Source organism: Macaca nemestrina, chromosome 5, assembly GCF_043159975.1.
Source record: "Macaca nemestrina isolate mMacNem1 chromosome 5, mMacNem.hap1, whole genome shotgun sequence".
NCBI classification, from domain to species: domain Eukaryota; kingdom Metazoa; phylum Chordata; class Mammalia; order Primates; family Cercopithecidae; genus Macaca; species Macaca nemestrina.
In genome coordinates this window covers 46,464,971-46,537,059 of record NC_092129.1, presented here as the reverse complement: position 1 = coordinate 46,537,059, position 72,089 = coordinate 46,464,971, and the positions used below count along the sequence as shown (strand labels likewise).

Here is a 72,089-nt window from a genome sequence, read left to right as displayed (position 1 = left end):
GGAGGCTGAGGCAGGAGAATCCTTGGAACCCGGAGGGCGGAGGTTGCGGTGAGCCGAGATCGCGAGATCGCGTCACTGAGCTCCAGCCTGGGTGACAGGGTAAGACTGTCTCAAAATAAAAAAAATACCACAGAGAAATCAGAAAAAAATCAGACTTTGTGAAACTATTAGGGACAAATAACTTGACTTATTTACTTTCAGCAAAATCTCAAGGGTAAGAAAAAAGTTCAAAAGGAGGAAAAGATAAACATATGAAGAGAATTTAAGAGACACACTGGTTAATTCCAGTGTATCGATCTTATCTTTACAATGATTCAATTAAATTAACTGTGTAACTTCATGAGAAAACTCGAGAAATCTGAAAACTCACTAGATATTTGCGTGCATTAATGTTATTTAAGTCCATTCGTGATATTTAAGGCAGTTTACTGTGAATCCTTCAAGGTAGTTTATATTATGATTACGTTTTTGAAAGATTGTTTGTATTTAAGGATGCATAAGAAATATACATAGAAGAATGATATATAATGTGGGTTTAGTTCCTTAATGTGAGATAGGGTTAAGTGATAGGGATACAGATAAAACAAATTGATTATAAACTTTAATTCATTGGAAGATGAGGAATGGATACATGGTACATGGTTACATTATTATTTGCTCTTTCTATGCACACACATGTATCTGTATACATGTATAGTCGTATATGTGTGATTACATATGTATATATCATACTTACACATATATATTTACTTCCATGTATGTATACAGCTTCCATGGGTATTCTTAGTGCACTCACACTCCTTTTAGCTTCTTTTGTGAATGATTTTCTTTACTGTACAATATGTAAGTTTTGCCTTAGGCTTAGTAATTTTCTCTATTGAGATAGGGATGCAGTGCTCTTTGGATAATAATCTTTTAATATTTTGATGCTACTGATTCAAACACATGAAAAGAAGGAATTTATAAAAATTCCTCATGAAATAATGATTCATTTAATTCTGTCCTAATGGTCTATGTATGAAACCTTTGAATGACAAAATATTTCATTGACTGGATCTCTAATATTCGCATGGAACACTCTGCTTAGTTGTTTCAGGGCTCCAATTATATCCTTTTTATTCCTCAGAAATTACATTTAAATCCATAAGATGATGCAGTTCAGTGCATCCCAATGCTGGATTTTGCAAGTCTTTTTATTCTTCAAATTATTACAGTAAGCTAATGATGGGAGCAGCTAAACATCAGAAGCCAGCGAAACTCAATTGCTGGGCAAGTCACATTGATGTATTAGTTCATCTGTAACGACATTGGGATGACAGAATTCTTCCCTGATGAAAGAACTACTGAATATTATCCCTAAAAGCACTTTCTTTATCTACTTATGTCAGTATGTTATACATATTTTTTAGTTCAAGTTTAAGAAGACATAATGCAGCAGATAAAATATAGAGCAATAATGAAAGTTGTGGGAAGCATAGCTTTGACTAGGCTCCTTTCTAAACTTTACTATGTTAATCATTTATGCATAGAATGTGTGTTGCATTAAACAGGCTTGTATGATCAGTTTCTATGTCAACCAAGAAGCTGGCAGATTATATTGATTCATACAGGATGGTTTCCCAGGTTGTGACCAATTTATCACACCTAATTATATTTAAATGACTGGCAATAGAAGCTGGAAAATAAGTGATAGAAGCTCACCATTTAAAATATTCTTACACTTCAAAGCCTATTTAGATGTATAATAATCCTTATGAAAATAATTGAGGAAAGTAAAATTGAAGCATGAATCCAAAGTACATATTAAGCTAATGAAATTAGAAAAAAATAACAATCATGATTTAAGCTTGAGGGACCAAACTGCTTTTTATCTGATATTAGGTGGGTAAAAAATATTTACTCATAAAACTATACTGAAAAATGATCTCAGTACATTTAAGAAAACACAAAAGCTTAAAATAAATAACTCATATTACCAGAATATTTGTTATTTCCTCAAAACACATATCATTTCTGTTCTAAATTCCTATTTTTAAAAAAAGGATTATTTGGTAGTGATGAGGAAGTGGCATAGAATAATAGTTCTTCATCTATCACACACTGACTTGTAAAATATTTATGTAGTTTCCTGTTTTTAAGATTATAGATTGGGTCGAGGAATGGCTATAAAATGTGGCAAAAAGGGAGCCAAGAAAATGATCAATTTTCTAACAAAGATTGGTATAACGTAAAAGCACAAGCTATGTTCGGTATAACTAATATTGGGAAAACACTAGTCATAAAAACTCAAGGATACAGAATCGGATCTTATGGTCTCAAGTATGTTTATATCTGATGGCCTCAAGTGTTTTGCTTTTCAAGTGAGATTTGCTGATCCAAGGATGATTAAGTTGCTTTTATAAAATTCAGGTTACTTAATGAGGATGTTCTGGACAAAACTGCCTGATCGTCTTCTATGACACAGATCTTACCCATGAGAAGTGACCTCCAATATCAATTTTTAAAAAATGACAGATCATTTTGAAGCTGATGTTGTTATTAAGACTACCAATGATTACTTGCTTTATCTGTTCAGTGATAGTTTTTCTAAGAATTGCAACAATCAAATTTGAAAGTCCTCTTATGCTCAGCACCAAGAGATTCATAAAATCTGGAAGAAGATGATGGAAATCATGATCCAAGAGGAACAGACAAGTGCCTTGAAAAAAGTGATTAGTAAATTAATTGCCGAAAGCAGCAGAAAATACCTAGAAAGGTTTGCAATCCATTTATTCTCTCCATGAGGTCTCTAATAACAGTAAAAATGTTGAGGAAGCTTAAGTCCAAGAATCGGGAAAATTCTTGAAGCTTTATGGAAAAGTAGTAATTTTGAAATGCCACTGAGAAGAGAGAGGTGCTAAAGTTGAATGACCTGACGGATTTGAGTCAGCAGTCCAAGAGTCTGCTTAAAATTCAGATTTTTAATGGAAACAAAGGAAGGGTTTTATTTTTTGAACGAAAGAAAAGAAGAAGAGAAGAAAGAAAGAAAGAAAGAAAGAAAGAAAGAAAGAAAGAAAGAAAGAAAGAAAGAAAGAAAGAAAGAAAGAAAGAAAGAAAGAAAGAAAAGAAAAGAAAGAAAAAGTTTCTTTTCTTATCACCTATAAATAAATGAGAGATAGTTTTTAAATTGAAAAGTAAAATGCAAAACTGTAGAATACTTGGGGTCAATATAGGAGACAGTCTTACTAAATAGTGAAGAATTTTTTAATCAATATAGAGAATTATTACAGAAAAATATAAATAAACACAATTAAATGTGTTTATTAAATTGTGAGAAAGCAAGCAAGCTATAAATCCTGTTTGGGAAAAAGACTTGAACTTATTCAAGAGCACACTTCGTTTAAAATAATCCTTAGAAAATGAGAGTTACCACCTTCAAATGTTTACAAAATCCAGATTTAAACAAATAAAAAGTTGTGACTTACTTTCCATTTCCTCAATTAAACTTTATAAGCAAAACATTTTATTTTAATTTAATTGTGTTTATTCATGTTTTTCTGTAGTAATTCTCTATATCAGTTAAAAAATTCCTCGTTATTTAGTAAGACTGTCTCCTATATTGACCCCAAGTATTCTACAGTTTTGCATTTTACTTTTCCATTTAAAAACTATCTCTCATTTATTTATAGGTGATAGGAAAAGAAACTTAAATTATTTTTGTTCCCATTTTCAAATATGCCTGTGTGTATATGTAGATACATACAAGGGGTCTTTAAGAAGTTTATGGAAAGTGTGTATGATGAAAAAACCATACATGGATTTCAAAAATTTTTGCACCAAAATAAATTTGTATTAATTTGTTATACCATGTCTGAGCAGGATCTAGTTTGAGGTACTAAGAAAGATGAGACACCAGTTTGAAAAGAGCCCCTATCAGAGCAACATGCTAAAATCGAAGCAGGAACAAACATCAATATTATAATGAAACTTGGGTGGAAAGAATGATGAATTTACTGACACTTGATTAAAAGTTTAAAAAACAGTACCCCAAAGAAATCAACAGTTTACAAATAAATAACTTGTTTTAAGAAGGGATAAGAAAATGTAGAAGTTGAAGCTTGCAGTGCGAGATGATCCACATCAATTTGCAAGAAAATAATTAATATCCTTTGTGCCCTAATGGAAGAAGACCGGTGATGAACAGGAAAAACAATAGACAACAGCATACACATTTCCATTTGTTCAGCTTACACAATTCTGACAGAAATGTTAAAGTTGAGCCAAGTTTCTACTTAATGAGTGACATAATTGTTATGCCCTGATCAGCTGCAGAGAAGAACAAAGCTGATGCAAAACAAGTAAGATTGATTGTGAAGCTTTTCTCAGAAGAATTGTAAAAGGGGATGAAACATGGCTTTACCGGTATGATCCTGATGACAAAGTGCAGTGAAAGCAATGACTACCAAGAAGTGGAAGTGGTTCAGTCAAAGCAAAAGCAGTTTGCTCAAGAGTAAAGTCATGGCAAAATTTTGGGCGAATGTTTAAGACATTTTGCTTGTTGATTTTCAGAAGGGCCAAAGAATGATAACATCTGCTTGTTGTGAGACATGCTCATCTCTCATCTGCTTATTCGAGAAAGTTTTCCAATGCTTTAACAAAAGAATGACCAGGACAGCTTTACCAGAGAGTCATTCTCTACCACAGACAAACAAGGCAATTTTTCCAGAGTTTTGAAGAAAAATTATTAGACATCCATGTTGCAGTCCTGATTTGTCTCTGTGTGACTTATGTTTGTTTTCTAATATTTAAAAATCTGTATAGGGCATTCATTTTTCTTTACAATTAATAATGTAAAAAACACTGCAATGACATGGCTAAATTCCCAGGACCATCATCAGCTCTCTATGGGTAGATTAATTGACCAATATTACTGTTTACAAACGTGTCTTGACCTTGATAGAGCTTATGTTCAGAAATACAGTTTACATTTTAAAATTTTATTGCCTAATTCCATTTTTCCAGGAACTTTTTGAAGTCCTCTCATATTTCTAGGAATCTCATTCTGTTCCAGTTGTCAATAAAATTATGCCATTCTTCAGTTTGGGCTTTTCCCCATGCAGTTTAGAATCAGCTTGTCAATTTCTACAAAATATCTTTTGACATTTATAATAGAATTACATTTTGTTTACAGCCCTACTTAGTAAAAATTGACATTTTTGTGATCTGTCACTACATTCATTTACTAAAATTCTTTCAATATAACACTATAAACTTTTACTCAAATTTTGTAACAATTTGTGTTGGATTTAATCCTGATTATTTAATAATTTAATCCTATTTTTCATGGCATATATTATAAAATTATATTTTGTTTATTGCTTGTTTGCAAGAATGCAATTGGTCTTATAAAAATTTGTGTCTGCAATCCTAAAATTGTTGAATTGTATGTTAACTAAAATTTCTTTTGAGTTTTCTAAGTAAACAACTATATAACCCATAAATAACTTCATTGATAATGGTGAGAGTGGGCAATCTTGCTTTTTTTCTTCTTGAAGAAAATTGTTTTAACCTTTTATTGTTTTTCAATATCTGGATGCAATTTGTGGGTAAATATATTTTAATATTTTAAGAAAATGTCCTATAAATAGTTGGCTAATTATTTTTAGTCTGAGCATATGTTGTACTTTATGAACTACTGATTTTCTGTCTCGAAATGAATGAGTGATTATTTCTTTTAACGTGGTGAATTATATTTCTAATATTTCTAATATTTAACCTATTGTACATTCCTTGGGAAAATTCTCCTTTATCATCTCAATATTTTTAATGTATTCCTTGTTTAGTTTAGAAGCGTGTACTTGGGAATTTTTATCTTTATTGTCGAGTAAGATGGGATTGTAATTTTTTTATCATACTGACTTGACATACTGAATCTTACATACAGATTTTACTATTACCCTTATGCTGACCTTATAAAATTAGCTGATGACTCTTTCCTTTTTTGTTGTCTGGGAAAAATAAATAGAAATAGAATTATTCGTTCTTTTAGAGTTTAATACAATTTTCAAGGAAACCAATCAGGGATGGCTGTTATCAGTATTAGAAGATTTTAACCACTGAAAATCAAAGGTGCTTTTGTTTCCTTTTAGATTCAGCTATTGTAAGTTTTAGATTTCATATAATTTGTTTAAGTATTAAATAATTTTGCTTCTAACTAATAATTTTTAATATCTGTAGCATCATGATTATTTTTAAATATATAATATTGTTTCTGTACCTTCTCTTTTAATTTCTTAATTTTCCTAGAGTCTTGTTAATATTACTAGTGTTATACATAAAAGACTTTTGGGTTTGTTGGTCCTACATATTGAATCTCCAGCTTCTGTTTCATTCATGTCTTTTATTTTCTTGAGTGTTTCCTTCCCTCTCTCATTTCGGTGTACTGTTCCTATTGTAATCAGTGCTAGATTTTAATAACTACATATATTTACAGACTTTATTTCAATTTATGAAGGGATTTAGCACATATATTTTTTTTTCTCTGAGGATTGCCATAGCCATATAGCATAAAACGATTGAATTTTGAAATTACAACTTTGTTAAATTATTTAATAATTTATTTTTATTGTATTAAGGACACAAATTGAGATATATTCTCTCAAACAATTTTTTAAATACACAATATGATATCGTTAAATATGCGTACCATGTTTTACAGCAGATACGTATTTATCTTACATAACTGAAACTTTATATCCCTTGAACAGCAACCCCTCACTCCAATTCCCCCTACACACAGCCTCTGGCAACCATCATTCTATTCTCTGTTTCTATGAGTTTGACTATTTTAAATACCTCCTGTAAGTGGAATCATGTGTTTGTCATTCTGTGACTAGCTTATTTTACTTAATATCCTCCATGTTCATCCATTTTGTCACAAATGGCAGGAGTTTCTTCTTTTTTACTAGTGAATAATATTCTACCATATGTATATGCCATACTTTATTTTCTTTATCCATTCATCCATTGATGAGCAGTTAGGTTGTTTCCACAACTTAGGTATTGTGAATAATGTTGTAATAAGTGTGGGTGAGAAGACAGCTCTTCAAGATCCTTGTTTTGTTTCTTTGGGATATATATTCAGAATTGCTGGATGACATGGTAGTCTTTTAAATTTTTTGAGGAACCTCCGTACTCTTTTCCATAGTGGTTGCATTGATTTACATTCCCACCAAATTGTACAAGGGCTCCAATTTGTCTGGATTATTGCCAACAACTAAGTGTTGTTTCGTTTTCTTTGATAGTAGTCATTCTGAGAAGTGGGAGGTGATATCTCATCATGGTTTTGATTTGCATTTTCCTGATGATTAATGATGTTGTGCATCTTTTCACATACCTGTTGGCGACTTCTATGTCTTCTTTTGGGAATTCTCTATTCAATTCATTTGCCCATTTTTTGCTATTGTTTTTCTTTTCTTTTTTTTTTCATAACTACCCCTTTTTGGGTACATTGTCTGGAAATATTTTGTCCCATGATATTGGTTTCCTCTTTACTTCATGATTACTTCTTTAGCTGTGCAGAATCTTTTTAGTTTGATGTAGTCCCACTTTGTTTTTGCTTTTGTTGCTTATGTTTTTGGTGTCATGTTCAATAAATCATAGACAAAACCAATGTCATGAAGATTTTCTCCCATTTTTTTTGAAGAATTTTACAATTTTACATCTTACATTTTTAATCTAGTTTGAGTTTATTTTTATGTATGATATAAAAAAAAGGTCCCATTTTATTCTTTTGTATGTGGTTTTACAGTTTTCCCAACACCATTTACTGAAGAGACTATTATTTCCCCACTGTATATTTTTGATCAACAAACTCATATGCAGAACAAGTTTATTTCTGGGTTCTCTCTTCTGTTTCGTTGGTCTCTTTATCAGTTTGAATGTCTGTACCTGCTGTTTTTATTAGTAGATCTTTGCAGTAGATTTTGAAATCTGGTAGTGTGATGCCTCCAGCTTTGTTCTTTTTCAAGGTTGCTTTGGCTATTTGGGGTTTTTTAGGTTTCATCGTAATTTTAGAATTGCTTTTTCCTATGTCTGCAATAATTGCCATTGGAATTTTGATAGGTATTGAACTGGATCTGTGGATTACTATAAGCACATTGGTATTTAAAAAATATTGTCATCCAAAACATTAGCATGGAATGCCTATCTATGCATGTCTTCTTCAGTTTCTTTCATCAATATTTTGTGACTTACAATGTCCAAGTATTTTACCTTCACAGCTAAAACTTAATAGGAAATATTTATTCTATTGACGCTTTTGTACATGTGATTATTTTCTTAATTTTCTTCTTCTTCTTCTTCTTCTTCTTCTTCTTCTTCTTCTTCTTCTTCTTCTTCTTCTTCTTCTTCTTCTTCTTCTTGTTATTATTATACTTTAAGTTATAGGGTACATGTGCACAACGTGCAAATTTGTTACATATGTATACATGTGCCATGTTGGTGTGCTGCACTCATTAACTCGTCATTTACATTAGGTATATCTCCTAATGCTATCACTCCCCCCTCCCCCCTCCCCAAAATAGGACCCGGGTGTGATGTTCCCCTTGCTGTGTCCAGGTGATCTCATTATTCAATTCCCACCTATGAGTGAGAACATGCGGTGTTTGGTTTTCTGTTCTTGCGATAGTTTGCTGGGAATGATGGTTTCCAGCTGCATCCATGTTCCTACAAAGGACATGAACTCATCCTTTTTATGGCTGCATAGTATTCCATGGTGTATATGTGCCACATTTCCTTAATCCAGTCTGTCACTGATGGACATTTGGGTTGATTCCAAGTCTTTGCTATTGTGAATAATGCCACAATAAACATATGTGTGCATGTGTCTTTATAGCAGCATGACTTATAATCCTTTGGGTATATCCCCAGTAATGGGATGGCTGGGTCAAATGGTATTTCTAGTTCTAGATCCTTGAGGAATTGCCACACTATTTTCCAAAATGGGTGAACTAGTTTACAGTTCCACTAACAGTGTAAAAGTGTTCCTATTTCTCCACATCCTCTCCAGCACCTGTTGTTTCCTGACTTTTTCATGATCGCCATTCTAACTGGTGTGAGATGGTATCTCATTGTGGTTTTGATTTGCATTTCTCTGATGGCCAGTGATGATGAGCATTTTTTCATGTGTCTGTTGGCTGTGTGAACGTCTTCTTTTGAGAAATGTCTGTTCATATCCTTTGCCCACTTTTTGATGGGGTTGTTAGTTTTTTTCTTGTAAATTTGATTGAGTTCTTTGTAGGTTCTGGATATTAGCCATTTGTCAGATGAGGAGATTGCAAAAATTTTCTCCCATTCTGTAGGTTGCCTGTTCACTCTCATGGTAGTTTCCTTTGCTGTGCAGAAACTCTTTAGTTTAATTAGATCTCTTTTGTCAATTTTGGCTTTTGTTGCCGTTGTTTTTGGTGTTTTAGACATGAAGTCCTTGCCCATGCCCATGTCCTGAATGGTATTACCTAGGTTTTCTTCTATGGATTTTATGGTTTTTGGTCTAACATTTAAGTCTCTAATCCATCTTGAATTAATTTTCATATAAGGAGTAAGGAAAAGATCCAGTTTCAGCTTTCTACTTATGGCTAGCCTATTTTCCCAGCACAATTTATTAAATAGGGAATCTTTCCCCATTTCCTGTTTTTGTCAGGTTTGTCAAAGATCAGATGGCTCTAGATGTGTGGTATTCTTTCTGAGGGCTCTGTTCTGTTCCATTGGTCTATATCTCTGTTTGGTACCAGTACCATGCTGTTTTGGTTACTGTAGCCTTGTAGTATAGTTTGAAGTCAGGTAGGGTGATGCCTCCAGCTTTGTTCTTTTGGCTTAGGGTTGTCTTGGCAGTGCAGGGTGGTTTTTTGGTTCCATATGAACTTTAAAGCAGTTTTTTCCAATTCTGTGAAGGAAATCATTGGTAGCTTAATGGGGATGACATTGAATCTATAAATTACCTTGGGCAGTATGGCCATTTTCACAATATTGATTCTTCCTATGCATGAGCATGGTATGTTCTTCCATTTGTTTGTATCCTCTTTTATTTCACTGAGCAGTGGTTTGTAGTTCTCCTTGAAGAGGTCTTTTACATCCCTTGTAAGTTGGATTCCTAGGTATTTTATTCTCTTTGAAGGTCTTGTGAATGGGAGGTCATTCATGATTTGGCTCTCTGTTTTTCTGTTACTGGTGTATAAGAATGCTTGTGATTTTTGCACATTGATTTTGTATCCTGAGACTTTGCTGAAGTTGCTTATCAGCTTAAGGAGATTTTGGACTGAGACAATGGGGTTTTCTAAATCTACAATCATGTCATCTGCAAACAGGGACAATTTGACTTCTTCTTTTCCTAACTGAATACTCTTTATTTCTTTCTCTTGCCTGATTGCCCTAGCCAGAACTTCCAATGCTATGTTGAATAGGAGTGGTGAGAGAGGGCATCCCTGTCTTGTGCCAGTTTTCAAAGGGAATGCTTCCAGTTTTTGCCCATTCAGTATGATACTGGCAGTGGGTTTGTTATAAATAGCTCTTATTATTTTGAGATACATTCCATCAATACTGAATTTATGAGAGTTTTTAGCATGAAAGGCTGTTGAATTTTGTCACAGGCCTTTTCTGCATCTATTGAGATAATCATGTGGTTCTGTTTATATGCTGGATTGCATCTATTGATTTGCTTATGTTGAACCAGCCTTGCATCCCAGGGATAAAGCCCACTTGATCATGGTGGATAAGCTTTTTGATGTGCTGCTGGATTCAGTTTGCCAGTATTTTATTGAGGATTTTGGCATTGATGTTCATCAGGGATGTTGGTCTAAAATTCTCTTTTTTTGTTATATTTCTGCCAAACTTTGGTATCAGGATGATGTTGGCCTCGTAAAATGAGGATTCCCTCTTTTTCTATTGATTGGAATAGTTTCAGAAGGAGGGGTACCAACTCCTCCTTGTACCTCTGGTAGAATTTGGCTGTGAATCTGTCTGGTCCTGGACTTTTTTTTGGTTGGTAGGATATTAATTATTGACTCAATTTCAGAGCCTGCTATTAGTCTATTCAGGGATTCGACTTTTTCCTGGTTTAGTCTTGGGAGAGTGTTAAGTGTCCAGGAAATTATCCATTTCCTCTAGGTTTTCTAGTTTATTTGTGTAGAGGTGTTTATAGTTTTCTCTGATGGTAGTTTGTATTTCTGTGGGGTCGGTGGTGATATACCCTTTATCATTTTTTATTGCATCTATTTGATTCTACTCTCTTTTCTTCTTTATTAGTCTTGCTAGTGGTTTGTCAATTTTGGGATGTAATCTCCTGGTGTGCCGTTTGCCAAGACCCTTGGTAAAGCGCAGTATTAGGGTGAGAGCTACCTGATTTTCCAGATGTTGTGTGTCTCAATTTCCTTTGGCTAGGAAAAGCAATTCCCTTCCCCCTTGCACTTCCCAAGTGAGGTGATGCCTCACCATGCTTCAGCTCTTGCTGGTCGGGCTGCACCTGCAGACCAACTCTCCGACACACCCCAGTGAGGTGAACCCAGTACCTCAATTGAAAATGCAGAAATCACCCGTCTTCTGTGTCACTCACACTGGGAGCTGGAGGCTGGGGCTGTTCCTATTTGGCCATCTTGGGTGCACCCCCTTTCTTAATTTTCTTTAGGATAGTTTGTTATTTATAAAAACAAAACATATGTTTTTGCATGTTGGGTTTATGTCCTACATCTTTACTGAACTCATTAGTTCTAACAGTGGTGTGATGGGTGGCTGTGTATGTGTTTAGGTTCATTAATGTTTTTTATGTGTAAGATGATGCCATCTGTGAAAAGAGGTAATTGATTATCATTTTGCTTCTTCTTTTCCCAATTGGATGTATTTTTTTCTTTTTCTCCATCTATTGAGCTGATGATGTGATTTACATCTTTCATTCTGCTAAAGTGGTATATCACATTAATTGGTCCTTATTGAAGGACCATTGCATCTCTGGGATAATCCCACTTGATCCTTTTAATGTGCTTTTTATTTCCATTTGCTAGCATTTGGTTGAGGATTTTTATATCTTGTTCATCAGAAATATTGAAAAATACTTGTTATTACCTGTAGTATCTTTAGTATTAGGATAATTCTGATCTCATTAAATAAAGTTGAAAGTGTTCCTTCTCCCTAAATTTTCTGGAAGAATTTAAAATGACTGGTATTAATTCATCTTGAAATGTTTGGCAGAATTCACTAGTGCGGATATCGGATATCTCTGGCCCTGAACTTTTCTTTCTTGAGAAGTTTTTGATTATTGATTCAATCCCTTACTGGTTACTGGTCTGTTCAGATTTTCCATTTCTTCATAATTCAGTCTTGGCAGGTTGTAAGTGTCTAGACATTTATTCATTTTTTCTAGGTTATAAAATTTGTTTACACATAATTATTTCTACTAGTCTCGTGATCTTTATTTCTGTGTCATCAGTTGTAATATCTCCTCCTTCATTTCTGAGTTTGAGTTTTCACTTTTTTCTTAGTTACATTAACAAAGATTGTCAATTTTATTTATCTTTTCAAAAAACTCATAGTTTCTTTGGGTTCTTATTGTTTTTCTATTTTCTATTTATTTCTGATCTAATCTTTATTATTTCATTCATTCTACTAACTTTGGGCTAAGCTTATTCTTCTTTTTCTAGTTTCTTGAGGTCTAAGTTAGGTTATTTACATCATCTCCTTATTCTTTTTTGTTTTAGATGTTTATTACTATAAACTTCCCTCTTAGTACTTCATTTGCTGCATCCCAGATGTTTTTGTATGTTTAATTTTCATTTACTTGAGATATTTTCTAATTTCTCTTTTGATTTCTTCTTTTCTCAGTGGTTGTTTAAAATTGTGTTCATTGAATTTTTATATACATTGAATTTTCCAGTTTTCCTTCTGTTACTAATTTTTTTTTTGTTGTAAAGCTTTTCCACTACCTTACCTGTCTTTGAGTATCCACCAATGCAATGACGGTAGCTAACTCTCTTCTCATTAAGGCTCTCAATAAAGTCTCTTTTCTCATTTGGTTTGTCTTGCTTATTTCCACATAATTTATCTTGGAAAGATTCATCTCTTCCAGGGATTTTAATTTCTTAGAACAGTTTATGATATTAATTTATGAGGTTTTAATTTTAATTTATCTGATTTTTGTTTTTTTTTGAGATGGAATTTTGTTCTTGTTGTCCAGGCTGGAGTGCAATGGTGTGATCTCGGCTTACTGCAACCTCTGCCTCCCTGGTTCAAGTGATTATCCTGCCTCAGCCTCCCGAGTAGCTGGGATTATAGGCATGTGCCACCATGCCCAGCTAATTTTGTATTTTTAGTAGAGACAAGGTTTCTCCATGTTGGTCAGGCTGGTCTTGAACTCCCGACCTCAGGTGATCCACCCACCTTGGCCTCCCAAAGTGCTGGGATTACAGGTGTCAGCCACTGGGCCCAGCCCCTGATTTTTTTAATAAAAGTTGTTGAAGCAGAAACAGCAGTAGACCATGAATTTCTGAATTATTTCTAGAAAAAGAAGTCTAGGTCAAATGTTCTTAAAGTTTGGAACAGTTCAAGTGTTGTATATTGGCCAGTTGCTTTATCTACATGAAACCCAGCTACATTGCACAAAGAAAAATATTCTATGGGCACAGAATGATGCTCTTGCTTTACATGTTTAATTCAATTAGTTAACCACTAAGTATCCTGGGAATTATGTTTGGCTGGTTTAGAGCAAGAGTCAGCAGGTAAGGCCCTCAAGCCAAATCCATATAGCCACCTGTTTTTGTAAATACAGTTTTATTGGAATACAGTCATATTCTTTCTTTACATACTATCCACGGCTTCTATAATGCTACAATATCAGAATGGAATAGCTGCAACTGAAAATGTTTGGCTCACAAAGCCTAAAATATTTACACTGTGGACCTTTATAAAAAAGAAAAAATGATGACTATCAGTTTAGAGTGGATATATCAGATACTGTATTTTTCAGGTCTAGAATTTTCATTGGATCTGACAAATAATTTTAAAATCTCTTCTCATTGAGTTCATGCTTTCCATCAAATATTTGAACATATTTATAACAACTCTTCTAGTCTTCTTGACTACTAATTTCATTGCCTCTGTCATTTCTGGTTTTATTCATTTTGGCTAAGTTTTCTCCTCATCGTGAGTCACATTCTTCTGTCTGTACAGTGAGTTTTAATTGGATACTGGATATTCTAAGCATTATGTTGTTGAAAATCTGGGTTTTGCTATTTTCCTTTGAAGTTTGTAAGGATTTGTTCTAGTAGGCAATTTTGGGGAAGGGACAACTCCAAGTTAGGTTATATTTTGAGGTACTGGGGTCTGGAACTTCAATGTATGAGTTTTGGGGAAAGACAATTCAACCTGTACCACAGGGACAATTGATCAAAGGACCCACAGGCCAAAAATGCCTATTTTTCAATTATCCAGATGTCGATTTGAAGCCTATAACAGGTAAATTTAGGACAAGAACTGAGTAAGATTGATTTGTACAGAGCAGAAAACACAAAATAATAGTAGTTTAAAAAATTTGTAAGTTCACTTTTCTCCCATGTGAGGGAAGCCCAAGGCTGGCCTGGAGTCTTTATAGATATCAGGGACCCATCTTCCTCCTACTGTTCTATCACCAACAATGCCACTTCACATTCCAAGGGGTCTGCTAGGGCTTTAACAGTCATGTGTATATTATTTGGCTGCTTCCTAGATAAGTCCAGTTTCTTTTTCTTTTCTTTTCTTTTTCTTTTTCTTTCTTTCTTTTTTTTTTTTTTTTTTTTTTTTTTTTTTTTTTTTTTTTTTTTTGAGACAGAGTCTCGCTCTGTTGCCCAGGCTGGAGTAGGGTGGCAGGATCTCGGCTCACTGCAAGCTCCGCCTCCCGGGTTCAAGCCATTCTCCTGCCTCAGCCTCCCGAGTAGCTGGGACTACAGGCGCCTGCCACAATGTCCAGCTAATTTTTTGTATTTTTAGTAGAGACAGGGTTTCACTGTGTTAGCCAGGATGGTCTTAATCTCCTGATCTCATGATCCGCTCCCTCAGCTTCCCAAAGTGCTGGGATTACAGGCATCAGCCACCGCACCTGGTCAAGTCCAGTTTCTTTAAACATTCTTCCTGGGAGTCCTACAAAATACTTCTACTTATATTTAACTCACCAGAATTTTATCAAATGTATACTGCTAGCAGCAAAAGAGCCACAAAACATATTATTTCAGTTGAATATGTTACCTCTCCAAATAAAATTGTTTGCTTTTAAGGAAAAAATATGTGGGGATAACTAGAAATCTCTGCCACATTTGCCAAGGATTGATGGCTGATTTATGAAGAATGGAGAAGCAAGGCCCTCTCAACAGGCTCGAAGTCAAGGAAAAGATATTATTTCATTAGAGAAAACAGAGAATATCCCAGGTTCTTCAGAGATTAGTCTTTGTGGTAATTAATGGTGCTGGTAAGAGTTGCAGCAGCTCCACTTACCAATGTGAAAAGATAAACGTTTGAGTTCACCATACCACTGGAACTCTAGATGTGTTTGGAACTGTTCTGTTTCTACAGTTTAGTAGTCAGCAAGATAGGAATAAAAAGGTCTGTAAAACAATATACAAATCCATATTATCTATGACGCTACTGTGAGGACATGAATTAACAAAGAGCTGTAGGCCATGCCCAATGTAATATAGGTTAGGATGTGTTAAATTGGACTTCTTTATAGCCAGACTAATAAAAATTGTGTTACTACAAGTCTCCAGTTATCAAATCTATCAAACATTGTGCTAATTATCTATTATCTAATTATTACTTTTATTAACTCTTCGTGGTAAACGTTACATCCTCATTTTACTAAGGACATTGAGATTTCAAGAAATAATTTAATTTTAATGGCGGCCCAATTATTTAGTGACAATCTTGGGATTCATAGCCACATTTGTCTGACATCAAAGCAATTATGATATGATGAACTCTAATTATATAAGAAAGTAGGTAATTAAAAAGACATTCTCTTAAAAATCAGACAATTGGAGCTAAATCAGGTTTCCTGAGAGACACATGTCATGGTTTTCAGTCTGTTCATGACATATTTGAAAAAGGCAATCAAGTAAAATAGAAATGTGTATCCTAGAGAAGGTCTTAAGGGAAAATAAACTGTCTTAATCATTTAATATTCTACAATATTGAGGAGGCAATACTCTATTCTGTATAAGCTCAAGAAAGAATGAATTAGCGAAACAAGGCCAATGGATTGTGTTTTAAGGATTTTTTTTGTTGTTTTTTATCTGAGCTATCCATGGATACAACTGGTAACATCCTGAAATGTGACTTTCTAATGTCAACAAAAAGTATTTAAACAGAGATACTTGAGATTTCTCTGTCATCTGAGTGAATGGTTGACTTAGATGCATTTGAGTGTCTCTATAGTGAGTTGAATTGTGTCCCCCAAAAGGTAAATAGAAAACCTAACCACTTTTATCTATGAATGTGCCTTATGTGAAAACAGGATCTTTCAGACATAAGTTAATATTGAACTCATACTGGATTAGGATGAGTTTTAAATTCAAAGACTGGTGTTCCAATAAGAGATAATTTTTTTCTGTGTTTGTTGGCTTTATATGTGTTCTTTTGAGAAGTGTCTGTTCATGTCCTTTGCCCACTTTTGTTTGATTGTATGTTTGTTTGAGAGTCTCATTCTGGTTGCCCTGGCTAGAGTGTGATGGTGTGATATCAGCTCACTGCAGTTTTGACCTCCTGCTTTGCCCGCTTTTTAATGGGATTGTTTTTTGCGTGTTGATTTATTTAAGCTCCCTATACATTCTGGATATTAGACCTTTGTTAGATACATAGTTTGTGGATATTTTCTCCCACTCTGTAGGTTGTCTGTTTACTCTGTTGATCATTTCTTTTGCTGTTCAGAAGCTCTTTAGCTTTTTTAGATCTTACTTGTCAACTTTTGCTTTTGTTGCCATTGCTTTTTGGGACTTAGCCATAAATTATTTGCCAAGAGCATTTTCAAGAAGGGCATTCTTATAGTTTGAGGATGTAAACTTTTAATCCATCTTGAGCTAATTTTTAGGAAGGAGTCTAGTTTCATTCTTCTGCATATGACTAGCCAGTTATCCCAGCACCACTAATCATCAGAGAAATGCAAATCAAAACAACAATGAGATATCATCTCACACAAGTCAGAATGGCTATTATTAAAAAGACAAAAACTAACTCATGCTGGCGAGGCTGTAGAGAAAGGGTGCACATACACTGTTGGTAGGAATAAAAATTAGTTCAGCCACTGTGGAAAGCTGTTTGATTTTTCAAAGAACTTAAAATAAAACAGCTATTTGACCCAGCAATCCTATTGCTGGGTATATACCCAAAAGAAGATAAATCATTCTACCAAAAAGACACATGCATGCATATGTTCATCATAGCACTATTCATAATAGCAAAGACATTGAATCAATCTAAGAGGTATCTATCAATGGTGGATTGAATAAAGAAAATATGGTACATATATACCATGGAATACTACACAGCCATAAAAAAAGAAGGAAGTTATGTTCTTTGCAACAATGTGGGTGCAGCTGGAAGCCATTATCCTAAGCAAATTAACACAGGAACAGAAAACCAAGTATCACATGTTCTCACTTGTAAGTGGAAGCTAAACATTGGATACTCATGGATATAAACATCAGAACAATGGAGACTGGGGACTACTAGAGCTACAGCAGGAGAAACAGAGGTGGGTATGGGCTGAAAAACTACCTATTGGGTACTATGCTTGCTACCTGGGTAATGGGATCATCCAGACCCCAAACCTCAGCATCACGAAATATACCCATGTAACAAACCTGCACTTGTACCCCATGGATCTAAAACGAAAGTTGAAATTACCTTTTTAAAAAAGAAGAGAGAAATTCAGAGGCACATACACACACAGAGGACAGCTGGCCATGGGAAAACAGAGACAGAACTTAGAGTGATGCAGCAAGGAACGCTAAGGATTTCCAGAGATTATCAGACCTGGGAGGAATCAAGAAAGAATTCATTCCTAGAGTCATCCTACGGCGTGTGGTCCTGATGAAACCTTGATTTCAGACTTCTGTCCTCCAGAAATGTGAGAGATAAATTTCTCTTGGTTTAGGCAATCTGATTTGTAGCACTCTGTTATGGAAGCACTGGGAAGCTAACACGGTGCCTTTCAAACCTGAGAATCTGTCGTTGGCTCTAAGGAGCAGCAGAGAGAGTCCTGAAATAGGGAAGATTCCAAGCAGGCAGCCATCTTAAGTTGGTCCGTAAAAGAAAAGTGTTATTTTATCTTATGCAGAGAGAAAAAGTGAATGAAGAGAGAGAAATAATGTGAGCCCATGACCAAAGTTTAGAATAGAATATGATATGAACAAGGAAGAATTAGGAGACCAGTCTAAGAACTGGGAGAACTAGTTTGACATTATTGTTTAATAAGCCTGAGGTGATTAATTGTGGAAATTACAGATGGCATGCAGTTCACTATGGGGAATTCAAACTTTGAGGGGTTTGGAGGACTGAATGAAGGATTCACAAAGAAGTATGTACAGCATGTGTGATGCAGGATTAGTTTTGAATCACCTGAATTGGCTAAGGGCCAGTAATTTAAGGTTATTGTATTGAAAGACATTCTAGAAGTATTCAGAAGGGGAAAAGTAACAGGAATTATTGATTAAAAAAAAAGAAAAAGTTTGAAGCAGAGAGAGAGAGAGAAAGAGACAACAAATGTGACTGCATGTTTTGATTCATTAGCGAAAGGGAAATAGTATATTTTCTGTTTAGATCTGTTGTCCCTATAGAGGGCTTAGGAAGTAAATATTGCAGACTTTGTAGGATATGAGGTCTCTGTCACAACTACTTAACTCTTCCATTGAATACAATGGCAAAGAAATCTTATTTTTCACCTTTAATTTAATTTTTCTGGGCCACCTAATGATTTGCCATTTCTTGATCGAAGTGGATTTTACAGATCCCCATTTGATGTCCAGAAATCTTGAAGTAAATAATTGTTGCAATCTGTAAAGTCCACTTGCCATCGTTTCAATTATTTCAAATATTCTTCATGTTGGAATAAAATTTAACACATCTCATACTGTTGTTATATTCTTTAGGCAATTGATAAAGTAATATTTTGAGAAATAGCCAGGTATTAATGCAGATAGAGGAAGAGTAGTTCTTCTTGAATGTTTTTTTTTTTTTCAAAAGAAAACCTAACATTTTCCATAGCAGAAAATATGAAACGGTACGAGTCAGAGTGAATACATATGTTCTTCCCTTTTGGTAATAGGGTTGCATTGTTAACACCTTTTTTGTGATTCAGCGTCATCTCATTTCAGATGATCGCTTATAAGCAAGCACTTCTGAGTTCATCTAGATCATTTCTGATTAGGGCATCATGAAGGACTCAATTAAGGATGGAAATGTGCTGTTCTATTTTTACATGTCCTACACAAAATTTAAACATAAACTCCTAACTGCCTACAAGGTCCTTAGTGTAAGAGCATCTTTGTACACCTGATGTTTTTGTCAAGAATAGCATCCATTTTCTCTCACCTCATGAAATTACTGACATTTGTGTATAGTATTCAATTTCTGATACTCCTTTTATTTATATAGGATTGTTAGAAAATGATTCTTCCCAGTGTATTAGATGTTCTTCATCCCTGACTATGCTTTAAACAAACTCGCCGCACAGATCTTTTTATTTATTTATTTATTTTGGAATTAATAGAATAATTTTATTTTTATTTTATTTTTACTTTTTCCATAGGCTATTGGGGGTACAGATGGTGTTTGGTTACATGAGTAAGTTCTTTAGCAGTAATTTGTGAGATTTTGGTGCACCTGTCACCTGAGCAGTGTACACTGCACCCTATTTGTAGTCTTTTATTCTTCACCCTCCTCCCATCCTCCCCCTCAAGTCCCCAAAGTCCTTGTATCATTCTTATGCCTTTGAATCCACATATCAGTGAGAGCATATGATGTTTGGTTTTCCATTCCTGAGTTACTTCACTTAGAATAATAATCTCCAGTCTCATCCAGGTTGCTGCAAATGCAGTTAATTAATTCCTTTTTATGGCTGAATATTATTTCACCAAATTTTATATATATGTGTGTGTGTGTGTGTGTATGTGTGTGTGTGTATATGTGCGTATATATTTATATATATCTCACAGTTTATCCACTCATTGATTGATGGAAATTTGGGTTGGTTCCACGATTTTGCAAATAAAAATTGTGGTGCTATAATCATACATGTGCAAGTATCTTTTTTGTATGATGACTTCTTTTCCTCTGGGTAGGTATCCAGTAGTGGGATTGCTGGATCAAATGGTGGTTCCACTTTTAGTACTTTAAGGAATCTCAACACCGTTTTCCATAGTGGCTGTACTAGTTTACATTCCCACCAGCAGTGTAAAAGTGTTCCCTGATAACTGCATCCATGCCAACATCTACTGATTTTTTGATTTTTTTTATTATGGCCATACTTGCAGGAGTACTGTGGTATCACATTGTGGTTTTGATTTGCATTTCTCTGATCATTAGTGATGTTGAGCATTTTTTTCATAAGTTTGTTGGTCATTTGTATATCTTCTTTTGTGAATTGTCTATTCATATCTTTAGCTCACTGTTTGATGGGATAGTTTGTTTTTTTCTTACTGATATGTTTAAGTTCTTTGTAAATTCTGGATATTAGTTCTCTGTGTGGGACTTTTCTCACACAGTGCAAAGCTTTTCTCCCACTCTGTGGGTTGGCTGTTTACTCTGCAGTCTGTTCCTTTTCCATGCAAAGGCTCTTTAGTTTAATTTAGCCCCAGCTGTTTATCTTTGTTTTTATCGCATTTGCTTTTAGGTTCTTAGTCATGAAATCCTTGCTTAAGCCAATATCTAGAAGGGTTTTTCCAATGTTGTCTTCTTGAATTTTTATGGTTTCAGGTCTTAGATTTAAGCCCTTTATCCATCTTGAGTTGATTTTTGTATAAAGTGAGAGATGAGGATCTAGTTTCATTCTTCTACAGATGGCTAGCCAATTATCCCAGCACAGTTTGTTTAAAGGGGTATCCTTTCCCCACTTTATGGTTTTGTTTTCTTTGTCAAAGATCAGTTGGCTGTAAGTATTTGGGTTTATTTCCGGGTTCTCTATTCTGTTTCATTGGTCAATATGCTTATTTTTATACCACTATCATGCTGTTTGGGTAACTATAACCTTACAGTATACTTTGAAATCAGGTAGTGGGTTACCTCCAGATTTGTTATTTTTGTTTAGTATTGTTTTGGCTATGTGGCCTTTTTTTTTTTTTTTTTTTTTTTTGGTTCCATATGAATTTTGGAATCATTTTTTCTAATTCTGTGAAGAATGATGGTGGTATTTTCATGGGGACTGTGTTGAATTTGAATATTACTTTTGACAGTATGGTCATTTTCACAATACTGATTCTACCCATCCCTGAGCATGGCATGTGTTTACATTTTTTGTGTCCTCTGTGATTTCTTTCAGGAGTGTTTCATAGTTTTCCTTGTAGAGGTCTTTCACCTCCTTGGTTAGGTACGTTCCTAAGTATTTTATTTTATTTTTTTGCAGCTATTGTAAAAAGGGTTGAGTTCTGAATGGGGAAAAGTTAAAGCATTCCCTCTGAGAACTGAGACAAGACAAGGATGCCCACACTCACCACTCCTCTTCAACATAGTACTGGAAGGCCTAGCCAGAGTAATCAGACAAGAGAAAGAAATAAAGGATATCCAAACTGGTAAAGTGGAAGTCAAATGTCACTGTTTGCTGACAATATGGTTGTTTACCTCAAAACCCCTAAAGACTCCTCCAGAAAACTCCTAGAACTCATAGAAGAATTCAGCAAAGTATCCAGATACGAGATTAATGTTGACAAATCAGTAGCTCTTCTATACACCTATAGCAACCAAGTGGAAATCAAGAACGAAACACCTTTTTTTCTTTACTCTTAAGGAAAGGACTTTATGCTTTGGTAATTGAAAATCAAGTGAATATGAACAGTCTGATACTCAGAAAATAGTTTTGTGAAACACAGGCTATAAACTATCTGAAGTATTTATATTTAATTTTACAAAACCTTTTTCTAGGCTAGTAATAAGAGACTCAATAGTGTTGTGAGGAAAGGGATGTGTCCACATTTCTTTCATCATTATAAATACTTGACAAAACATTTGTAAACTTCATTGATTTATGTGAAATTTGTAGCAAGATTTTAACTGCATTAGTGTACACTTCAACTTGAAGTTGAATTCAAGTGTATCAAGTTGATGCTTTCTTTTGGCAAGAAATCACAATACTCATGAAGTTGGGAGTGGAAGGATTTCACTGCATTCTCTTCTGTAAAATGCAAGGATTAAAAATGTGGAAAACGTTTTTGAGAATTAAATGATGAATATGAATTCTTTGAGTTACTGTAGCACTAGGAAGTAATTAGATAAAACAATTATTTTAGGGTTAAAGATTATCTTTATTCCTCAAGTTGAAAAATTGTATATTTAAAGTATTATGCACATTTTTCTTAAAATAGTAGATTTTTTAACTTAGTAGCTTTCTCCAAGTATCCTATTGTTCTTTATAAATATAACCATAAATATCATTCTACTTGTATAAAAAGGAAGATTCTAGACCTTCAATTGTAAGGCAAAATTAAACAATAGATATATGTATAGTTTCACTAAATATAATTAAATTATGGCATGTGAGTATATTGTTTCACTGACGCAAGTAATTTCCTTGTAAATTCTATGTTTGCTGTGTATGCAGTTGAGGACATGGTACATTCTATTGAAATTAAAAGACAAATGCAATTTTCTAGATATGTTTCTTTAATAGTCAATTTGAACTAAAATCTTTAAATTCTCAAACCACTAATTTTTCCAAAAGCTGTGATTACTAATAAAAAAGTAATGAAATCGATTTACAATTTTAGCCTAGAGTTTCACATGATAGATATTAGTAAGTAATCCAAGTCATCATTCTTTCCCAATTCTACTAAGCATTAGGCATTAATTAATTAACCAATTAATCAAATATTTATTGAGTCTTTTGTATGTACTGTACATTGCCTTGGAGATAGAAAAGATGAATAAGAAACATCCATGGTTCCAAGGACTATCTGGCTTATTTGGGGATACAGATGGAGAGTTAGGTAATTACAAAGCACAGTAGTGCATGCAGTGAAAGAAAGATTCAGGGAACAATGGCCCTTGGAAAAAGAGTTCAGAAGACAGATTATTTCCATTTCACCATTTTATTACTTGTCTTTTCATATAACAAACAGACTTCCCTATTTCCTGTAATACAGCACTCCCTATTTCCTGTAATACAGCACTCCCAGCTGTCATATGTACCATCATCTATTCCAAGTTCTGCTCTGAGTCCCATGGCTCTGCTTTTCCAGCAATTTACAATTAGACATAGAGAAACAAGGAATGCAAGGGAGCATAATTTGCAGGGCCCCTATTTTAGTCTGCTAAGATAGATTGCTACAACAAAATTTTATTGACTGGGTGACTTAATTAATAGATCATTACTTCTTGCAGTTCTGGAGTCTGGGAAGTCCAAGATCAAGATGCCAGCAGATCTGGTGAGGGATCTCTTCCTAGTTTGCAGCTATCTTCTCCTTACATCTTCACATGGTCTTTCCTTGGTGCCTGCATGTTGAGAGAGAGAGAAAGAAAGAGACAGTGAGAGAGAGAAAGAGAGAGAGAGAGAGAGAGAGAGAAACCTCATGTCCTCATGTCTCTTTCTTGGCTCATAAGGACATTAATTCCACCTTGAGTGCCCTGCCCTTGTGACATAATCTACCACTAATCACCTCCCAAGGCCCTGCTTTCAAAAGCCATCATAGTGGGGATTAGAGCTTCAACAATTTGGAAGGACACAAACATTCAGTCCATAGCAGCCCCTCACTCGCTCATCCATATTCCATAGGCCTAGTACTTTTGTAAAGCAATATTTTTAAGGAGGACCTACAAATTGCATAGGATTCCAATTACACAAAACCTGGATTCATCCTGATAATCTGGTTCATAGGCCTATATTTTATTTTTCCTATGGTTTAAATATTGTTTATAATATGTGAACTATGTAATACATATTTAGTGAAACCTGAGATTTCCACAGGTAATATTTTAATCTAGACCCCATCATAGGAAAAAGTATGATATACAGTGGTAGCTCAGAAAGGAGGGAGAGAGATAGATTTGTACAAAACTCTTTCCTTAAGATAGTCAAAATACAGAAAGAAGGACCATTAAATTCCCTGAAATAGAGGAATGGCCTAGTATTTTAATTTCTTTGCCACTCTCACTTTTAGAGAGTAAATGTAAAGGCACAGTAGCCCAGAGTTGTGGAGAAGGTAAATTTCAAAATTCATTATATTTATATGTCTCTTTACATGCACTTCCATGATCACTCTCTAATGAATCCTTCATTAAAACACCACTAATTAGAAAAATAAGTGATAAGCAACAGAAACACATACATCATTTTAAACATATTGGAAAGCCACCCATAATCAATTATGTATTAGTAGGACAAGAATGAGCAATCATTTCTAAAAAATGTTGTTGCATTAAGTTTATCTAATAGTGGCACTCTACCTTAATCAATCCTAAATTAGATCATTTGTTAATTAAAATGGGTATTAATTAAGTACTCTTGATTTTTATTTGTATCATGAGATAAAAATTCCTAACAAAATTCCGTTTGAAGATTGGATACATTTAAAAATTCCTGCTTTTTAATTTCACTGCAATGGAGAGAGCTCATTTTAAAAAGAAAGGTTTTATAAGATGTTGCCTTCACAGTTCACTGGTGGCAATGTTGTTTGAATTATGGATCAGAATGACAATCTAACTGGTAAAACTTCACATTATGATCAGTAAGGAGTGCAAATTGGGGGTTACCATTCCCAATCAGGGAATACACAATTCTAGAATATTAGAGCTGCAAATATCTTTAGACTCTCCTAATGGAATACCTACATGTTGCAAGTGAGTGCACCAAATCCCCTAAATGCTGTAGTTTGCCTAAGACCAAAGACTTACCAGTGGAGATGAGGCAAAAAAATCATAATTCCTTACTTCCAACTTGTGTTTTTAGTAATGTATAATTCAACCCCTTACATTATCACATTTAATAGGCTTAGAAGTCACTCTTATTTGTCAACACAGCCAAGCAAACTACTCCTTGGATGTTGGATTTTAACACTGGCTAATACAGAGGCATGATGGTTTTATTTCCTACAGAGGACTGAGAAAGTTGTTAATGTCTACAGAATCTGCATGAGGTCTTGATTCTACCTTGAGCCACTAATCTTTTACTAACAACTATAAGAAGGTTCATAACTCTCTAAAATAGCATGCTTTCCAGAGATGTCCTGTTAAGTTGCCAGGCGACAGATACCTTAACTTTTAGGTTCTAAGTCTGGGGAGAATGCATTCAACATAGGAAAAAAATGAACACCCTGAAAAAAGAAAGCAGCAATCGTAGTTGGAATAACAAAGGAAAATTTACTACATATTGAAAATGCCCTGGGTATTAATAGGTTTTACAATATTTAAAAAATAATACTATAAATATTACCTAATCTTATATGTGCTCAATTATATAATTTTACCTTTTTTTTTTACTGTTTTCCTTTACATGAACAGGAATTTTTTCATATAACAGGAAATACACTTAATTAACTTTCTCAGCATTGTAAAATATACTAGTTTTAGACAGATATGATTAATTTCAGTGGCATTATAAAGAAAACATCTGTGAGGAACAATCATATTCTAACAAAGAATCAAAGGGTTAAATGCCCCTTAATTTCTTGAATTTGGCAAACCTCCCAAGACTTTTACTTAGTTTATGTTATCTGCCAGGTGGATGTAAATTCACTCTGTAAAAATAACTTACTAACGTATGATGGACCTTTTCTCTTCTCTATTTTGGTAATTGAATATTCATCACATAACAAGTGCTGCTAATTAACTGATTATTCCATTTACCAGCAAATAATGAACTTGCAATGCCCATCAAATAAAGCAAGAGTTGAAAAATAATCAAATTTTTGTTTGGTTACTACTGGTCAGATAAATTTTTAAATCTTCAAAGCATACAATGTATTTCACTGTAATGCATCCTTATTTAGTAACTATAGAATTTAAGCTTAATCTCCAGGAAATTGAAGTTTTAGATTAATAATTGATCTCCGTAACAAAATATCTGATTTTTGTAAGTCTATGTATTTGGCTGAATTTAACAGTTTGATGAAATTGACATGTGAACATCTCCTCAATTTTTATTTAAGTTGGGTGTTTCATTTGGGAGATATTTTAACAGAGTTTGTTTTAGGAATTTTAATTATTTACCAATGAGGCTACTTAAATATTTTAAAGTCTAATTGATAAAGTTATTTATGAATTAAAAATATTTTGCATGTATTGGAATCATTTTTTATATTATCACAATGCTTTTCCATGTTAAATATTTCTGGTCAAAAACTAGTAAAATGATTGCCACCAGAGAGACCAATTCTGACCATCCTTTGTAGAAATGCAAATTTGAACCATGCACACCCTCCTCCCTACCCTCATCATACACAGAGGCTAGGATAAGACGCCTTACTGAAAACAAGTGGATGAAGTGAAAATCTAGATGCTAAATGGTGAGAGCACTGGTTTCATTACTCCACTGGGTCCAGGCTTTTTTTTCTAGGCAAGAAACTGGAGAATATGAAAGACTCTATGAAGAAACTGATTGGCCTAAGAGAAAGTCTTACCAATTCCCCCATTTTGAAATGTGAGCATAAAGTGGTTAACCTCCCATGGTGGAGTCCTTGAGGCAGGCCCACCCATAAAAACAGGACACACACAGGCTTTCAATCACCAATTTAGTGTCTACAAACAGAGTGAAGAGTCACCAAAGACTAAAGAAATAATCTAAGATAAAATAAATATCAGAATAAAGCCAACAGAAAATAAGAAGGATATGGAGAGGAAACAGAAACAATGATAAAATAGAGGTATACGGAATCATAGTGGGAGAAGGGAATATTATATGTATTTTGGGTTAAGGGGTTGGAGGAAGATATATAAGAGAGGATCTATTTCTGAGAATGTTAAATTCCAGTTTTCCATAGTAGAATGTAAATAGTTGATATTTAAAATTTAGAAATCAGAAAGAAGTGTTATAAATATATTCTTCAGAAATATGAATACTCCGGGAAAAAGAAAAACCAACCAACAAACAAAAAAACAGCTCAAATAATTGAGAAAGGTTGCCTCAGAAGGCTGGTCCGTGAACTAATATTTTTGTATATCTATTTTATATGGATGACAGTAACATAAAGAGAAATACTTGTAATATAATTAATTGGTTTTAAAGTATGTAATGGAGACTGCCAGACATAACTATCCCATCAGAATTCTAGCTATGAGTGCTAATTGCTGTAGATATATTCTAATGATTTTAAGGTTGTGTTTGAGGAAAACATGGAGTATGTGGGAGGTTATATCAAAACTCTTTTCCCTTCTGGAGAAGGCAGGGACTGGGGGAGAAAGACATTACAATTAGCTTTCTAAGTGTCCGTGGAGATCACTGAGCAGCACAGAGGGAAGAAACTCTGGATTGGAAAGAGCAATCAAATAAAGAAAGAATGAAATCTAAAGACAGATAATCCTATCATGTGTACAAAGACATTATCCATCAAGGTTTCTGTCTGGAGATATGTATAGAGGTGGTTCAATGAGATTCTGATGGCTGGTAACATTCATTTCACAACATGTCAGGGATCCTGGCTCTGTGAATCTGCCAAAGACAGTACAGGTGGTCTGCATCTAGTTGAAGTGAGCTCCTTATCTGAGGACTCCAGGTCTAGCAGCACCCCCAGAACATACACTGGGCACTCTGAATAGTCTCTGGGAACTGTCAACTGACCATGCCTAAATACATTACTAATGAGAGGAATGAAATCACTGTCATAGGTTTACACTGGTCAACATTTATTCATTGTAGCTGGAAGGAAAGCTGTCTTTTCTAAGAACATGATGTTTCATGCAAGAGAGGAGGGACCATGCGACTGCTTTATAGGGGGTCAGCCACTTTAAATATCTGTAAGTAGTTATAAGTTTGTCTTCTATTTCAAGTATTTGTAGCTCTTATTTAGTTTTTCTGATCATACAAAACTGGGCTGAGAACTTTAAGACAGCATTTCAATATGGAAGAGATATTATGGTGTTTCTGCTTTTTACCTCTGCACATTAGGTGCCTGTGTGAGGTTCCCAATAAAAACAAAATTTAAATTGGTTTGTCTTAATAAGAGGTTTTTATTTTTTAAATGAAGGATGAGTGTTACATTTTATTTTTTATACCTATCATATTTTTTTCAAGTTTTCTACTCTACATATCATTTATTTCTGTGTTGTTAGTATAGAAAGATTAATAGATTTATTTCATTGAGAAACAAGCTACTATTTGTTGGATGATTATGTATTAATCAAGGTATATTATTCTATAACTGCACCTCAATTACTAATATTTTATATTTAGAATTTAGAGTTTATATTAATATTAAGGATTGATCTGCATTTTTTTTTCTTTTAAGGTACACTAGTTTATAGTTTTTACTATCAAGATTATCCTAGTTTTGTGAAAAAGAATTGCTATTTTTCTGTCTGGAAAAGTTTAAATAACAAGAGTTATTAATACCTTCAAAGTTCAAATATCTTGCCAGCAACATGGTATGGGTTTGAGGCCTTTTGAAAGTATTTCTTTGAAAATTTCAACAATTCCTTTCATGGTTATTGTTCTGCTCATGTTAGCTAAATTTTATTGAATTATACTGTGTATGCTTTCCTGAAAAGCTATTTTATCTAGATTTTGATGTATTGTTGTAAAGTTATATAATGTTGCCAATAATTATTGTATTTTTTCTCTATATGTTGATCATGTGCTTGTTCTCATTTCTAAATTTGTATATTTATATACTAATTTTTACTTGATTGGAACAGCTAGAGAAATGTAGTTTAGTTGATCATATTTCTCAGCCATTGTTTTTAGTTCTTATTTTTCTAAAAATATCATTTCTCTAAAATTGTCTTTGTGGTTTTTATAGTTTTTTTTAAATACCTTTGAGTTTATGTTAAAGGAACAGCTAAATAACCAGGATGTAACACATTTAAGGACATGACCTGTGGATATAGACTGTCTGGGTTCAAGTCCAAGGCCTTCTACTTATCTGCTCTGGAACTTTGAAGAAGTTAATTCATTACCTCTGTCTTCTTTTTTAAAATTCTGAAAAGGCTTTTACATTAGCACCTAACTTTTAGGGTTGACTTTGGAGAAATTAATACATATAAATAAATTTAAATAGTACTGCCACATGTACAATTTTAAAAATATTTAAAAACTCAAGACAGTTTAGCTTAAATGCATATTGCAGACTTCATCAATATAATGATCCTCTTTGTCCTATTTACTGATTTATTTTTAATCTTCAGAACACATTCTGTCTAATACTATACCATTTGTTTTATGTTAGCACAATTTAATTCCTTACTCATCCTTCAGGGTTAACCCAAGGCAACGGGAATCTGACCATCCGCTGGTCCTGAGCTGCTACTGATAGAATTCAACCAGGATTTCCCCATGAGTAAAACTAAAGAAAGAAGACTATGTGATTATGTAAGCTATTGCTTATACATACTTGACTACAACAAGTGAGAGAAGCCACACAACAAGAGAAGCTGGGCGGTCCCTCAAGGCACAGGCTCAACATTTTCCACATAAGTAATATACTTCCTCTTTGGGACATTCTTCTCTGTCTGTACCATAGTTCCTCAGGAGACTTTATCATTTTGTTGCCCCACCACTAATTACATTTTATTTCTCCAGAGAAACAGAAGATATGGCAGCCGGAAAATTCTTGCAAGAGTTGGTATTGCATTTTTGAGTCTGAAAGCATTTTGGAGGCAAGATTTATTCCTCTTTGGGGCTTTAGTCTTTTATCTAAAGGCCTTCAGCCAACTGGACAAAGCCCACTCACATTACAGAGAGTAACCTGCTTTATACAAAATCAACTGATTATAAATGTTAATTACATCCTCAAAAAAGTACCTTCACAGCAACATATTCACTGGTGTTTGACCAAACAACTGGGCACCATAGCATCGTTAAGCGAACACATCAAATTAACCATTGCAGATGGGATTTTTGTTATTACAGTGTCATTGCTCTCAGGTGTGGAGTTTACTGCTAGGGTTATTTGGACTGGACTTTGTGCACTGAGCCTGTTATAAGACCTTTAAATTTATCTGATCAAGTCCTTTAAAGTTTGAAATCTTCACTTTTGTGGCTTACTGTAGCACATTTCACCACTTTGCCTATTTTCTCCATCTATGATGACTGACACTCTTTCTGAAATCTGAATAATAAGTCGTATTTTTTTCCCCAGAGGAGATGTATGAAATATTATGTAAAAATAAGAAATAATGCAATAAAGAAATTCAGGTATGTTTGGAACAAATATAAGCTACCCTATATTGGAATCCTCAAAATTAAATTTTATAATTTTTAATTAGAACATTAATTTAAAAAAATAATAAAATGAAAAATAGTGCCATTAAATTAAAAAATAGTACAATTACACTCTTCATTTTATTAATACACAAAAGTTTTTTAGCAAAGTTAAAGGAAATCAGAAAATGAATTAAAGGTAAGTTGTTGAGGTCATCAAAAGAAAAGTCTGAGAAACTCTCACAGTCTAGAGAACCTTAAGGATACATAAGGAATAAATGTAACATGGGATCCTGGAAAAAATCCTGGAACAAGAAAAGGACATAAGTAAAAACTAACGAAATCTAAACAAAGTATGGATTTCAGTTAACATGAAAGTACTGATACTGGTTGATTAGTTGTGACAAATGTACCATAATAATGTTAACAAGTGAAACTAAGTGTGACATATGTGCGAATTCGCTGTAATATTCTTGCAACATTTTTGTAAATCTAAAATATTTCAAAAATGTTATTGAAGAAAACAAATGTTGAACTTTGCTTCCAGCTCTAATAGAGTAGTAAAGATTAGATGTAACCTCCATAATAAAGAGCTACAATATTAGAAAAACATACATTAAAGAAAACATTTTCAAACATCAAAAAACTGGCAGCACAGGACTGTGATCCCTGAGAGAAGAGAAGAGAAACAAGTGAGGTAAGCGTATGAATCCCTGACTTTTCTGACTGGAGGCAACTTCTGGATTCCAGGCACACAAGGAAGAAGTCCAGAGATCTATAGCCTCATTGAAGTGAGGAAATGAGGACTGAAGTTTTAGGGAAGTTGAGGCAGCAGATCTACAAGGCAGTGTGACAGAATGGAGAAAGGACTGGGGAAAAATAGGATCCAGAAAATGGGAACGGTATTTCTTTCTGTCCTTCTGAACAGGATGCCTTACATGTGCTGAATGAAAGCTCACAGACTCAGCAATGAGTCACTAAGGAATTGTAAGTGCAAGAATTCTCTGATCTCACAAAGTTGAAGAGCCGTTTGGGCACAGTATTAGTGCATTTTCAAGCTGCCAATAAATACATACCCAAGACTGGACAATTTACAAAGGAAAGAGGTTTAATAGGACTTACAGTTCCACATTGCTGGGGAAGCCTCACAATCATGGCGGAAGGCAAGGAGGAGCAACTCATGTCTTAAATGGAAGGCAGTAGGTGAAGAGAGAGAGCTTGTGCATGGGGAAATCCTCTTTTTAAAACCTTCAGATCTCATGAGACCTATTCACTATCACGAAAATGATTTGTTCCCATGATTCAATAACCTCCCACTGGGTCCCTCCCACAACATGTGGGAATTCAAGATGAGATTTGGGTGGGGACATAGTCAAACCATATCAAGCAGCAGTCAGCCAGAGGAGAGAATCCTCTCTGACCACCTGAAACTGAGAAGAGACTCCAAGTGGGTCATACCTTCCCAGTACAACTAAAATATCACTGGAATGGAGGCTTCTCCAGGCTCTGTTTAGAAATGCTTTTAAAGCAGAACTCAAAAGAGTCAAACTCATCCACCAATTATTGCCTTCCAAAGCGAAGCTTGACTTTTTTTTTTAGAAATTAAAAAAAACCCAAAAAACTCAATCATGCAATATTCACAAAGTTCAGCACCTAATCAAAAATCTCTATGCAAAAAGAAGATGGCAGATAGGAGGCAGGACTAACTTGCAGCTGCCACTCAGACAGACAAAGCAGTGTGTGGAGACTCACATTGTGAACTTTTTCTCCAGAAACTACTGCAGAAACATACCAGGAAAGCCAAAAGAATTCACAGACCCTTTGAACGAGGTGGATTGCCTCTGTAAGCTTTGTGGAATAGCCAAGGAACTGTGAGTCACCTTGCTTTCTCAGTTATGAGACTTGTAGCCTGGGACAAGTTCTGAGCCCTGCTTACCAGCTTCCTGAAAATAAACTCAGTGCTATTAAGGGGGCACAACCTGAGTAAGACCAGCCTTTCAGGCTGCAGGCTGTGTGAAATCTGGGTGAGGCCTGTGGTTTCTGGCCTTCCCCCACTTCCCTGGTGATCTGTGTGAGGCAGCAGAGGCAGCCATAATCTGCCTGGGAACATAGCTCCATTGGCCTGGCAACCACACCCCCAACCCTGGATAACACTGGCCCCAACTGACGGTCTTTCTCTACCCATCCTGGTGGCTGAAGACAAAGGACATAATCTCTTGGGGGATCTAGGGCCCTGCCCACTGCCTGAGAAACCTGAATACTTATCCAAAGTCAGATCTAGGGAAAGTTTGTATCCTGCCTATACTGATGAGCTCTTCAAAGTGCTACCTCCTGGTTGGAGGCCAAACAACACAAAATCAGCTCACTCAACAAAAATACAACCAAGGACCCTCACAAAGTCCACTCCACTCCCCTGCTACCTCCACTGGTACAAGCATTGGTATCCATGGCTGAGAGACCTGAAGACAGATCACATCACAGTACCCTTTGCAGACACTCCCCAGTAGCAGCTTGGAGACCAGTTGCTCTGCTAGGTGGCTAGATCCAGAAGAGAAAACCAATCACTACAGTTCCACTCTCAGGAAGCTCTATCCCTAGGGGAAGGGGGAGAGAATCACATCAAGGGCGCACCCCGAGGAACAAAAGAATCTGAACAGCAGCCCTTGACTCCTAGATCCTCCCTTTGATATAGTCTATCTAAATGAAAAGGAACCAGGAAAACAATTCTGGTAATATGACAAAACAAGGTCTTTAACACCCCAAAAAGATCACAGTAGCTCATCAGCAACGAATCTGAATCAAGACGAAATCTCTGAATTGCCAGAAAAAGAATTCAGAAGGTCAATTATTAAGCTAATTAAGGAGGCACCAGAGAAAGGTGAAGTCCAACTTAAAGAAAAAATGATAATAATACAGGATATGAATGGAAAAATCTGCAGTGAAATAGATAGCTATATTAAAAAACAAGCACAACTTCTGGAAATGCAGGACACACTTAGAGAAATGCAAAATGCACTGGATAGTCTCAGCAATAGAATCAGACAAGTAAAAGAGAGAACTTCAAGCTTGAAGACAAGGCTTTCCAATTAACCCAATCTGAAAAAGACAAAGAAAATAGAATTTAAACAAATGAACAAAACCTTCAAGAAGTCTGGGACTAGAGTAAATGACCAAACCTAAGAATAATTGGTCTTCCCAAGGAAGAAGAGAAATCTAAAAGTTTGGAAAACATATTTGAGGGAATAATTGAGTAAAACGTCCCCAGCCTTGCTAGAGATCTAGACAACCAAATACAAGAAGCTCAAAGAACACCTGGAAAATTCATTGACAAAAGATTATTGCCTAGGCATGTAGTCATCAGGTTACCTAAAGTTATGACAAAGGAAAGAATCTTAATAGTTGTGAAGCAAAAGCACCAGGTAATCTATAAAGAAAAACATATCAGATTAACAGCAGATTTCTCAGCAGAAACTTTACAATAAAAGGGATTGGGGTCCTATCTTTAGCCTCCTTAAGGAAAACAATTATCAGTTAAGAATTTTGCAGCCAGCAAAACTAAGCTTCATAAATGAAGGAAAGATACAGTCTTTTTCAGACAAACAAATGCTGAGAAAATTCACCAATACAAAGACAGTGCTCCAAGAACTGCTAAAAGGAGCACTGCATCTTGAAACAAATCCTTGAAATACACCAAAATAGAATCTTTTTAAAGGACAAATGTTATGGGACCTATAAAACAGTAACACAATTAAGAAAAACAAGGTATTCAGGTAACAAATGAGCAAAATGAATAGAATAGTACCTTATATCTCAATACTAACATTGAATGTAAATGATCTAAATGCTCCACTTAAAAGATACAGAACCACATAATGGATAAAAACTCACCAACAAGGTGTCTGCTCTCTTCAAGAGACTCATCTGACACATAAGGAATCACATACACTTAAAATAAAGGGAATAAAAAAAGATATTCCATGCAAATGGACACCAAAAGTGAGCAGAATTAGCTATTCTTATATCAAACAAAACAAACTTTAAAGCCACAGCAGTTAAAACAGACAAAGGGGGGCATTATATAATGATCAAAGGACTGCTTCAGCAGGAAAGTATCACAATCCTAAATATATATGCACCTAACACTGGAGTTCCCAAATGTATAAAACAATTACTACTAGACCTGAGAAATGAGACAGACAACAACAGAGTAATAATGGGGGACTTCGGTAATCCACTGACAGCACTAGACAGATCATCAAAACAGAAAGTCAGAAAAGAAACAAAGGATTTAAACTACACCGTAGAACAAATGAACTTAACAGATATTTATAGAACATTCTACCCAACAATTGCAGAATATACATTCTGTTCAACAGCACAGTGAACATTCTCCAAGATATACCATATGATAGGCCACAAAACAAATCTTAACATATTTAAGAAAACTGAAATTATATCAAGTAATTTCTCACACTACAGTGGAATAAAATTGGATATTAGCTCCAAAACGAACGCTCAAAACCATGCAAATACATGGAAATTAAATAACCTGCTCCTGAATGATCGCTGGGTCAAAAATAAAATCAAGATGGAAATTAAAAAACTTCTTTGAATCAAATGATAATAATGAAACAACATATCAAAACCTCTGGGACACAGCAAAAGTGGTGCTAAAAGGAAAGTTCATAGCATTAAATGCCTACATTAAAAGTCTGAAAGAGCACAAATAGGTCACACCTCAAGGAATCAGAGAAACAAGAACACGCCAAACTCAAACCCAGCAGAAGAAAAGAAATAACCAAGATCAGAGGAGAACTAGTGGTAATTGAAACAAACATACAAAAATGCAAAAGATAATGAATTTTAAAAGCTGGTTATTTGAAAAGATAAATACCATGAAATACCACTCAGCCATAAAAAGATATGAAATAATGACATTCACAGCAACCTGGATGGAATTGGAGACCACTATTCTATGTGAAGTAACTCAGGAATGGAAAACCAAACATTGTATATTCTCACTCATAAGTGGGAGCTAAGCTATGAGGACCCTAAGGCGTAAAAGTGATACAATGAACTTTGGGGAATTTGGGGGGAAGAGTAGGAGGGGAATGAGAGATAAAAGACTACACATTGGGTACAGTGTACACTGATCGGTGATTGGCACACCGAAATCCCAGAAGTCATCACTAAAAAAATTATTCATTTAAGCAAACACAACCTGTTCCCCGAAAACTTATTGAAAATAAATAAATAAATAAATAAACAGATGTCTCTAAGCTTGCCAAGAAGCAGAATATTGTGACTCAAAATCAGGCGCTTTTAAAAACCCAACAAAAATAGACCCCAAAATGTTAAAGATAATGGAACTAGCAAAAATGAATTTTAAAAGAGCTATTATATTTTTGTACAGATATTTAAATGTTAATATAAATTGAAAAGAAAGCAATGGAATGCCCACACACACACACACACAAAACTTAAATGAATGTTTCTCTATTATCAGGAAAAAGCCGAGAATGTTTACTCTTGCTATTTCTATTCGGTATTGAACTGGTTATTCTAGTTAGTGAAATAAAGCAAGAAAAAAAGAAGCCTAGGTATACACTTGAAAAGAAAGAAGTAAATAACCTTTATTTGCAAAAGATACAATTGTATGTGGAAAAGGTCTAAGAAATCTAATAAAGACTGCTGGAACTAATAACTGCTTTTAGCAAGGCCATAGAACACAGGAGCAATTTTAAAAATCATTTGTTTGACTATATGTCAGCAAGACACAATTTTTGCAAATCAACAATACCACTATCAAAAACATCAAAACACGAAGTATTGTTGTATATAATTAATAAAAGTTGTTTAACAATTTTACAATGAAATATATAAATCATTAGAGTAATTAAGGATGGCCTAAATAAATGGATACTTTTACCATGTTCCTGTGTTGGAACATTTAAATGTGGCAATTTGACACAAGGTGACTTATGGATCCAACACAATCAAAATCAATATTTCAATAGATATTTTGTTTCTTTGTAGAAAAACTTAACTTGTGAAAAATATGTATGACAATACAAATGTTTTAAAATAGCCAAGTCAATTTTGAAGGAATAAAATGGCCACATTTCTAGGACATAATTTGGCTGGTTTCAGAATTTACTATAATGTTACAATAATTGACAAATCTATGTTAATGAATTTTTGACCAAGGTGTCAAGGAAGTTACAAGGAAGGAAAGATAATCTTTTCAACAACTGATGGAGAAAAAACTAGGTATCTACAAATTTTTAAAACAGGGAATGTTTCCTTTTACCTCATGTTATACACAATAATTTAACTTAATATGGATCACAGACATGAACGCCAAGGCTAAAATTGTAATATTTATAAAAAACAAACGAAAATACTTGGGAGACTATTCTTTTACAATTAACCATATTTCTGAGGCCAAAGAATCATGAATCAAAAAAATGATAAACTGGACTTCATGAAAATTAAATATATACCTTAAAGTATATACATAAAATTTATACATATAAATATCTAGAAATGATGCATCTATAAACTTCGTTTTAGAAAACATAGTACTAAATACAAGGGAAGATTTATGTTAATATGATCATTTGTGGAAGATCATTTGACAATGTGCATCAGGGTCTGAAATATCTTCATCCCTGTTTATGTATTATTTCAAATTCTAGAAACTTATCCTAAAGAAATAAAGCAGAAACACTAGAAGGATATTCAATATGGTATCACTAAAGTAGAAAATATAAATAGTTTGAATTTACATGTATAATAGGAAAATCTGCTTTTGGTATAATGTTTTTAATAAAAAATTAAATAATTCAAATATAGAAATGTGTTTAAAGTATTTATATTTCATTTTTCTTATACAATAAAAACATTCATTTCATGAAAAGTTGGCAAAATATATTTAAAAATTACCTGTAATCCTATAATATGACTCCTTTGATATTAAGAATACTAACAATTTTCTGGAGCTTTTTTGTAGATAATTATATAAATGATACAGGATAGATATGTATGTATGTATATAGATGTGTGCTTTTCATATTCTATTTCTTAAAATATTAAAAAGCCTTATGGAATATTAATAGGGTTATTTCTAGGAGATGGGAATCTTATTGATTTTTGCTTAATTTTTTATCCATTTCCATGTTTAAAAAATAAAATATGCAGTACTAGTGGAATAAAATAAATACAGACATAAAGATGAAAATGATATACCCACATTAAACAATAATATAGAGCAATTTTGTCAGATATACATATTTTATGTATATAAATACATAAAGTGCATTTATATGTTTTGGGTGCTATCAGAAATAGTATTTCATTTTAATTACTAAAATGTTCCAGTTGTTCATTGCTGGTGTATAAGCATATGATTGACTCATTCACTCTGACTTTTTATTCATTGTCCCTATTATGCACACATTACTTCCAGGAGCTTTTAAAATAGATTCCTAGTTATCTTTCACCTAGAAAATCATGTCACATTTGAATAGAAAGTTTTATTTCTCTTTTCTAATCTGTATGCCTTTTATCTTTTTTTCCTTGCCTTATTGCACTGTTTTCCAGTGTGATGTTAAATAGGAGTGGTGAGAGAGCACATTTTTACTCTATTTCTATCTTGAGTTTAAAACATTCATTCTCTCACCATTACTTATAATGTTAACTGCACATTCTTTTTAGATCTCATTTATTAGGTTAAAGAAATTTCTTGGCCAGGCGTGGTGGCTTATGCTTGTAATGCCAGCACTTTGGGTTGCTCAGGTAAGTGGATTGCTTGAGCTCAGGAGTTTAAGATCAGCTTGGCCAACATGGCGAAAAACCCTATCTCTACAAAAAATACAAAAATTACTTGGGTGCCTGTCTGTAGTCCCAGCTACCTTGGAGGCTGAGGTGGGAGGATTGCTTGAGCCCAGGAGGCAAATATGCAGAGATTGAAGTGAGTCGAGATTGCACCATTGCACTCCAGCCTGGGTGACAGAGCCAGACCCTGTCTAAAAAAAAAAGAAAAAAGAAAAAGAAAGAAAGAAAAAGAAAAGAAATTTCTTCTTTCTCTTCCTAGGTTGCTAAAAATGATATTTTTCTTTCCTTTACATGGGAATGAAAATTTTGTTGAATTTTGTTAAAAGATTTTTCTGTATCTATTAAAATAATCAAATGGTATTTTTCTCATATACTATGTAAATATGTCAAATAACGTTGATTAATTTCCAAGTAATAATTCAATCATATTCCTGAGTGAACTCCATGTGGTCATAATTTATTATCATTTTTATGTATTGTTGAATTCAATTTAGTAATATTTTGTTAAATACTTTTGTAGCTATGCTCATGATGGCTAGTGGTCTTCTTAAAGTTTTGTCTTATTTTGGTATTAGAACAATACTGATATCAACTGTTGCCTCCTTTCTATTTGCTGGAAGTGATCTGTAGAATTGATAATATTCCTTTTGACAACATGCATCATAAGCTCTTTTCCTATATTTTTTATTTGTATAAATTTAGGGAGCACAAGTGTGCTTTTATTACATGGATATATTGCATACTGGTGAAGTCTAGACTTTTAGTGCAACCATTGTCCTAGTAGTGTACATTGTACCCATCAAGTACTCTCTCATTCCTCACTCACCTCTCACCCTTCCATCCTTCAGATGTCTATTATTCCACATTCTGTGCATGTGTATATATCATTTAGCTTCCAATAACAAGTGAGAACATGTGGTGTTTGACTTTCTGTCTCTATGTTATTTCACTTAATGATTGCTTTATTAAATGTTTCGTAGATTTTACCAGTGCAACCTTCTAGGTCTTGGTGATGTGGTTTGGCTGTGTCCCCACCCAAATCTCATCTTGAATTGTAGTTCCCATAATCCCTATGTGTCATGGGGGAGACCCGGTGAAAGGTAATTGAATCATGGGGGTGGTTACCTTCATCCTGTTCTCATGATACTGAACTCTCTTGGGATCTGATAGTTTTATAAGGGGTTCTTCTCCTGCTTAATTCTGCACTTCTCTTTCCTGCCATCATGTGGAGAACAACATGTTTGCTTCCCTTTCGGCCATGATTGTAAGTTTTCTGAGGACTCCCCAGCATGCTAAACTGAGAGTCAAATTAAATCTCTTTCCTTTATAAATCACCCAGTGTTGGGTATGTCTTTATTAGCAGTATAAGGACAAACTAATGCATTTTTTTGATAGAACATAAAATTACATTTTTACTTAATGTATTCTGAAGATTTGTTCAGTGCATACATGTCTAGGATTATTATGTCTTTTCAGATAATTTACTCCTTTATTATGGTGTAATGTCCTGACTTAACACTGATAGTATTTCCTGTTTGGAAGTCTATTTATTTTTTGTTCTGTAGATATATAGCTTTCTTTTAATCAATGTTTGCATGTTATAATTTTCTCCTTTCACTTTCAACATTTCTTTTTTATTAGATCCTTGTATCATATAGATTTGTTTTACTTCTTCTGTTGATGGTCTTTGTCTTTTAACTGGTTTGTTGAGACAAGTGACATTTATATTTGTTATAGGAATTATTGTTTTAAAATTTATCATTTTGTTAGCAGTTCCTATTTTTTTACTTGTCCTTTGTTTCTTTTTCAGCCATAGTTATTTTAGGTGGCTTGTCTGATTGTTACACTCTATGTCTTATTTCTGAGGCTGTTCTGACTAGTGCTTGTTCTCTTCAGTGTGTGCTTTTTCTTGCTGTATTTTTCTTTGTTTGTTTGGTTGGTTGGGTTTTGTTTGTTTCTTTGTTTTTCCTGAGACGGATTTTTGCTTTTATTGCCCAGGCTGGAGTGCAATCATGCAATCTCAACACACTGCAGCCTCCATCTCCTAGGTTCAAGTGATTCTCCTGCCTCAGCCTCCCCAGTAGCTGGGAATAAAGGCATCTGCCACCACACCCAGCTATGTCTTGCATAAGATAGTAGATACTAATGTAAATGATTTTTATGCTTGAAGATTAATGCATGCACCATTCCTTCAGCTAGACCTTTAGTAGCCGCACTGAGTTATGCTGTGTTGGTCTTATGCATGTTCTCAGCATATCACAGGATTTCTCTAGTGATATTTGGTTTAGGGTGGAGACTGGGTTTCAGAGGTCATTTTCTCAATTTCTGCCTCCCTGCTGAAGATGTGTCTTCTTTTTTCCCCCAGATACAACTTTCTCCTTCAAATCTCCCAGCTGTACTCTACTATTATTTTTATTCAATAGTAGTTGACCTGATGGTGGGGCCTCGGCTAGAGTCTACTTCTATGTTCTGAGGAAGCCTCCATTTTAGGAACTGGCTCTCAGGGCACATTTACACATATACCTCCTTCAGCTGTGGTGCTAGGCGTAGTAAATATTTCTGCCTTTTGGTAGGTAGATTTTTTTTTTTCACTTTCCTTCCCTTACTTGTACCTGTGTACAAAGGTGAGTTAAAAATTCTTCTTCCCGCCGGGCGCGGTGGCTCATGCCTGTAATCCCAGCACTTTGGGAAGCCAAGACGGGTGGATCACGAGGTCAGAAGATCGAGACCATCTTGGCTAACACGGTGAAACCCCATCTCTACCAAAAATACAAAAAAAAAAAAAAAAAAAAAAAAAAAAAAAAAAATTAGCTGGGCGTGGTGGCGGGCGCCTGTGGTCCCAGCTACACCAGAGGCCGAGGCAGGAGAATGGCGTGAACCCGGGGGGCGGAGTTTGCAGTGAGCCGAGATTGCGCCACTGCACTCCAGCCTGGGAGACAGAGCGAGACTGCATCTCAAAAAACTAAATAAAATAAAATAAAATAAAAACATTCTTCTTTCTTCATATAAAGGCACATGGTCCATAAAAAGAATAGAGAACACAGGCCTGTTGTATATTGGTAATAATTTCAGTTCCTTCTTTCAACTAATACCAAAAGAAAAGCTCCCTAAAAATTCTCCCTCATAAGCCCCAAAATACCTAGTGGGGATCATGGAGAAAAGGCATGCAAAATTATGCGGACCTCCTTGTATCTGTGGCCTCTGGAGGTTTCATATTTAGTGTTCAGCAATTTATTTTTAAAAAGTCAGCTATATTTTCTTATTTACTTCTATAAAGTCCAGTGATGTCTGCACCGTCTAAGCAAAAGTTTAGATCCTATTTATCTGTGCAAGCAGGTGACTTTTTCTAGATTTATGGTTATTTGGTTGCCCCGAGACCTCAATTCTCTGGCTGGCTTTATAAAATACTGTAATTTGCAGTTTTTCCAAGTTTTGTTGTTGTCGTTGTTGTTTTAATATTGGGGGCCACACCATTTACAACTCTTTACGTCTCTGAGATTCATTATGTTTTTTTGATTGTGTTCACAAATTGTTATTTTTTAAGTTATAGTACAAACTAACTTGATACATTAATAGCATTAATATTATTTAGAGAGCAAATAAGAAAAAGAAGTGGAAAAAAAAAAGAATTGTGGTGCTTTATGGAACCTAGGAAGAGGAATAAAGATTAAAATATAACTTCTAATGTTTTCCGTAATATTGATGAATAGAATTTCCACTAGTAACTATGAAAATATTTTGTTCCAATCTTTGTAATTCAGAATTATAATAATTGATTTCACTGTGGCTAGTTATTAATAATAACCTTGTACTGCCAGTAAATGTTAACTGATGCCTGTTGTTCCCTTTGAAATGGAGAAATAAACTGAATCAGTCATGAGCATGAGAGAGAAATTCCTCATCCATATAGCACATTTAGCACCATTCTCTCATAGAATCCTGTATTGAGAAACGGAGATCCTGGTCACTTTGAGAGACAATGTTGTACACTTTCATTATTGTCCTAAGGCAGTTTCTATTTTTATAGTTTTACCCAACATTCATCTGACTTTAAACTGGGACACCAACCCTCTGATAGTCTTGCTCAGCATCCTGATTTCCTCTTCCTGAGTAGCAAAGAACAGTTGTAAATTTAACCTTCCACTGCCTACCTCAAAGTAATCATATATGGTGATCATTTTTTAAACTGTGGTCCAGTTTTTCAGTAATATGAAATGGCCAACAAACCAAGATATGACATACTCTCTGTCTACATTCTTATGAGTTGTTTACATAAAATTTAAACTGTAAGTCCCAGGATTTTGTTGATGTGCAAGAAGTACAGTCTCAGTTTAAAAAACATGCTACAGATTTTCAGCCTTGAAAGTAGCATTTAGGGCACAGGAGTAATGCACTGAAGCTCAATGCATGTCCCACTATTTTTCTTTCTGTTTCTCTCTTTTGTCTTTTCTTCTGGCCAAAATCTCATCATCTGAATTACATTATGATGAAAACTGTGTCTGTAATGTACCAGATATAATGTCATCCATTTTGGAACAAATATATCTAGTGAGATTATTGAATTTATGGAAATTAGTCAAGGCTTTGATTCTGATGTTGTCTCTACCCTGTTTGGTGTGCGAGTTTACTTTTATGATCAAATGAAAAGTATATTTAAAGTCAAAGAAACATTAGGAGAACAAAAACGAAACCTTCAAATGTCGGTGTAAGTGAGTCTGTACGCTTGCTTAAACTGGTTTCTAAGTCAGTCTCCTCATACAGGTTGTAGTAGTGAACTGCCTTTGCTGTATATTTATATCTGAATATTTTAACATGTTTACTACTTTGGTGTTTGCATTTTGTGGCAATGTGAAAAATATTATGACAATTTGGATTAGGTTTTCATATTCTTAAATATTTCATTTGTTGTTTTGTTATTGAACTAGTCATTCCTATACTATAGATTCTGATTTTGAAGCTCAAATCATTTCCTGTAAATATGTTCTTATTTACATTCCTATCTCTACTAAAACAGTGAATCCTTTGATATATTTTTTTCTTTTCTTTTTTTTTTTTTTTTTTTTTTGAGGTGGAATCTCACTCTGTTGTCAGGGGCTGGAGTGCAGTGACGTGAGCTTGGCTCACTGCAACCTCCGCCTCCCAGGTCCAAGCAACATTCCTGCCTCAGCCTCTGAGTAGCTGTGACTACAGCTGCATGCCACAATCCCCAGCTAATTTTTGTATTTTTAGTAGAGATGGGGTTTCATTTTGTTAGCCCGATGATCTTGATCTTCTGACCTCCTGATCCGCCCAACTCAGCCTCCCAAAGTGCTGGGATTACAGGTGTAAGCCACGGCGCCTGGCTGTAAATCCTTTGACAATTGTACAAGTGCTATGCCAATTAAAATCCTAGCCTTTTATAGATTGATAAAAATGTATATGTAAAATAACTTCATTTAGTACAATCTTTACTATAATCCAACCTTTTATCAAATGGATATATCTAAGTACATTGAAAACTAACAGTAGAAAAGCTAATTCCTATACCACATATGATAATAATATGATAAAAGTAACGCAAAATTTATCATCACTGGCCTTGGATTTAAGTATCAGATCCACTTCTGTATCTCTATGAACTTGATAGTCATAAATTTTTTCAAGAGCCTTGGTTTTCTTATCTGTAAAGTTTTTGGTAACAACATTGCCCTCCCACTTCACAGAATTTCATGGCAATCACCTTACACAATGTAGGTGAATGAATAGAACTTAAATGCATATTGACCTTGCATATTTTCATTATTTAAATTATTATTATTATTAAAATTATGTAGATAATGAATAGGTCTTCTCTGAATATTTACTTGTCTAATATCTACTTGTCTATGTGTTTACTTGTATATTATAGTATTAGTATACTATAGTATAATACTATAATATATACTATACTATAATATAATACTATATTATAGTATTATAGTATACTATTATTATATATAAGCAAGCTGAATATTGCTTATATGTAATAATATATTAAAAAACATAATATTTATCAGCTAATATCAAGATGGTAGACTTAAACACAACCTGGTGATCATATTAAATGTAAATGGTCTAAAAACACCAATTTAAAAGCATATATTTTAGATTGAACTACTAAAAAAACCCCAAATATACGCTGCCCCCTGCCCAAAAAGCATTTAAAATATAAAGGCATAAATGAGTTGAAATATTTTAAATGGAAAAGATATACCATGCTAACAGTCAACTATTAAACTGTTGAAAATAAGACTAGAGTGGTTATATGAAATTTATCAAGGTTCAAGAGTGTCATTTCATAATGAGTTCAATTTATCTAGATGGTGTTAAAGTTTGAACAGTTTATATACCTTATAACAAAGCTTCAGAATATATGATATGAAACAAAACTAATGGAGCTGAAAGGAGAAATGGACAAATTCACAATTATAGTTTTCAACAACTTCTCAATAATTGATTCAACAGGAAGACAGAAACTCATAAAGCATATAGAAGAGTTGAATAATATTATCATCTACTTGTAATAATTGCTATTTATAGAAAACTCCAGCTAGCACCAACAGAATATACATTTTCCCAAGTGCATGCAGAACATTTAAGATGGATTATATTCTGAGTGATAAAATAAGTCCAATAAATGTAAAAGTATTCAAATTGTGCAAAATATATTCTCTGACCAAAAGGAAATGACTGTAGAAATCAATAAAATACAATTTGACAACCCAGAAAATGTCTGAATATTCAAAAACCCAATACACTTCTAAGTAATCCACAGGTCAAAGAAAAAAAAAGATTCTTAAATTATAAAGCATTGAACCAATTAAAATAAAAACACTATGTAATATTTTTTCTCTCATTACAGGTCAATAAAATCAGATACTAATAATAGTAAAATAAATTTAAAAATTCCCCAACATTTGGAATTTAAAATGATTGTTAAAAAAATGATGAAAAATTAGAAAATATTTTCAACTAAATGACAAAAAAAGTTCAACATAACCAAACTTGTACATAGTGGGAAATGTTATAGCTTTAAATTCTGTGTTAGAAGAGAAGGTTTTCAAATTTTATGAAGTGCACTTAAACTAGAAAAAAGCAGATGAAAACCCTCAACAAACAGAAAGACGGAAATAGGAAAGACCTACGCAGAAATTACTGAAATAGTGAAAAAGAAAAGCAACAAACAAAGCAATATAATCAAAAGGTAATTCTTTTTTCTAAAAAAATCACTAACATTATTAAGTATCTAAAGATTAGGAAAAATAGTCAGAAAGAAACATCAGTTACCTCTATCAAACGTGAAAGAAGTGTCATTATTATAGGCCATTCAAAATTAGAAGGATAATATGGGTCCCATTCAATATGGAACACAAATCTATGCCAATAAATTGTTTAAATAAAATATGAAACCCTAAAAGCATTTTTGAGTAAATTTACAAATTAATTTTAAAATTTACAAAATAACTAGAATAGCTAAGGCACTTTTGAACAAGAAGAACAAAATCAGAATACTTTATCTAATTTTAAGATTTATTATAAAAGTTACTGGAATCAAGAGAGATTGGTATAGCCATAATCATAGCTATATAGATAAATGGAACAGAATACAAAATCCATAAATATTCTGCCCTCATGTGGTCAATGGCCAATTGACGTTTGGCAAAGGTGCCAAAATAATGTAACGGAAAAAGATAATCTTTTCATAAAATGCTATTTGAACAACTGAATATCCGTATGAGGAAGGGGAATATTTAAAGTCTTACTCTCTCTATAAAAATTATCTTAACAAGTATTACAGGTCTAACTCAATATGCTCAAACTATTAAAGTTTTAGGTGAAAACAGAAGAAAATCTCTGTTACATTTGATTAACAATAGTTTTTAAACAGGCCACATTATACACAAGCAGAAATTAAAGTAATAAAATGAATTTCAGGAATAGAAACATATTTGCTAGGAAAAGACATATTTAAAACAAAAATGAAACAAACAAAAATAAGACAGATGCTAGAAGAAAAACATCTTTAAGAAGAACATATTCAAACCAAGTGTTTATATCTACAATCACTAATAAGAAAACAATTCAAGTGAAAATGTACAAATAATTTAACACATCAGAAAGATACAAATTCATACTACAAGTGAATATCACAACACACCAACTAAAGAGACTAAACAAAAAACAATAGTATCTAATGTTGCAGGGAATTTGTAGTAACTGTAAATTTCATACGTTGCTGATGGGAATGAAGAAAGGTACAACTTCCTTTAGAAAAGAATATCGCATTATCTTATAAAGTGAAATACACACTTATCCAAAGGACAAAGCAGCTTCACTTGTAGATATTTACATAAGAGAAATACAAATATACATCCACAGAAAAACATGTACATAAATGTTCACAATAGCATTATTCAAAATTATGAAAATCTGGAGGCAACACAAATTTCCATTCATTTGTGAATGCATACACATATTGTGTAGGTCCGTCCCATAAAATACTACACAGAAATAATGCAGCAACATTAATCAATCTCAAAAACGTCATAGTAAGTTAAAGAAATCAAACAGAAATACTATATATGAATCTGCTTATATGAAATTCTGGAAAAAAACACAACTTTGTGAAAGAAGGCAGATGGGTTTTGTCTGAGATGGTGGTTGTGGGGTAAGGACTGGATGTAAAAGGACATCAAAAAACTTTATTTAGAGTTTTAATATCTATGAAGTCTTCATGATTAGACACAATTATAAAAATTTCTCAAGCTGCACATTTAAAATTTGTGAACTTAATTGCATATAAATAATATATTAGTAAAAATTATAGAATAGGAAATAACAGAAAAAAATCTCCCAATATATGTCACCTCACTGGGGAGGCCTCTTCCAATTACTCTGTTAAAATGTTTACCTTTATGCCTTAGAAAGCTAAATGTTGTGAGTCTCCATCTCTGTAGTTGGTCCCTGCTCTGTTTGTGGCCTGTATATATCACTAATAGTTCCTCTGTATTTTTATTTTACAATAACAAAAAAATGTAAATTACTGATTAACATATTTGTAAGTTTAGATATTGTAAAATTATGAATGTTGAGGTGGCAACCAATATAAAAACTCTCATTTCAAAGGGTAGTAAAAGAGCAAACAATGTTTTCCCAGATCAGCATTTCGCCCCACAGATTTCTGTTTAGTTTTTGGTCAGAAGTGGGTCAACTAAAGAAAGTCTGCAAACACTGGTCAATTCTTTCCTATGGTCCCTCATTGAGTACATAGGTATGGCCTTATTAGGAATGAGAGAGATCCCATCTGAGGGACATGGGACATTCCTCTAGTAAAGGCAGGGCTCACTGAAGACTGACTGTATGACACGCTAGCAAAAAAAAAAAAAAAAAAAAAAAAAAAAAAAAAGCCTCTAAAGTGGGCCTTGGACGAGAGTGGATGAGAGTGTTACAGCTTCTGACTAAAAAGGGAGATGGTGAGGAGAGCTGAGATAAAGAAATAAATCCCTTTAAGGTGCCCTAGACCTTTACAGGTTTTGCAGACATCCTCTGAAGAGAGATGAGAGGGAAAGGTGAGGAAAGTATTTCAGAGATACTCTGTGCCTGCATTGAGTACAAAGAAGCCATTAGTGGAAGGCTGAGGGCAGGGCAAGAGAAGTAGGTAAATCCCCCTCAGGCCTATACTGTTTGAAGCAAAATGATCCTCTGAAGACTCAAGCAGGGTAGCAGGGTGACATGAGATCACCTAAAGAATAAAATGTGAGGCTGGAACTGGAGATATAAGAGACGTCCTCAAAGATTTAAAAATGCAAATCAACACCTGATGCCATACTCAAATACTGAGAGTCAGTGGTGAACTAAATCTAACTAAAGTTTAAATCCTAATTCTAATACTAGTGACCTGATGAAAAGGAGAGTGTTATTTTCTGGGAGTAATTATTTTATTGTTGGTTAAAGAATTCTCTTACATAAAATTTCATGCTTACAGTAAAACATTAAGGGTAAGATGTAAAAGCTATAGTGAGCTGTTCATGGTCAAATGACAAAACAGTCAATACAAGCAAAAACAAAAATGAGCCAGATGGTGGAACAATCAGAGAGAAGCTTTACATGTATAATGATGATGTCAAATAATTTAATGGCAAAGCAAACATAAAGAGCTAGGAAATATTAGCAGATAGGTGGAAACCATGAAAAGGAGTTAAATAGAAATGTTAGGAAAAACATGCAATGTTAGAAAAGAAAAAAGAGGGTTAATAGCAGAATAGATTCAGCTGAAACATAGTATGGAGATCTTGAATGTGGATTCATTAAAATTATTCAAAATAAAGTAAAAATTAAACTTAAATATAAATTAAATGCCCAAGATATGTGGGACTATATCAAGGAATGCAACATATGTGTCATTGGAGCTGTAGAAAGTGGAGATAAAGAAAATAGACCAGATCAAATTGAAGTAAAAATGGAAGAAAATTTCCAAAAATGGTTAAATATGTCAAGCTCAAATTCTAAGACATTTAGTAAACTCTGAGTTAAAAAAGAATAAACAACAACTAGAAACATCATAGTCTATCCATTTAAAAACCAAAGATACAGAGTACTAAAAGTTGACAGAAGGGCTATAAACACATTACACAGAGGGAGATCATGATACAAGATGATGGTTGACTTCTCATCAAAGACATATGGCATCTGTAAAATGCTGGAGAAAAGGACAACCTTTGTCCTTAAAAAAGATTTGATATCCATGCAAAAGATCCTTTATAAATAAAGAGAAAACACATATCTTGATAAAAGATTGGCATGTAAAATATACAAAAAGTTCTTAAAACTCAACAAAAAGAAAACAATGCAATTAAGAAATGGGCAAAAGATTTGAACAGAAAATGAATCAAAAAACAATATGCAGATGGGGTAGGAAGAGGGCATTTGGAAACTCTGTACTGTCTGCTCGTTCTTTCTACAAAGCCAAACCTGTTCCATTAATTAAAACATTCAAAACATGAAGGGAAAAGTTAAAATAATTTATTACCAAAAAAAGCTGTATGAATTAGTCTCCAACGACCCCTAAAAGACATGCTAAAAGAAAGTCTTCAGGTTGATTGGAAATAACACTACTGGAAAAAAAGGATGACATGCACTAGAAAAATAAATAAATGTGTGTGTGTCACATGTATATGACAGGCAGAAATAAGATCGTGGTCCAGGTGCAGTGGCTCACGTCTGTAATCCCAGCACTTCGGGAGGCCGAGGCGGGTGGATCACTTGAGGTCAGGAATTCGATACCAGCCTGGCCAACATGGCAAAACCCCATCTCTACTAAAAATACAAAAATTAACTGGGCGTGGTGGCAGGCACCTGTAATCCCAGCTACTCAGGAGGCTGAGGCAGGAGAATCACTTGAGCCCGGGAGGCAGAGGTTGCAGTGAGCCTAGATCTCGCTCCATTGCACTCCAGCCTGGGCGACAAGAGTAAAATCTCTGTCTCAAAAAATAAAAACAAACAAGATAATGAAAAAGATATGCTATTGATGTAAACAGTGAGTCCAAAAAATTAAAGCATATGTTCTCTGATGATTATAGCATTAAATTAGAAGTAATTTATAACAAGGTATTAATAAAATTCCTAAGTATGTTAAAATTTACAAATTTGCTTATAAAATACCATGATACAAAATTATGAAGAATTTAGAAAATATTTTGAACTGAATGATAAGGGAAGCATAACATAAATCTCTGGGTTGAAGTTAGGCTGTGGTTATTAGAAATTTATCATGTTAATAATTAACTTTTAAGTGAAAATGCCTCATATTAGAAAAGAAAAAAAAATTATCTAAGCTTCAATTTAAGAAGCTGGGGAAAGAAAAGCAAATTGAATCTAAAGACAGGCCATCACGGAAATATGTGTAGAAATCAATGATATAAAATAATTGAGATTCAATTTTTAAAGATTAAATCGATGTTGATATTTGATGAGATTAATAAAATTGATAAGGCCATAGTAAAACTCTCCATGATGCTAAAAGTAAAACTTACAAATATCAGGATCAAAATATTCTACATACATTGAAGAGATAATAAAAGGATACTGTAAGCACTAGGCTCACTATGGATACAACCATTGTAGACTATAAACCTCAAATACATTTTGTTGGGTGAAAAAACTCAAAGACATGAGAAAATATGTACGATGTAATTTCGTTTACACAAATTCTAACAAGAGGCAAAGCTAATCTATGGTGATAGTAATCAGAAATTTGTCATCTCAGAGTGAGTAATTTACTGGAAGATGTCACAAGAGGACTTATTGAGTGATGAGAATATGCTTTGTAATGCTTTGGGTGGTGGATATATGTGCTCATTCAAGTATTAAAACTCATTAACTGGCATCCTAATACTTTGGGAGACCAAGACAGGCAGATAGCTTGAGTCTAGGAGCCCCAGACCAGCCTGGGCACCATGGTGAAACTCCATCTCTATTTAAAAAACAAAGATTTTCCGGGGTTGGTGGTACACACTAGTAGTCCCAGCTACCTGGGAGGCTGAGATCTGAGAACTGCTTGAGTCTAGGAGGCGGAGATTGCAGTGACCTGAGATTGTGCCACTGCACTTACTGCACTTCAGCCTAGGTGACAGAAGGACACCCTGTCTCAAAACAAAAACAAACAAAAAATCCTCATTAACTGAAACACTTAAGATCTTTGCATTTTGTATTATGTAAATTGTACCTCAACTAAAAAAAATGTTTTTAGTTAATTCCACCTCACTTTCTCCCATTATACATCATTACTTATTTGTCTCATAGGTATTAATATTCGTGTTTTATTTTTCCATTAATATTTCCCAATTGTGTGTTAAAGTCTGTATACATGTGTGTGTTTTCAACAGAGTCAAAGTTGAAGCAATAGAGGAAAGAGTATTTTTAGTTTAAGAGGCCCAAAACTGTGGATGACTCTCTTTGCTTTACTCAATTTGATTTGATATAGTATTTATTAGATCCTTAACTGTGATTTTTAAGATAAAGATTGACGTATGTTTAAGAAACATATTTCTGTAAGATGTCTTGATATTGGAATTAAACCCTGCTTGATTTTTTCTTTATTCCTTAGAATTACTCCAGTGCTACAATAATAATAGTCTTATTAAAGAAATTAGAATTAATTAATTGTATATGCACATAGACATCTAAGTCTTTGGTTGGCTAATGGCTTTTTATTTAATAAGTACAACGAAAATGGAAAAGAAATATATCTAGCCCTGTTGTTAACAATTAGAAAGGTCCTGTTTTCCTATATGAATGGTAATGATTCCACTGAACTGCGTAACTATTGTTCTCATTCTCCTCACAGCTGGCAGATGATATAGTAGAGACAGTCCTAATTACCTGACGGTCTATGAATAAGCAAGGGAAAGATCAGTAGTTTGGTGATTTAATCACTGAATAAAATTAGTGTAGGACCCATTAATTTCCTTTTATATACAAACTACCATAAAAAGGCTCTTTAAACAGATTTCAGCATTATTACTACTATTTAGAAATTTTAAATAATATTATCTCATAGCATTTTTCTCCAACAGCAAAAACCGTTGAACACTTTCTCTGCTCGAAATGTTATTGAGGAGCTGTTTAAATTACTGAAGCATTTAAAAAATCAACATAATTGAAGTATAATGTACCACTTTCAAGTATATATTTTGATGAGTTTTGAGGAATTTATACATCTTTGTAACAACCACACAATAAAGAAATAGAACATTTCTGTTGCTCTTGTGCCATCTCGGTCAATTCCACCCCTCCAGACTTAGGCAACCACTGATATGCTTTCTGTTCCTATATATTCTGTCCCTATAGATTATTTTAATAGTGTTCCACTCCATTTTCTCTCACCTAGTAAGACCCTCTTTCAAGAATAATGAAATTAACAAAAGTTATATCTGAGGTCCAAATAGACTGAACTGCCTATATTTTCCTTTTTCTTAGAAATCATAGAATACTTACTTCTTTCTCATTAGTCATCTAGTAGCTTTGAATGGCCCTATTATAACATTGAAAGTGAATTTACAAATATTCAATTACAAATTAGTTTCACTGTATAGTCCAAACAATAATTATTTGACAATTATCTATGGGGAGTGTACCACGTTTTAGTCACTCATTCAGATGGTGGTGTACAAAATTAGGAAAGATGGATATAATATCTGCTATAGCAGATGTCCCCAATTCCCGGGGGCCACTGCCTGTTAGGATTCTTGCCGCATGGTAGAAGGTGAGCGGTGAGCGAGCATTGTCCCCGAGCTCCTCTGCCTTCTGTCAGATGAACAGCGGCATTAGATTTTCATAGGAGCGTGAACCTTATTGAGAACTGCGCGTGTGAGGGATCTAGTTTCCACATTCCTTATGAGAATCTAATGCCTGATGATCTGAGGTGGAAGTTTCATCCTGAATCCAACCCCCTGTCCCCACCATTCATGGAAAAATTGTCCTCCATGAAACTAGTCCCTGGTGTCAAAAAGGTTGGGGACTGCTGTGCTAAAGGACAGGAAGCACAGCTGGAGATTATCATGCAGGAAGATGAGTGAGTACAGGGCCTATGGGGTACACACAGGAGAACTCATTTAGATAGTACAGTACTATACTATATGAGAAGTGTAGTCTTCGAGCTCATGAAGAATTTTTGAAGGGAGTGACATCTCGTCTGAGAATTCAAGAAATTAAAAGAATTTGCAGGGGAAGATGGCAGGAAAATAACTTCAGTTAGAAAGAAGAAATTGAGCAACAACGAAGAGCCCAGCATTCCACTGAAGGCCAAAGATAAACTACAGATGAGACCTCTTAAAATTTGCCTTAAGGGATTTGTTCTGAGGATCACAGGAAGCCACTGAAAGTATTTAAAGGGTAGTGACATCATTATATTTTATATTTTAGCAAGATTATTATCGCTTTCATGAGGGAAATTGATCATAGTTGTGCAAGGTTATATATTTGTCAAAGATGATGTTAGTATAAACCATGGTATAGGTTTTGAGAGAAGCAGATGTCTTTGAACACATTTAAGAGCTAAAAATCTGCAGCAATTGAGTACTGATTAAATATGTGTATAGAAAGAGAAAGCAGTGTTTATCAATTTGACACAGGAGTGAGCGACTTCATTATTTCTTGAACTAGGAAACCCGGTAGATGTGTACACTTTGAGATGCCTGCATAATTTGTCAAATAAGTGAAAAGAACATCCATATACCTTTTACCCAGATCCACCAATTAAGTTTGTCATCCCCCGTTACACACGCACACACATTTGAAAGTTGTAGATACCATACTACATGCCCTAAACACTTCAACACATATCCCCTAAGAACATATTTTCTACAGCACTATAGTTATCAAACTATTCAAGAAATATGAGTACATTACTTTTATCTAATATGCTATAGTCCATATCAAAACCACCCAACTGTTCCAAATATGTTATTTGTAGTCATTGAATTTCTCTGCTACACACACACACACACACACACAATTTCTTATCTAGATACAGCAAATCATGTGGTAAAATTTTTCTATTTAGTAACACTTAGACTTTTCAAATTCTCACGAAGTCCGTAATTTTCTTAGAAAAACAAATTTTGTCCACTTTCAGAGAGTAAGAGTGATAGTGTAGTTTGGACAGAATAGAGATAGAGTGAACTGAACCCTAAGAATCTTCATAAAATATTTAAAATATTAAAAGTTCATGCACAGAGTTTCACAACTTTTCTTTTGTTTTTTTTTTTTTTTTTTTTTTTTTTTTGAGACGGAGTCTTGCTCTGTTGCCCAGGCTGGAGCGCAGTGCCCGGATCTCAGCTCACTGCAAGCTCCGCCTTCCGGGTTCACGCCATTCTCCCGCCTCAGCCTCCGAGTAGCTGGGACTACAGGCGCCCGCCACCTCGCTGGGCTAGGTTTTTCTATTTTTTAGTAGAGACGGGGTTTCACCGTGTTAGCCAGGATGGTCTCGATCTCCTGACCTTGTGATCCACCCGTCTCGGTCTCCCAAAGTGCTGGGATTACAGGCTTGAGCCACCGCGCCCAGCCTTGTTTTAGATTTTTTAATATATATCAACAATCTGTCTTCCTATCAGACATTTGGGTTAGGTGTAGCTCCTTTCATGATTTTCTGCTCCAGCATAAATCTTTCAGTTTCAACAAGAATTATGATTCACAAACTAGATATTATTATTATTGTTTTGTTTGAGCAATCAAAGCTATATAGCATTCCATGGGGTTCTCTCTCTCTCTCTTTCTCTCTCTCTCTCTACACACATACACACACACATAAAAACCATAATTTAGGAGTTGGAGGGATATTGATAATTTTAAAATATAACATTTAATTATGTAATTTTCAAATGACATAATACTTATTTTCCTTATGAATGGCTGGAATCTAGCCATCTATAAATTTACTCAAATTGAAAGTTATCTCCTTGGCAGATTGGAATACAATTACTTCTAAGGTTTTTAAAGGTTTCTGCATTAGACTTAGGGAGTCTCAACCTGGAAAGGACACTGATATAGAAGAAGGAGATGAATCTGTAGAATGGAATCTGACACTATGGATTGCTTATATGTTGTGTATTTCTTTACTTGTTAAATGAGGACATTATAGAAGAAATATTTTAAGGCTCTTTTATATAATAATTTCATTATAGAAATTTATAAAAGCTTGAAGGCAAGATGTGTTTTGTGCTGCTGTATCTCAATTTATTTCTTCCTTATGGGTTCAACAAAGTTAAGTGAATTTTCAGAGTCATGGTGTTACAGAAAAATACAGATCTTGATGTGCTCAAGTCCTTTCTGTGAATCAAATTTGAACATATATTATTATATTCCATCTTGCAAAAGCATTAAAATCTCTCCTTGTAATTCTATTGCTTTTGATCTTGCTTATGTAGCTTTTTCTCATAATAGTAATTGACAAAATGAAAAATATATAGAAATGGCTTCCAGCAACATGGATGACTAACCTGATTAAAAACTTCGTGTTTGAAATGCACAAAAATACTGTGAAAAATATAAATTACCATTTGAAGATGAGAGTTAAGTTTAAGAGGAAACAAGAAACCCTGGACATGAAGAGTAAACTCAAACTGGGAATGGAAAACTCATGACTTAACTTGAAAGTGACCTGGATAATATAATAAAATTGGAATCATTCTACCAGCAAAAGCCTGGATTTTTAATAAGGAAAGATGCAGTCTTATCCCTTCAGAGCTAAAATTGTAACTCTTACATAAGGGACTGTCCTTGATTAAAATAAAATGACTAAGGAAACTGTATTCAATAGAGAGAAGTGAAAAGTATGATTGTCTTCCCAGGTCTCCGAGAGAGAGGTTGGGGTTTGGGACAGAGAGTGGAGATCTTTAATAAAATGATTAAACCCTAGCCTAAAGATGCATGAAGGTGTGGGACCCAAATGTCCAGATATATATTTTATTATCCAAATGTGCAGTAATCTCATGACTATAAATTAGTGATAAAATAAAAATAGTTTCAGTTAAAGCTCTGGGATGCCTGCACAATTAAACTTGAACTACTCTGTAGAAGCTTTTCCATAAAGTAGGTCATAGAGGACTTGGCCAGGGAAACAAGCAAACACAAACTAAGCCTTCACTAAAGAAGAACTCACATATAAAACTTTGCAATCATAAGAATTATCAATTCACTCTAGGGTGAAGTCAGCAGAAATTACAAACAGAAGAATTAGTAATCTCCAAATTGATATAATGAAACCATTTATAAGAAATGTGATTAAAGAATAGAAAAGAATAAAATTATACCAAAATTTATAATGAAAATAATTATAATGAAAGGAAGAAAAATTACAGAAACCAAGGGACAAAAGCCTTTGATAAAAACTATACAAATCTTGTAGAAAAATCTCCATCTCTCTATATATTCCTATTTATGTCTGTATGCCTCTATAAACATTTACCCATATGTGTGGCTGTATGTAATTGATATTAAATAATGACTGGGCAAATGAACAGCATTACACATAGCTGAAGAGAGAAAGTTTACAGGTAAAGTTTAATGTGAATCCGAGGAAATTATGTAAACTAGATAAAGAGAAGGAAAATATGAAAGAACATTTAATTAACACATTTTATCTCTGAGTGTAAAAGATAAGAAAGACATAACATTCACAGAGATAAGAGAGGAAAGTTTTTATAATTTAAAAGAAATCAGAAATGTCTAGATTTAAGAAGCATAGATAAGTGTTTATCAGGATTAGTGGGCACAATCTTACCTCTACAAACATCAGAAAGTGAGCACCAAAAAGTGAAAACTAAATTTCAAAATCAAACTTCACAGAAAAGGAAGATTATGTACACAGGAGGTACAAACTTAACAGACTTCTTATCATAAAGATATATAGATAAGAAAACCAAAATGATACATGTAACATGTGATGGAAAAATAGTTATCAAAGGATAAATCTGTTGCTGATTATCATCAGCCAAAATGAGGATAAATTAAAGACAGCTTAATGAAAAGAAATCACCACTTAGAGATTTCCATTGAGTAACTAGCATTAGATATATTTATTTAAAAAATAGCTGAACACAGAAAAAAAGAAATATATAATACAACGGTAAGCACATGTCTTGATAATCTGATAATAATTAGGTTTAAATAGCATTAGAATTAAAATATTATATTAAAAGGATATAGAAAATGAAGTAATTCAATTAAAAAATTTAAGCTCCTTATAATTTTCCAGAGAGGATGAACAAAATCTGTAAAAGAACAAAACTTACTTGTTAACAGATATGCTAGGATTCTCAGATATAATAAAAATTAAAAAGCCATATTCTTTTAAAAAAAGTATGCATCCTCAGTATATTCTTGTATTTTGCTAAAAGAATAATGAACATACAACTTTCAATCTATTAGTTGAGGAAAAACTAGAATTTTTTGAAAAGAAAGTGTGTGAATATGTATGTGTTGGAGGTAGGGACAAAATGTTTAAATAAATTTGATGGAAAAACTATAAAGAGAAAAAGAGAACAAGAAACAGATAAGGAGGGTAAATAGAAAACAAGACTATAGATATTAATTCAAACACGTAGCAATCAATATATTAAATGCTACATGCTAAGAAATATTTTTAAAGATATATTTGAGAGAGAAAGTAAGAGAAACCTACAATATGTCACAGACTGGAAGTAAAAGCATTAATAGATGTATATTCTCAGATTATAATAATAATAGCAATAATAGCAACAGCAACCAAACAAATCTGTTGTAGTAATATTAAACTGATGCTAATTGGCTATTTGGTTCATTAGTTGATGCTAAAATAAATAATAGATAATAAATATAAAATAACCTTTATATACCTAGCAATACAGACTCAAATATTCCAAATAAAAGTTTACCAAATACAAGGAATAATAAAAACAGAAGCCTTTTGGGAGATTATAGCATAATAACTCATAATTTCATTAGAATAGATTGCAAAGAATGTGGATATAAAATATTCTAAATACCAAGAAAGTAGCTGGTTTTAATTACAGGCTGCAATTAAGTTTTAGAGAACATTTTCCTTTCAAACACACAAGCATCATCTCCAAATATTCATCACTTACTAGCTTACAATGAATATCTTAAAAATGTCAAAATGTTTATTTTATATTGCTGAAAACTAGCATAATATTTACACGTTTGCAATAGTAATAATGGTAACAATAATAATAATAAACTACACTTAAATTTCATTGAGATTATAATAAGTGTACTATATTTATCAGTATCTGTAAATCTGGATAATAATAGTTTGCTCAACCACATATAAAATCATGTCATTTATGTGCTTCTAAAGTATATGATATGACACACTGTATCATTTACATAGTAAGTGAACAGAAAAGAAATATGCCAGTTTCCAAGTACTGCTCATGTCTGCGTAATGAAGTGGTTTGGAAGAGAGGAGGAGCACTGGATGTTGCTCTGTAATATTTCTATAATATTGCACTTAAAAGAAAAAAAATCTCAAGTAGATTAGTCGATATATTAATATTTGTCAATTCTACATAAGGATATGTGTGTATTATGTTTTCTCTAATTTTAAAATATTTTAAATACAAATTTCATTAAATAAGTGAATTCAAGAGAATCTTCACATAAGGCAAAAGTCATTATCATCATCATGTCCATTTTATCGTTAAAGGGATTGAACAGTGCAAAATAGTTCAATAATTTTCAGTGTAGGATCGTTAAATAATTTCACGTATGTTCACCTAGCAAGTGGACAACATCATTTACAAGGTTAACACGTTAGAACTCAAATACAAAATGATAGATTTCAAATTTCAAGATATTTTCACCAAATATCCATTTAACCTGTTACGAATCTTTTACTTTTTCTTACCTGATAGGGAATATTTTGTATGCACTATATAGGAATCACACCATCATAATAATAATGGTATTTTTAAATGGTGTTTCTATGGCAGGTACTGTTCTAAAAACTTTATGGCTTTCTCTCATTTGATTCCCTCCTTCAGTCTTTACAACAACCCTATAAAATAGGTAATATAATTGTTATCTCCACATTTTAATGCATAAATTTCTTACCAGATCTCTTACATATTAGAATTAAATTCTTATAGAATTGTTTTTGTTTATCTCAGTTTGTCACATGCCAAGGGTCATTTCCTTGTTATCATCATTCATTATTGAGGAGATAAAACAACTGATTTAACAAAGTACAACTTTAACAGGCATTTTTTTATTTGAAAATATAATGCTCTTTTTCGAAAGAATAATGAGAGAGGTTGAAAATTTCAGCGAGAGGTTTTATTGAAAGCATTTTATGAACATTTAGAGGAAATTTTTTAAAATTATGTTATTATATCTTTAATATCATTGCTATCTTGGAATTATTTTTCTTATATTATTTATATATTCTGTTAAGTTAAATGATATCAGTACATCTATGAATTAAAAGTTCAAACAAAAATGGAATATGAATTGTGGAAAGTAACAATTCTGTCTCTCTCTCTCTCTCTGTCTCTTTCCATCTCTCTCTTTGTTCCCCTCCATTCTCTCTCTCTCTCTCTCTCTCTTCTCACTGTCTGTCTCTGTACATGTGTGGATATCTATCTATCTATCTATCTATCTATCTATCTATCTATCTATATTAATACCTATGCAGATAATAGATGATTAATAGAAAAACAGACAAATGAACATGTAAATAAATACGGAAGGGAAGTTTTTTTCCTTAGAGTGACACAGAAGTTACTAAATGTACAATAAAAAGTAGAGTTAGAAAATTAACATTTTGTAACTGTCATTAATTTAGCCCAAACTAATAAAAGCAACAGGTACTGAATCTACTGTGTGAAAACTTGACAACGAACAGTATATTTTCACTCGCACAGTTTTTTCCCATGAAATGTTTCAAATACAAATAAAAAATAATAATTTTATAGTGTATAAACTTTGTCATCAGGACCTTAACCTAGTTACCTCATACTTAATAAAGTAATTAAAGTTAATTTCACCATTAAGGGGATGAACTGCCATCATGTACCCTCTTTTATGATACACTGAGAATAGTACAGTCTCATTTTTGAATACCCCTGACAAAAATATGAATAACATGAATCTATCTATGAAGAAACATTGAATTCCCAAATTGTGGGATAATCTACAAAATAATTGGGCTGTCATTTTTAAAATGTCAAAATGAAAAAAGATAAAAACTGAGAAATTTTCTGATTAAAGCAGCTAAAAGGAACATGACAATTAGTCTTATGCGTGATACTAAATTGCATTTCTTAGTAGAAAAAAAATCTATAAAAGAACTGATTGATCAATTAGGGACATTTGAATATGAACTGTTGGTACAAAATTGTTTTAGTAATAATGTTACATCTCTTGATTCCTTGTTCTTATGAAATACACTCTAAAATGTTTGTAAATACAGGGACAAATTATATTGAAAGTAGTTTGAATAAACATATGATGAATAAATAATAGATTTCACAGCAAGATAGACACAGAAATAAATTATAAATTTAGAGTAAGACAGAGGGAAAAAATGAACAAATGGTAAAGCAAATGAAAACAAAATGTTACAAATTTTTGAACCTACCTAGAGTAAACAGGAGTTTTTTTTTTATTCTTAAAACTTTTCTGGTGAGTGTGGTTCTTTGGATGGTGTGTATGCCTGGATCTGTCACTGTAACTACATGCTTGCCTGGTAGTAAGATATCAGACACTTACTTTTGACACTCACCAGCAGACTGCCTAATTCTATTTTTTGAACATTCATTTACTAAGGAAAAGGTTTGAAATATATCAATAATTTTTAATTTGCATTTTACTAATAATTATGAGGTTGACTATTTTTTACAATTTGTGCTTTTAAAAAAATTTATTCATTCCTTTATATTGTTCATTTATAATTTAGGATGTTACTTCCCTTTGATTTTTATGAGCACGTTACATATTAAATAATCTGATATCTTTGGCATTTATTTTATAAACATTTTAATTACTCTTATATTTCTTTTAACTACTTTTTAAAAGATAATATTTTCCATTTGACTATTCCTTTCTTTTTTTTGAAATGGAGTCTTGCTCTGTCACCCAGGCTGGAGTGCATGGCACAATAGCTCATTGCAACCACCGACTCCTGGGTTCAAGTGATTCTCCTGCGTTCAAGTGATTCTCCTATCTCAGCCTCCCGAGTAGCTGGGATTACAGGTGTGTGCCACCATGCTTAGCTAATTTTAGTATTTTTAGCAGAGATAGGATTTCACCATGTTGGCCAGGCTGGTCTTGAACACTTGGCCTCGTGCTCCACCCACCTCTGCCTCCCCAAGTGCTGAGATTACAGGTGTGAGCCACCACGCCAGGCCCATTTGACTATTTCATATGCCATTTCTTTTGAAAGACATACATAAGGGCATTCAGTATTGATTTTTAGTTAATGATGTGTTCTAAAATTGCTTATAAGTTGTTCATACTCATTTAATCCTAGACCAAGGGCTTTCAGGCTAATTTCCTGTATACTGCTGTTCAAAACTAAATCAATCAATGGATGCATATGGATCCTGAACTCTTTAATTTCTTGTATCTCCTTCACAGAACTTACCTTTGCTTGAATTTATTTTAATTCTTTGGTTTTCAAGCTTTCATCATCTGCCTCTTCCTACTTATCTATTGTTCTATAATGAAGCACCTTCCAAATTAGTAGTTTAATCTCACAATTTATTGGTATCTTTCAGATTTCTGTGGGTTGACTGAGCTCAGTGGCTTGGTCCTTGCTTAGGGTCTCTCATGTAGATGTTCTCATCTGCAGACTCCATCAGCCTACATGTCCAAGATAGCTTATTCCCAGAGCTGGAGAAGCATTTGTCAGCCACATTCCACTGACCCTGTATATCACCTTTTCTTTCTATTGTTCATAGAAGTCAAGACCAAGTTCAAAGGCAGTAGAACAAATCTCTGCTCCCCCCTCATAACAAGAGTAACAAATGATTTGTGATCATATTAATTTGCCACAGTCCTCCCCAGTCTTTGATGGCAGAAAATCTGCATTTTTAACTGCTGATTCACAACCTCCTAGATAGACTGGTGCTCGGGTGTCTCCAAAAGTATGTCTCATTATTGTTCCTACTATAGTCCATTAATCTACTCATTTATGCACCACTACCACATATTTAAAACAGCTCATTTTGTAATATATTTTAGCACCTAACAGGGCTACGTACATGTTTTATTGTTGTACATGAACATAATACTGAAGGAAGGTTCTTGACCCTGTCTATATCTTATTTTGAGAAGATTTGGATGATTAAAGATGATAAAAAGTTGTTATTTTCCAACCCAACAAGTTCTCAACTACATATGAATTCCAAATTCTGCTTACAAAGTCTGTTCTGAGCTCAGCTCTTACTTTTAGTTTTTATTTTTTGTACCGAAAAGGGTAAAACTCAAGCTGTCAACATTTTATTTTCTCCAGAGGTCTCCTTTTCCAATTCTAAAAATTCATTAGGTGCATTTTCAATCTTCTAAATAACCTCACGTGAGAGTTTTATCAAATATTTCATCACTACAAAACACATGTCTCCAATTTTTCATCCTCCTGAAACAGTTCCCTTGGCATTTTCCCAACCTCTTCTAACCATTTCCTCAGAGACTGCTGCCTGTTGTAAAGGCAATGCCAGAAAATTTAGATTTTTATAATGACACTATCCTTTTCTGGTACCAATTTCTCTATCAATCAGCTCTTACTATAAAAAGCGCTGTATTACAAACAAGCACAAAAGCTCGGTGACATAACATAATAATCGTTACTTGGTTCCTAAATTTGAAGATAAGCTGGGGATTAGACTCCACTCAACTGGATCAGTCCCTTGAACCAGTGAGCTAGTCATGTTCTAATGGTGAAAGAGAGGTATTGCAAACATTCTTTTCTAGCCTCTTATCAAGTTACTACGACACATATCCCCTCGGCTACAGTATGCTTCAGGGCTGAAAACAAAGCCAAGGGAGGCAGAAATATATTTCACCTCTGTAATGAGAGGGTCTGCAAAATCACATGATACAAAGTGTGTGAATATATAAATTAATATAATCTAGGACAACTTTTAACTTCTCTGCTTGACTTGTGCATATTTTTTAAACTGCATATTTACAATGAAAGTTTAGACGTTTGACATTTCATCTTTATAGGTAAATGCTTTCTGAAATAGGAGAAAACCTACTAGGAAATAAATGAATAGGATAATTTCAGAGGGTTATGCATTCTAAAATATTACAAATGGGGTGAAGAAATACTTAAACAGCATAGACTGGTGGTTAAGAGCATGTATTAAGACATACTGCCTTGGTCCAAGTCTCACTTACTGAGATTCTAGTTGTTATTACAAATTTCTTATACTTTCCTTGTCTCCATTTCTTGCTTTAAGTAAAATATAATTATGACAGTACTATTTCATAGGGTTTTCATCAGGATTAAATGAGTTAATTGATGTGAAGTGCATAAAGTCCTGCTTTGTATATAACAAGTACTGAGTTTACCAAGGCTATGCTGACATTACGAGATGTTTCAATTGATAGTTGAATGATTAAAATATGTGAAGGAGATATGTGCAAGAATATCTTTGCAGATAGTACAGCAATGTGAGGGCCCAAAGATTAAAAAAGAAAAAAAAATCTAGAGGAACAAGAAGAAAATCAACATATTATTCATTCATTTACTTGAGAACTTCAAAACTTCAAACTTTTTTTTTTTTTTTTTTTTTTTTTTGAGACGGAGTCTCTACCGCCCAGGCTGGAGGGCAGTGTCACAATCTCTGCTCATTGCAACCTCCTCTTCCCAGGTTCAAGTGATTCTCCTGCCTCGGCCTCCTGAGTAGACGAGATTACAGGCATGCTCCACCATGCCTGGCTAATCTTTTTTTTTTTTGTATTTTTACTAGAGATAGGGTTACACCATGTTAGCTAGGCTGGTCTGGAACTCCTGACCTCAGGTGATGTGCCCACCTCGGCCTCCCAAAGTGCTGGGATTACAGGTGTGAGGCACTGCACCTGGCAATGTGGATAAAGACCAGTTCTTCATTTCCAGACTTATCATTTTAACATGTTGTTATAATCTGTACTTTTAAATTAATTCCTACAAGACCTGTTTGTTTTGTTGTCCTCACTGGTTTCAAATCATAGTATTTGGAAAGTTGGAACAATCATATCTTTCTCAACATGTTACTTTTTCCTTCCTTAATCAAAATGGAAACATTTTTCTTCAGATACTGCACTGTATTAGCCTATTTGGACTGTTAAAACAAAATACCTTAGACTGGGTAATTTATAAACATCAGAAATTTATTGCTTAGAGTTCTGGAGGCTGAGACATTCAAGATCAAGGTACCAGCAGATCTGATGTCTGGTGAAGTCCCCCTCTTTGCTTCATAGGTGGTGCCATCTATGTGTCCTCACATGGTGAAATGGGAAAACAAGTTACCTCAAGCCTCTTTTATAGGAGCACCAATCCCATTGATGAGATGATCTTATGACCTTATCAGCACCCAAAGGCTTCATATCTTAATATCACCACATTGAAGTTAGGTTTCAACATATGAATTTTGTGGGGGACACAAACATTCATGATAGCAGTCACATAAATATTTCTTGGGGTTTCCTTTGATTTCTCAGCACTCTTAATTTACCCATTCATTCACCAAATTTTATAGATTTCTCTTATGAGGTATTGAACATATGCTTCTCCTTTCTTAGTTTCTTCATCTTCCATAATAATCCAGTAATTATTCCATTCATGATCTGCCTCATAGCTCATTTTAGTCAGCATCTAAGCAGATATTAAGATACTACCTTTTTCTTAATCCAATCTGTCACTGATGGACATTTGGGTTGATTCCAAGTCTTTGCTATTGTGAATAGTGCCGCAATAAACATACGTGTGCATGTGTCTTTATAGCAGCATAACTTATAATCCTTTGGGTATATACCCAGTAATGGGATGGCTGGGTCATATGGTATATCTAGTTCTAGATCCCTGAGGAATCGCCATACTGTTTTCCATAATGGTTGAACTAGTTTACAATCCCACCAACAGTGTAAAAGCGTTCCTATTTCTCCACATCCTCTCCAGCACCTGTTGTTTCCTGACTTTTTAATGATCACCATTCTAACTGGTGTGAGATGGTATCTCATTGTGGTTTTGATTTGCATTTCTCTGATGGCCAGTGATGATGAGCATTTTTTCATGTGTCTGTTGGCTGTATGAATGTCTTCTTTTGAGAAATGTCTGTTCATATCCTTTGCCCCTTTTTGATGGGGTTGTTTGTTTTTTTCTTGTAAATTTGTTTGAGTTCTTTGTAGGTTCTGGATATTAGCCCTTTGTCAGATGTGTAGATTGCAAAAATTTTCTCCCGTTCTGTAGGTTGACTGTTCACTCTGATGGTAGTTTCTTTTGCTGTGCAGAAGCTCTTTAGTTTAATGAGATCCCATATGTCAATTTTGGCTTTTGCTGCCGTTGCTTTTGGTGTTTTAGACATGAAGTCTTTGCCCATGCCTATGTCCTGAATGGTACTACCTAGGTTTTCCTCTAGGATTTTTATGGTATTAGGTCTAACATTTAAGTCTCTAATCCATCTTGAATTAATTTTCGTATAAGAAGTAAGGAAAGGATCCAGTTTCAGCTTTCTACTTATGGCTAGCCAATTTTCCCAGCACCATTTATTAAATAGGGAATCCTTTCCCCATTTCTTGTTTCTCTCAGGTTTGTCAAAAATCAGATGGCTGTAGATGTGTGGTATTATTTCTGAGGACTCTGTTCTGTTCCATTGGTCTATATCTCTGTTTTGGTACCAGTACCATGCTGTTTTGGTTACTGTAGCCTTGTAGTATAGTTTGAAGTCAGGTAGCGTGATGCCTCCAGCTTTGTTCTTTTGACTTAGGATTGTCTTGGAGATGCGGGCTCTTTTTTGGTTCCATATGAACTTTAAAGCAGTTTTTTCCAATTCTGTGAAGAAACTCATTGGTAGCTTGATGGGGATGGCATTGAATCTATAAATTACCTTGGGCAGTATGGCCATTTTCACAATATTGATTCTTCCTATCCATGAGCATGGTATGTTCTTCCATTTGTTTGTGTCCTCTTTGATTTCACTGAGCAGTGGTTTGTAGTTCTCCTTGAAGAAGTCCTTTACATCCCTTGTAAGTTGGATTCCTAGGTATTTGATTCTCTTTGAAGCAATTGTGAATGGAAGTTCATTCCTGATTTGGCTCTCTGTTTGTCTGTTACTGGTGTATAAGAATGCTTGTGATTTTTGCACATTAATTTTGTATCCTGAGACTTTGCTGAAGTTGCTTATCAGCTTAAGGAGATTTTGGGCTGAGACAATGGGGTTTTCTAAATATACAATCATGTCATCTGCAAACAGGGACAATTTGACGTCTTCTTTTCCTAACTGAATACCCTTGATTTCTTTCTCTTGCCTAATTGCCCTAGCCAGAACTTCCAACACTATGTTGAATCGGAGTGGTGAGAGAGGGCATCCCTGTCTTGTGCCCGTTTTCAAAGGGAATGTTTCCAGTTTTTGCCCATTCAGTATGATATTGGCTGTGGGTTTGTCATAAATAGCTCTTATTATTTTGAGGTACGTTCCATCAATACCGAATTTATTGAGCGTTTTTAGCATGAAGGGCTGTTGAATTTTGTCAAAAGCCTTTTCTGCATCTATTGAGATAATCATGTGGTTCTTGTCTTTGGTTCTGTTTATATGCTGGATTATGTTTATTGATTTGCGAATGTTGAACCAGCCTTGCATCCCAGGGATGAAGCCCACTTGATCATGGTTGATAAGCTTTTAGATGTGTTGCTGAATCCGGTTTGCCAGTATTTTATGGAATCAACCCAAATGTCCATCAGTGACAGATTGGATTAAGAAAATGTGGCACATATACACCATGGAATACTATGCAGCCATAAAAAAGGATGAGTTTGTGTCCTTTGTAGGGACATGGATGCAGCTGGAAACCATCATTCTTAGCAAACTATCACAAGAACAGAAAACCAAACACCGCATGTTCTCACTCATAGGTGGGAACTGAACAATGAGATCACTTGGACTCAGGAAGGGGAACATCACACACCGGGGCCTATCATGGGGAGGGGGGAGGGGGGAGGGATTGCATTGGGAGTTATACCTGATGTAAATGACGAGTTGATGGGTGCAGCACACCAACATGGCACAAGTATACATATGTAACAAACCTGCACGTTATGCACATGTACCCTACAACGTAAAGTATAATAATAATAAATAAATTAAAAAAAAATAAAAAAAATAAAAAATAAATAAATAAACATTTATTTAGATAGGATTGATCAACTCATGAAAGCACATCAACTCATGTCAATATTGTATAATCATTTTAGCAGAAGAACATAAGAGAGCAGCTTCTTGGTGATTTACCTTTTTCTTATTGACTCAAACTCTCACCCAAAACCTTTTGGTCCATTTTAGTGGAAGGGTTAAAATGAATTCACTTTCAAATGTTACAGCTTAATTAGTAATAATTTTAGGACCTCATGATTAGGTACATGTAACTTTATTTATTAACCAAAATTTCATGTATTAAAATCACCTGGACTCATTTACTCCTCTGGTTGGGCACTTATGATACATATTGGTAACTTCTGCTGAGACTTTCTTTCTTACTACTATGTCCAACATTGTGGTATCCATTGTCTCTATTGAACTTGACACTTCCCGGTGAAAATTTTGCCTGCCACATCCTGGTAGCTTTTGGTTTTCGCTCTCAGTTGTTTTCTAGATTGTCATTTCCAGTCATCATGTCCTCAGTAAGAAGACCTATCACACCCAAGTTTGTGGGGAATGAGACAGCTTTCCCCGTTGTCCTATGATTCTCTGGTGTTAGTAACAGCTCACATTTTCCATGAGCCTTAGAGTTTTCCTAAGCTGCATGGAATATTATGGAGGTATCTTTTCCTGGAGAATTATAACATAGCTTTTTTTGTGGCTGTCAGACCACTTTAGTGCATTTTGAAGAAGCATTGAACCATATTGTGAAAATTATGCAAATAATATCAAACTCAGTGGGTTACCATCACCTTTCAGATAGTCCTTTTTCTTCTCCTCTCTCTCGAGTGAACAAGTAAATTGTGCCAGCGAATAAAAAGGAATTTCAAAAATTACGTAAAAAGGGAAAGTATTGTTATTTGTAAAAGCAACTCTGAAATACAGCTATTAAAAAAAGAAATCTTTAATTCAGGATATGCGTGTTTAAATTCTCAGTTTAAAATGACTTACAAATATAGTGAAAATGTTTTAAAAATTGTTGATGCTGATGAATAAACATAGAAAGAGGGAAAAAAAAAAACATACTACCTACTGTTATTTTGTCCCTCTATAGCAATTGTCACTCTATAAACTTTTACTCCTACTCATTTTTACATTATATTTCCATGGATACTAATATGCTGTAATGAAGAGTCCTTAGCTTGTCAATAGAATCTTCAAAGTTTCCATATAATTCTTTAAGCAAATTACTTAACATCTTAAGGCTGAACATCTTCCTTTTAAAATGGGAAAGAAAGAGGTATTTCAATGCATTCATTTATTCTTCAGGCCACTTATCCATTCAAACATGTATGTATTCAATACATGTTTATTTATCGCTCACTAAGTTCCAGGGGCTCAAACATAAACAGGACATAAAAAATTAAAAAAAATACATACCGATGAGTCTCATCTACAAAAAATGTGTCTCACTCATCAAATTTTTGTATTTGTATTAAAAGCAAATTCAAATCAAACAGAAGGCAAAAACATACAAATAGATTAGTTCAAGAAAAGTTTGTAATTGATATATAAAACCTACATAGAATTGTGGAAAATAGGGTTTCCTTAGACAGTCATTTAGAACTGTATTATATGTTTGTCAAAAAATTGAGAATATTCTTAAATGGTTGATTTTAATTTTCTATTTATTAGATAAAAACATTTTAAAAATACACTAATTATGGTTTTTCTTAATTTATTTCCATGCAATAGTTTTGTAGGAAAGTAAAGAATGAGTCATTTGAGGGCATTTAATTCTTGTTCTGGCAATGATTAAGTAAAGTTTTGTTTTAAATAATTAAGTCATTTTGCTCCTTGCCAATGTATGCTTTAATTAAATTGACATCAATGAAGGTAATACAACATAAAAATAATTTTACAGTGAATTTAATGTTCACTACTTTCTATACTATTTACATTGGGATAATTAAACTTGGCATATTTATTAAACAAAAAACATCCATTTACGATTACTCTTTAATGAATTTATTGGGTAGTAAAATATTTTGCATTAAATATTTAAAACAGCTTATGAATATATTTGATTCCCTCAAATACACTAATGAATTTTTAATACAAAACAAATGTTCTATTTTTATTTTATTTTTCAATGTGTGTGTTTGCATATATGTGTATGTGTTGGTTCATTCTGCAAAGACTATATGTTAATGTTAAAAATTATTGCAACAGAGTCGATTTATAGTTCATTAAAAAAACCTTATGTTAAACACACATTTTTGGTTTGGGTTTTATTCCACGTAGGTGAAATACTGAAGCCTGGCTTTCCAGAATTTAAGACTAAATGAAAGGATTTAAAAAGGCTCTAAAATCTTTCTAAGGAAAAACACCCAGGAAAGTCATGTCTTCAAATGCTCGGCCTTATTCTGTGGAAAGCTTTCTTGCTTTAAGGATTAAGATATTCATATGAAATCTTCATTTTGCCCTGCTGGACTCAACTTCATGCTCTAAAATAGAATTAACTTAAAGAGTCTATGAAGTATCTGTCCAAAATCTAAATGACATTTTATAATAAGATCATGAATTAATCTGTTTCTAGGCAAACTCATTTGAACTGCATAAAGTGGGCTCTTGCATGATACCATGCTTTGGGAGACAGATCCAGATATCACATGCCTGCTTTTCATTAAGATGGCCTTCTGTGATTTAACTGACTATTTATCTCTTTTTCATTTGACCTCAATACTTTAGAACTAATAGAGTGTAATCCATAGTCAGTGGTTTTATTATTTATGTTTATAGTTTGTAAAATGCTTCTAAAATTCCATATTCATTTTTCTTCCATAAAATTCTCCTCGCCTTAGTGAGAAATTGTGTTCTATTCTTTTAAATAGACACAGTGAAGACATAAGAATTTCTAACGACACTGATCATAGGTAAATGATGAATCAAGTTTGAACTTTCTTTGTTTTGCTTTATGTTGCCTTGTAAGAAAGTAAATTTTATTCAATTTCTGTCAATTTATCAATATTAGTATTTGTCTTAAATTATTTTTGAACTCCATTGTTTTATTTAAAGGGAATATGTACTTTCTAGTTTTAAAAGTACTTAGCTTGCAAGGTACAAGACATTTTTGTGTACGTGGGCCATTCACTGGAGATTCCTGTATAAAAGGTCACCTTTGAAAATCTAAAACTAAACTATATCTAATTTTGAAGTTCGAAGAATATAAAGAAAACATCTGAGGTGCAACTATAAGAGGAATACACAGCACTGCTGATTCTGAAAGTGTTACGGAGTGCACGCTGACCATATGATTTGACCTTAGACTCAATGTCACAGAGGCTTAGTGGCTTCAGAGTACTTCTTTCTGCGTGTTTGTTGTATTATGTTAGTGCAAAACTAATTATGGTTTTTGCCATTGCTTCAATTGCAAGAAATTCTTACATTTAGCTTCTTTTTTTTATCAATAATAACAACAACAATAAAATTATTTTCTTAGGTAGAGATTTTTTGCATCCATTTAAATTCTGTTGATTTATTATCTGCTTAATTCTGAGGAAGCTCAATAATTTGTTATACTTTATCTTGAGGCTCATAGTAATCATGGATGATTTATTAAATGTTTGCAATTACATGAACATTAATAATATTGAATGTTCTATACTGGTATATTTGTTTATGCTATATATTTACTTTCCTAACTTCTTCTCTTCTTGTTCTCTCTTGAGCCCACTCCAATCATGCTATCTTCCCCACACTCTACAAGTACTTACCTAGTCCAAGTCATTAATGATCTCCATGTTGATAAATCCAGTGATCAGTTCTCAACGTTCATCTCACTTAACTTACAAGCCGCAGAACCATGTTGAATACTTTTCCCTCCTATTATCAATGGGCTTCCAAAGCAACACTCCCTTGTTGTTTGCCTATCTCCATGGCCACACCAATTTCCCTCTTTCAGATTTCTTAATAATGGGATACTTCAGAATTGAGAATATTTTAAAAATTCTGCTCTTTGCTATCAATACTGTCTCTTGGTGACTTCATGCAGTGTCATGACTTGAAATGCCATTAGTATTCTGAAAACTCTGAATATATCTCTAGATATCACCACTTAAATGTAGCTTCAGATATATAACTACTTATTCATCTTTTCCATTTGCATTTCTAATAGACAACTCAAACATATATGTCCATATTAGAACTCCTGATCCTTTCCTCCAAATTTGCTCTATTCTCAGTCTTTCCCTTTACCATAATATAGCAACTATCTCTATCCAGTTTTAAAGATCAAAACTTCTGGGCCGGGCGCGGTGGCTCAAGCCTGTAATCCCAGCACTTTGGGAGGCCGAGACGGGCGGATCACGAGGTCAGGAGATCGAGACCATCCTGGCTAACACCGTGAAACCCCGTCTCTACTAAAAATACAAAAAACTAGCCGGGCGAGGTGGCGGGTGCCTGTAGTCCCAGCTACTGAGGAGGCTGAGGCAGGAGAATGGCCTAAACCCGGGAGGCGGAGCTTGCAGTGAGCTGAGATCCGGCCACTGCACTCCAGCCTGGGCTACAGAGCAAGACTCCGTCTCAAAAAAAAAAAAAAAAAAAAAAAAGATCAAAACTTCGGAGTCATCCTCTTCACTTCTGTCTTCTTCCTACATTCTAACACATTTCTTTAGAAAAACTGATGGATCATCAAACATAGCTAGATTCTAACTACTTCTCATGTTACCATCTCAGTCCAAGTCATTCTTATTCCTTACTTGTATTTCCCTTGTAGCTTCCAAAATTTTGTTCACAAAATGTCAATTTTCAACATCGGAGCCTCTGTGATCTTTTTTATTTAGGATAATGTC

The 72,089-nt window shown here is 34.0% G+C and overlaps 1 long non-coding RNA gene across 1 annotated transcript; it reads right to left on the bottom strand.

The window, feature by feature from the left end:
• Positions 1–23,518: 23,518 nt before the first annotated feature.
• LOC139363138 (uncharacterized) lies at positions 23,519–71,157 on the bottom strand. Its single transcript, XR_011623051.1, has 2 exons — positions 71,013–71,157; positions 23,519–23,691 (listed from the first exon to the last, which is right to left on the bottom strand). It is a non-coding gene; the product is annotated as an uncharacterized lncRNA (long non-coding RNA).
• Positions 71,158–72,089: the final 932 nt, after the last annotated feature.